Source organism: Pygocentrus nattereri, chromosome 5, assembly GCF_015220715.1.
Source record: "Pygocentrus nattereri isolate fPygNat1 chromosome 5, fPygNat1.pri, whole genome shotgun sequence".
Taxonomy (NCBI): Eukaryota; Metazoa; Chordata; class Actinopteri; order Characiformes; family Serrasalmidae; genus Pygocentrus; species Pygocentrus nattereri.
Window position 1 is genome coordinate 26,097,580 of NC_051215.1, and position 72,089 is coordinate 26,169,668.

The following is a 72,089-nucleotide window of genomic DNA, read 5'->3' on the forward strand; positions in this document are numbered from 1 at the left end:
TGCTATCTGGTGTCGACCAGAGGAGGATGGGTTCCCCTTCTGAGTCTTGGTTCCTCTCAAGGTCTCTTGCACTTTTAGGGAGTTTTTCCTTGCCACTGTTGTCACTGGCTTGCTCATGTGGGCTTGGATTTTTCTTTTCTTTCTTTCTATAATACTGATTGTTCTGTAAAGCTGCTTTGTGATAACACCTGTTGTAAAAAGCGCTATTTAAATAAACTCTGCCTGCTTGCTTGCTTGTTTTGTTAGCTCTCTTGAGCATAAACTAATGATACAACAACACAGCAGGCCGAGAAACCTAACAGCCAACTGTCTGGTTACTTTTGCTCCTCTCTATATGGACTACGTATAAAAATGCTTTAATTCCTGCTTGGTTCACCTGATATGGTAATATTTACCTTTTAACCAAGGCTGAACCTGTGTGCTTTAACTTTATAGTCATTGTTCCAATTCAGGTCCAGAGAGTACAGACACTGAGTCACTGTCCAAAATACTGTCCAAACTCTACTCTGTATGTATGCTTAATGTGCTAATTCAGAGCTGGGCACTAACAGTGCTGGTAATTCATGCTATTTCCAGTCTTTCTTGGTTAAAGTTAACCCTCCAAAAAGTTCACATTCAACACATTCCACGTTAAAGGAACTGTTGAGCCAAAATGATAATTAACTGATGCTACATTTGTTGTAAACATGTCTACTTGACTCTTACAGCTGTACCACATTGCCCTCTAAAGAGAGAGATCCTGGTTTAAAAGCTAGGAAAACTACAGATCCCTGACATCCAGTTTAAATAAAAATAATACATGGCCACAACTTAGCATGGTGTGCAAACAAGAAAATTAAGGCCTGGCCATGACTTAGTAAAGCATGGGAATGAGATTCTAATCCATGGCCACCTTACTAAATCATAGCCACAACTTAATTATCTCATTCCCACTCCTTACTAATTTGTGGTCACTCATTAGGATCTTGTTCCCACGTGTTAATGCGGCATGGCCACCAAGAGGGCTCCACCTTCTGATGCTGTATCTTACAGGTGGAAGTAAATTTTGAAAGACTACAAATGCTTTGCATTGGGCTTTTGGGAATTCTTTCATTGGCTGCCCGAAATATACTTTTAACACTTAAGAAAAGTTTGATGACCAGGTGAGGTTAGTATTAAACCACTAAAGCTAGAAGATGGATAAAGATGTATTTATTAGCCTTTAGATCAGTGAAGTCAGGATTTGCTGAGCATCACATGGATACTCGGTGGTTGCTGGGTACTGTAGTGAGAGAGCACTGATGGACAGAAACACAGAATCATGAATTTTGACAATAAGCTTAAGGGCTGCAACGCTGTGCTACAGAATACTACATAACAGCAAACACATTAAATAGTACCTGAGGCCAGAAAGCCCTTTTAAGGTTTGGACACAGTATACATCTAAATCTGTGGTATCGACTAGCCTTGTTTGTGTAATTCACTCAAGTCTGCTCAGATCAGATTTGTCTGCGTCAGCCGAACAGCAGCACAGATGTTGAGCAGGAATGGTTTAGTTTCTGCAGGATATGAAGGAAGTCAGTGTTGATGGAGTGATCTGATTAAGTTTGTCATTTGAAAGTGAGTTCCTCTGTTGAGACCACTGAAAATGGACAGCATCCAAGCACTGAAAGCAAGTGCTGCGTCGTGCTCCAATGCATCGCGCCGTGTTGTTTTAGCACTATAATGTACCTCACTGATCAGCAAAAACACATCAAGCTAAGAGCCTGCTTAACTTAAACAGCCTGCCCCCTCCGATGCGACCTACATTTTTAAGTGTGCTCAGGAATGGCTGGAAGAACTCCGCTATCCTTCATCCGTTCCACAGGATATCAGCTTATGCAAGCTCGTTATTATCAAATAACACTGATGTATTGGCTGGCATGTGCCAAGTCTTTGGGCCGCAACCTCCATTTCTCATATCCATTTCCTATCACCGTTATTAAAAAGGTTTCTAGACACCTATCACAGGGGAGTAAAGGTATTAACCCGTGTTTCTTGGCTCAACTCCAGCCATAGGACGTAGTAACGTACTGACCACTCGTTCACCCCTGAAGCTATATCAATCACAGTTATGTACTGGACGTCCTTTGGCTTAGCTTTTTACATTGGCTGGAATATGCCTTAAGATCTTAGTGTGTCATCTCTGGACTGTATAAGCTTAAAATCATGGAAAGATCAGGGGACGAGGGACTAGATGCACTCGGTTAACCGGTCAAGGTGACAGTATTTGATACAATACGTGAAGCTGGCTCTGCCACAGCTTTGTGCTAACTAGGCCAACTACCCTAGCTGATGTTAGCACATAGCTAACATGTTTTGTGATTGTTGAGGACTAAAATGCTTAATTTTGCAGTGCTGTTTTTCAAATTTTTTGAGGTTTTGTTTTGGTTTGGTTGGCTGTGTAATGTAGACATTTGTGAATATTCTGATATTTACCCATCCATCCATCCATCCATTTTCTAAACCGCTTCTCCATCAGGGTCGTGGGGTGGTGCTGGAGCCTATCCCAGCAGTCTTCGGGCGGAAGGCAGGTTACACCCTGGACAGGTCGCCAGTCCATCACAGGGCAGACAGACAGACACAGACAGTCACTCACACATTCACACCAAGGGGCAATTTAGCATGTAAAACATGACTTGTTTTAAATGTAGCCTAGTTAGTTTCTATTCAAAGTAATAGGAAATGAAGTGTGTATCGTAGCCCTCTCTTTACCTAAAATGTTTGTTGGTAAAGGGGAACTGTTATCCATGGCTTCACACTCACAGGAACATTTGACAGACAGGCAAAATAACCAGCAACTGACTGGTGATTTAATGTGACGTGTGAGGACATGTTGCTTAAAATAATTTTTTTAATTTTAATTTTTTTTAGTCCAGCTCATATTGCTACAAAAGGCATGGTCACAGCACACGGAGTAGACAACTGCTTGCCAGAAACATGGAGGGCATTCACACAGACGCACAGACCAGATCAGAATGGATCTGACAAAATCAAGACCGTTGTAGCCAGCTTAGCTTAGGCATCAGACGCTCCTTTTACATAGCAGAACATAAAATAAAAGCTGCACGCTTCCTTCCAAAAGCACTTCACAGATTTGCATGACTGGACATAAATTGCAAGCTCTGGCAGAAGAGGTTGAATTTACATTAATTTTTGCAACTGAAAATCTGACTAATTAGAGTAGGGGTGTCAAACTCAACCACTAAATGGGCCACATTAAAAATCTCAAGAAATCTGTGGGCCAGAAAAAAAAAAGTTTTTACTAATGTTGTGCTGTAACCCGAACTGGCCACTGTTTATTCAAAATACGCAAAAAATTCAGCTGTAAAATCTAGGCACTTCCAGTCAACCTTGTAGTCGAAGCATTACATGAATCCTTGAAATATTCCAAATTTAAATGTCCTCAGGAGCTCAGTGTTTTAAACCTATTTGTTTGAACTAGACACCTGGCATCCTTTCTTTGCTGCAAATGTATTAATACTTGGGCTCAATGTCTGAACTAACGTTCAGTGTTTATGTTGGATGAACTGCGGTTCAAAAGCAGTTTTAATGTGTTGGGTGATATGACTGGTGTGGAACTGTGTAGAATTGTGGTGTAACCACTGTCCCATAGACTGTTGTTGAGGTAGGAGAGTCAGAGCAACAATTCAGTGGTGGACAGTAACTAAGTAAATGTAATCCGTTACTGTACTTAAGTAGTTTTTTCGTGTATCTGTACTTTACTTGAGTTTTTCCATTTTGGGCGACTTTTTACTTTCACTCCACTACATTTCAAAGTCAAATATCTGACTTTTTACTCCACTACATTTTAAGAAATCTGTTGTTACTTTTGGTTTCTTGCTTGTTTGTAAAGTGATTTCAGAGCCACTCGGTTCTCCCTGATGGAAACTGTTTACCTTCAGTGTTTTGTGCTTATGATCATTTTAATAGACATCAGCGTCACTAATTAATGACCTTCTATTAAAAGACTGGTTTACCAAGAGAGACACTGGAGTATCTTCACCTAAAATGAGTTCATGAAGCGAGTCTTGTTATAAAAATGATAACAGGACATCAGAGCCATAATTAATCTTTTAGTACTTTTACTGTTGATACTTAAGTACATTTGAAGGCAAGTACTTTAGTACTTTTACTCAAGTTGAGGTCTAGAGTAAGGACTTCTACTTTTACTGGAGTAATATTTTACCTTGGGTATCTCTACTTTAACTCAAGTACATGATTGTGTACTTCGTCCACCTCTGCGACAATTACATTGCAGTGCATGCTGGGGACTGTAGTGTGGCACACTGTGAAACTAATATTAAAAGAAAATATAAATACTTTTGCGGCTGGATCGGATTGTGTCTGCCTTGTTTGAGCATTAGCCCATTTTATCCTCTTAAGACACGCTAACACATCCAACATGAAAACCTTTGGCGAATAATAAACCTTGTTTTCAGATTTTAACATCCAGCGCCATCACATGAATTTTAACCAACATTCTTGTTTTCTTTTTATCATTGTTTTTTCCTTCCTTGCAGTTGACTGGATATCTGTTCATTACTTCACACATCAAAATTAGTCAGACATGCACATCCCTGCTTGGGACAGCAGGTGTAGATGTTTGAATTGGATCAGTAATGTGGGCAAAAATGTTGCGTTTTGCATCCCAGTGCTGAATCAGTCTAGCATCTCTTCCACAATGAAGACAACAGGTGATACAGCTGCACTGAAAAGCTCTGCACAGCTCATTCAAAACCAACACGGCATCAGCTGCACAAATTGCGCTGGCCGTCTGAATAGGCAGATGGGACAAAGGGTGGTTGTTAAACCGTTCTCCACTAGATGCAAGTGCTTTAATTCATTTTGGTCTTTCAGACTTTACTCCTCGGTGCAACAAAATAAGCCCTTTCCATTTGATTTCATTATTGCTGCATCAGAATATAGAGTAACTTGCTGAGAAGAATTCGGCCTGGTTAATGGAAAAAAAGGCTGATAGGCTTTGGGCTGCAATATTACCAAGCTCATCTCTTTTTTCCCCTCCTCGCTGTCTACTGTTGTATTTATGAGAAACTCCTGTTTTTTTCTGTTGGCATGGGTCTCTTGTTCTGTGTGGTGGAAGCTTGCATATCTTCAAAGCACTTTCACCCACTCTAAGATTATCTGCAAGTGCAAATGCCTGGTGTACTCGGCGATGATAACAATAGCAAACTTTGTACTTCAAAGTAATCTCAGATTCTATTTATTGAAAAGGTTCCTACACGCAAGAGCACGCTTCTCCCAGAAATGCTCCGCAGCAGGATGGTGCAATATACATCTCTGTCGTGATCTTTGATTGCGTACGGCTGGTATGGAACATGCGGCATGGAACAGAATGTGGTCCAAAATCAATCATATCACTGGGACCACTGTTGTCACGTGTGCATTCCTGTCGAAATGTGAACCAAGTGATTGCACTGCTGATAGGGTTTCCACTGCATGCGGCGCTATTAATAACAATCACCCGAACACCTGCATTTTCTGACACTTCTCTGCCTGTTTGTGTGTGGGTTGTGTATTTATGTCTTCTCACGTGGTCATGTTCTCCGTAATGCTCGGATAGAGCCTGATTTCGAGAGATTTCGACTCATCCCATGACTTAGTGTATTTGGAAAGGCATTTTGTCCACAGTGCGTAGTCGTGTGATTCACCTTCTCACAGCAAATCAATGTGTAAAATTGAGCCCCATAATTTGGTGTCTGTGCTGTTTCTCCCATTGGTTCAGTGGGTTTCAGTGCTGGACTCCCCCTGCTGAGGTACCAGTGCCACCATGTGGCCGTCTCTCCATCAGTGGCATGCTCTCACATTGTCCTACAAGCAACTGGCCAGCCATAAAAGCTGCGACAACAGTTGAATACCCATTTTTAGGGCTACAATCTGTTATGGAGAGCAGGATCTTGCCCGAGTTGCGTGCAAATACAAATCAATATTTTTCTGTAGGGTAAAATGATACATCACGAAGCGACATCTTGTAAACGTGTCTGGAGGGAGGATTTATGGATCTATGTGAGTTGCCATAGAAACCTATGACTTCTAAGCAAATCATTTACAGTGATTAAATATGCATGATTTAATTAAAGTCGCATTTGAAATCTAAACAAGTTCAATTTCCCTACATTTTAATTATTCTAAGCAAATTCCCATTGAAGTGCAATGATTACTGGAGCTATTTCATCAGCAAAATGGAAGTGGTTCTAAAATAAACTATTTCCATTTTTGACTGCTTCGGAGTATTAAAGATCCGCAATCGTTAATCAAGTCGTAAAAGGCGGGGAGGGCAAATAATGAAAAGCAGAATGAGAGCATGGCTAAAATGAATGTGTTTCCCTGTGACAGTGGTACTGAAGCCATTCTGCGTGAAGCATTGCCCAGAAAATGCGAATCAGTCGCACGCTGGGCGCCGAATTAGGGTGCGCTTTCACTGTACTCCATGCACAGCATTCTGTACACATGAATTGTGGGGAACAGCTTGCGAGTGGGCATGGCGAAAAAAAGTGCTGATGCAATTCAGATAGGGCCCGGCAGCTCCTCTAATCGCTTTTGTCCTTTCCTGTCGCCGCGCATTCGCGCACCGTGCGAGCGTGTGTGTTTACGTTTGTCTGGTAAGCAACAAGCACAGCATGGTAGAAGTGATCACTTCTTCTTTTTAATAACACAAAAGCAAGAGGAAAGTCAAGGAGGAGAGGGGAGGGGAGGAGGCTGGTGTGAGATTTATTTGAAGTGGTGAGGGGGCCTGGCTGTTGCCTAAGCGAAGGCCCGACAGTTCTAGGGCTATCCATCCCCACTTACAGCAAACACCTCAGGATTCCGCCAACTAATTGAAAGTGCAGCTTTTAAAAAACAGAGATTTAATAAACTAAACATCAAAAGCAGGGCCATTTTTCGCCAAAGCACCTCCAGGGAGAGGCAGCCAAATTCATTAGAGGCCCATTCTGCTTAAGTAACCCAGATGACAAACTCTTTCACAATGTTTTTTTTTTTTCCGTTATGTAGTGGAGAAGGTACTAAGAATAACCTGACCCCATCTTTTTCTCTTTCTACCTTCTTTATTTGCCTTCACACAAGGCTCTGGATCATTGCAGAAGACTCTGACACTGTCCTCGTTGAAAAATGACATCTACGTTTTAATAACTTTTATTATTCCATGGCACGCTTAACAGATTAATCCCTTAAACTGTAAGGACCAGTAAGTTCCTCACCCTTGTAACTACATGCTTTATATAGCAGATATTGAAAGGGCCCATATCTTACAATTGTTGTAAGATCCATTAACATTTATGTGGTTTTATGCACCAAAAACTTTTATTTCATTTTTACACAGCATCAACCTCATCAACTTTATCCCTTGCAATTAAACAGGCTGTTCTTGTTACACTTACACATTGACACTCCGCATAACTTTAGTACAGATGGGTGGGTCTACACTGCTTAATGCTAGGTCGATACATGTAAATGTTTGGTTTTGGTGACATCATAGAAATAGTGAATTCAAAATGGGCTGTGGACCATATAGTGTTTACAAACTACATCAAACTTTCAAGAAATCAAGGGAAAGTCAGTTTTTAGTGATATGGGCCCTTCAAGATTACATGAATAACAAGCCTAGAGTTTAAGGGGTTAATCCTGTTGCTGTTGTGCTGGAATAGGACGGCTCACAGAAGGCTCCTTTACTTCCTTCTGGATGGAGTTGGGGACTTCACACCTCGGCCTGGGGCGGGGGATTTGGGGGCCTGGGGTGGGGCTGGAGACTTGGCAGTGGTGGGGGCAGGGCTAGAGGGCTTGGCAGCAGTGGGGATTACGATGGGTTGGGTTGGAGGCATGATCCTCTTGGGTGAGGGTGAGGGCTTGATGTCTGGGATCTTGTCTCCATGCTTGTAGACACTGACCACGATGTCCACGGACTCACCGCCGTACTTGTTCAGCACAGACATGGTGAACTTACCAGAGTCCTCCAGGGTCACTCCCTTGATGGTGAGACTAGCAAACTTGCCCGAGTCCAGCGAGATCACGTACTGGTCGCCGGGCTCCACCTCCTGGTCGCTCTTGTACCAGGTCACCTGCGGCTTGGGGTCACCGCACACTGTGCAGGTCAGGCTCAGGGTCTGCAGGATAGCAAAGTAGAGAGTAGACTATAGTTGTGCGTTGTTCTCCTGCAAGATGTCCTCAAAGGATAAGGCAGTATTTTCAAACCAAATCACTTTTTTATCACATCTGTGGCAGGCTGTCGTTCATCCCCGGAAACTCATTTCAGATTTGGGTCTGCATTAAAGTAATTTACCGCAACAGTGACTTTTCTCACTGTTCCTCGGTGAAACAACCGCAGACAAACACAGAGCCTTAGAAGATGCTAAATGTTTCAAACTGCAAAAACATCAGGCTTTGCAACCCATATCTTAAGATGGTGCTCATATGTCATTATTCTCTTCTAAGTGTTTTTCCCTCTACATCAATTTTCTGTATGGCACAATACTATACTTTGCAACAGACTCTGCAATAACATAATCCTACTCATTTCTCCTTAAATGGACAGCCTAAGTATTCGTAAATATACACATCTTCTGGGTTCGGCAGCTTTATAACTTAAATGTAAAGTCCGTAATCCTTATTTTGTTCTATTTAGCCATTCAGTCCAGAGGTGTTATTCCTTCTTCTTTTATTTGCACATATATACTGTATAAAAGTGACCTTGGTCCAATTTCCTCAAAGGCAAAGACTTTAACTGTTCAATATTTCTAAAGCCTCACACTAAACTTTCTACTATGATTGGCACTTGGGATTTGTGTTCAGACTAACAGATATACACAAGGTTGCTCACATGGACTGAGTAAAAATGTGGACTTAATAGAATAATGCATCTGTTTCAGTGCTATAAAAAGTACCATCTACCCCACTCTCTAGCCTTAAGGGAGCTCTCATCAGAGAATCTCTCAATGTGAAAGCCCCGCAAAGGTCCTGGATGGTCAGCTCCTTGCCTTTTAATGGGACCTGTGAGCCACGGACCTACCACATTCATTGGATCTGAAAGAGAGAAAAGACGCTGGGCATTTTCCACTGCTGGCCCATTCAGGCGGATCACAAACCCGCCAATATTCCTCCCGAAGCTGAATAGATGACATTCCCGCAGCCGCCTCCCTGCTGCTCCCCAACAGTGGATTATGAGGCCAGAGACAATGCAGGGAGGCTCTACAGTGGTAGAGGAGGAATACCAAGCCCTCCAGCACACTCGTTCCTTGCAGAAAGAGAGGAGATGATCCTCTGCCCGGCCCATAGACCATTCAAAATCACTCCATAAAGAGGCCCTGTGGCATCCTGGATCACTAATGCAACAGCATCAGCACCACAGGGCCAACTTAATGGGCTGCAAAATGCAAGCGAACACAATTCGCCCATACCTAGTAATAGACTTTCATTCCAATGATGTTTTTCTCCAAAACCTTAAATGATCCCAGGGTCCAAAATGAGGTTTGTACATTTTTGTAATGTTTACACCACACTCATGCTGAGGTGAAGTCAAACCTTCTTTTCCATGATGGTCACAACATCCGGCAGGCCACCGACCACTTTGCCGCGATCTGCAATGAAAAACATAACACCCCAGTCAGGCTGAAGTATATAATTATATCAATAAAAGACCCCACCAAGCGCCCGGGACTTGAAAGAGTGTACTCACTCTTTTCAGCATATGCTTCCGCTCTGAAAGGCAAGAGAAGAATGTCGTTGTTAGTGGGCTCATTAGCGCACGCTAATATTTTACCCACACGCTGACATGCGGCACACATGCTCTGCATTGCTAAACATTTGGGAGGACCAAACAGCCTCCGAAGCAGTGATTATCTTACTTGAGTCTCTGGAACTCTGCATAGGCATTCTCATAGACTAGAAAGGGGGAGAGCAAAGACAAGAAGATAAAAGTTAAGCAAGAGGCTAGAAAGAAAAAAATAGCCTGCTCTAGCCCCTGCTTTCTTCCTACAACCTGAAGGGATGTTATATATATTTATTTATAACATAAAAAAGTTCAAATCTCATTATTTTAATAGCTTTGTTTTTGTATGTTGCAGGGCACAGCACTCCATCCTCCTACTAATTACTGTCACTGCTCGACAGACCACATGACCTGTCAGACACCACACAGGCTTTCAGTTATGTTTGCTGTCAAACAGTTTGTTGACTAACTGCTGCCAAAGCCAGGATCTGCACCTTTTGATACTTCTGTTGCCGCTATTTCATCCCTGGACTTGCCCGATTATGCAGCCTGTGTGCGCAGCTGCGGCGCTGGCCTTTTCTTTCAACTGCAAATCTGGGCAAGGCCCAACACAGGGACAACCATAGGAGGCATTTTGCAGAGGCGAAAAAGGCTCACAGCCGCCTGATGTTGATGATTTAAAAAACGAGGATTTCCTGAGTAGAGATTTGTTCTGCAGGATTCATGAGCAAAACAACTCGATGACAAATGAATAAATAGATAAATAAATAATGCCATCTTCTGTGCTTAGAGCTGTGACTGGCTGCATTTGGTTAATAATGTGGTTTGAAGGGATTTGGAACCCATAAGGGTGTTGTTATGATCACTCAGAGGTCAAAGAGTGTGTCCAATTAAAACTTATCACTCGAGTTTGGGTTTAATTGGCATTGTTTGTCTTTGCCAAGAAGACTGCCAATGAAAGGCACTGTTAATGTTCTGCTTTCTTGCAAATCATCTTAAAATCAGGATTTTTAAGAATTAAGCAACACAGAATTTAAGGAAAAACAGTATGTTTCAGAGAGAGCTTTGCTTACCTTGTCCAGAGAGTTCGAGGGTGCGTGTGTACGACTTTTCATTGTCCATCAATTCAAAGGTGTACACACCCTTATCCTTTTCAGTGGGCTCCACTATCTCCAGGCTGGCCATGGCTGGAGTTCCACCAACACGCATTCTTTCAGAAGCTGTGACTTTAGTATTCCTGTTAAATATGATGAGCAAGTTGAAATGTTTCTGTAAATATCTAATAATTAAGTCCCACAGGTATATAAAATATATATGACATATTATAAAATAGTATTTTCTGTGTTTGTCTACTGAGCAGTCTGAGTTCCCAGTCATAAGGAGCAATTTGTCTGGTATTTTACATGCTGCGGTCAGTGGGTGCATAAGTAATTGCCATAAGAAATCCTCGCAGCATTAATGCCTGCTCTGTGCACATTTCTCAGCGTAGATTGGAGGGCTGGAAAGATCCACAACAGCCACTTCAAAATGTTAATGCAGGGATTAGAAGACCCACGTGCACAGAACAAAAGTGGCCGCATTAGCCTACACACGAGAAGACGAGCTAGCACAACTGCCGGAAGAAGCTTTGCCTGCTGAGTTAGTATTCTGCACGCTACTCAAACACCCCCAGGGCCTGAGCATTAGGTAACTGTAAATCTGATAGATTTGTTTTGTATTGACAGTCGCGCAGAAAGCACGGCCATCTCTTGTCATTTGGCCCGGGTAATTTCCTGTAGTTCAATAATCGTTTTCTGCCGCTGCACACTAAAACGACACAATTATAGACAAAAATCTCCAAATCGTGTTTACATGCAGAGCTGCTGTCACGCTCGGGGGCGTGAGAGAGCATGTGCATTTAATTTCCATGGGTATTTTCACCACTTTCTAGGAATTCTCTTCACCAGAAGGAAAAGTGTGCATACCTTTGTGACCAGGTGATCTTCATCTCGTCTGTATAGTATTTCATATGGCACTGGATCATGATACCCTCAGAGGTGCAGTGAATCACCAAATCTTGAGCACTAGGCCCTGTTTGAGAAAGAGAGAAAGATTCACCAAACTTAGGATAGGCTGCAGGTTTCTCTGTCACAGAATATGTCATCCCCATGTTTGGGGTGCACTAGGGAGGTTTCCAGCAGAATAACTGGTGATTGGTTTGGGAAAAGGGGATTAGAGCTGGGATTTGGAAGGAGGAGGTAGACACGTTATACTCCCATAAGTCAGAAATGCTGCTAATGAGTGGCTCACAGCGACCAAAAAAAAACTAAGCAAAACCACACTGTGCTGTTATCTCCAGCGTTTTTGACTCATCAGTTATAATGCATGGACTATTGAGTTATTGGAACATCGCTGTTTATCAGGGGGCCTAAAAGCAGGCAGCAAGTTTCAGATCATTCAAATCATGAATCATGCATTTATGACAACAGCCAAGTAGGGGATATGAAGGAAGAGTAGCTAACTTACAGTACTTGTGTACAATGTGTTGATAATGAATTACAGAATCATCCTCGTTTGCATTCTAGGAGTTTGTAGGCTTGACACTGAGCAAAACTACCTGAGGAGCAGAAGCAGTTTTCCATCGTGCCTCAGCAGTCCTTCTGCAGCAACACTAAAGATGATATGTGGGAAACCATAAAAGACTTAATAATCTGAGTTCTGATTCTGCTTAAGATAGACACCCAGTCTTTGTATTTATTGAAGGGGAGTGAAATCTGGGATCGATATGAGATTGATCGGTGAATGCTGACCAGTTTTAAAGAGGCAGGATGAGCAGCACAGCATGCAGGAATATTAATCCTTCTATACGTACCAGCAACGCGTGAGAGATCATTAATGATGTCATCAAAGACTGTGGATGAGAGAAAAGGGGAGTTAAGGTCACTTTCTGAAATGCAAAAATGTGCATTCTACATTGACACAATATGAGCGCCATTACCTTTGCCAGAAATATCAACCTGAGACACGTCTTGTCCTCTGTCATCGCTGATAGTTGCTTTGTACAAGCCCACACTCTTCTTGGAGAACTGGAGGCAGAATGCCAGGAAACAAATAAACACAGTGTTTTGCTGAAACAGTCCAGTTGAGTAGGTTTTCTGTGGGCTGCTCATTCAGTGCAGCTCAATTATGGAATATTATATGTTCTATGCTTTTCAGTGGAACTTCAAGATTTCAATGAAGTGTTTAGGCAGCAGTGGCTTTGAGGCTGAGACCACCCACTACCAGAATTTTGAGTGTTTTGTTTTTTTCCTGAAGCACAAACTTCAGCTCATTATCTAATGGGAGCTTATGTCCTTGCAAAGGAAGTGAGTTTAGTTTATTTGGAAATGTGTCATTATGTAATTTTTAAATTTATGGTAATACTGAAGAGTACCAAGTGTATATATCCTTATCACATCTGATAAACAAATTACATAAAGGTAATATGTATGTTAGAAGGATTTGTAGCCATTGCAAGATGTGCCTACATCAGTAATTACAGTTGGAAATTTGCACCTATACAGACTGTTGCAGTGATGGTCACAATAATTTTGCCTAGACAACCTACAGTGAAGTGGAGGAGAGGACAGATTCAGGACCCATTATTTGGCTATTCTAGTAAACTGTCTAATGAAGGACATTCGTTATATTCTGACCAAGAGAACACAGTTGTCGAAATGGTAATGTTGACGCATATTGTGAGGCCATATAATGGCATATTTTGAGCAACGCCTTCTTATATATGTATATGTAGTCATAGGAGTTTAAACACTATTATTCTGATGCCAGACATTCTTTCAGCACATGTTTAAGACTCATGCCTCCATCTAACTGCGGCGTCTGCTGGGATTCTGTAAGGAAGTCTCTTGGCAGCACATCTTCAAGAAATCCTGCAAATTTATGGCTGGTTTTAAAAGGCAGAGGTAAATCGCTGTAAAACAGGCTGCTGCAAGTTGATCAAACTTTAGTATAGGAAGCAGGATGGATGGTAGTAACGGAATACATGTAACAGCGTTACATAATCAGGATATAAAAAAGGTAATTGTAATCTGAAAAAGCTACTAATCAGATTACAGGTAGATTGTAAAAATAATGTGATTACCAGCAGAATTATGTCTTTATTTAATTAAACATCGTTAATTAAAGACAAGTAATCCAATAATCAGACTGCATTAATTTGATATAGTAATGCTTTGGATTAGGTGACAATTATATTTGTAACAGGTAATCAGTAATCAGGAATGGCATCTGTAATAGAACACATTTATAAAGTAACACACCCAACCCTGTGGAGTAGAATACATATTCAGCTACATTTCTGTTGTCTTCACTCAGTTTTTGCATGATTCTCCCATGTTTTGCCCGATCCTCACTAAAACGTGTATGTCTGAGGAAGAGATGGGCTTGCATTTTACTATAAATGGCACGTTTTGGCTGGTGTACCAGTTTTACACATGACATGTGGGCAGAATGCAAATGCACGATTTGTGGCTGAAACGGGCACAAAAAGCTTAATACATCTGGCCCTCGGTGTCTAACAGACCTCTAGAAACCACAAGAACTAACGTGACACATCTGAAGAACAATCCGCTTGGGAGTTTGAATGCAACATATTATAAACAACTACTGCCCCCTTTGATCCAAATGTAAATTAAAAAAAAAGGTAAGTTATATTTATTCTGCTAGCCACTATGACTTAAATGCCTGACTGATAAGGGTTTAGCTAAATCACTCCTTCATTGAAAATATGTATCTGGCAAGTGTGTAAAGAGTATCTGTACTTATTTATTTTGATCGTCAGTTATGGCTATTTCATGATAATTCTTTCAGTTCAGTTCACAACACACCTACAGCATCAATCAATCAATCAATAGTATCCAATCTTGAGACCCAAAAAACTGATTTATGAACCTAAGGGTCCCAAAAACATCATCATTAACTCTGTACATCTACACCATGACACAAACCAACCATGGCAATCCCCCATACTTCCTTCTGTGCTACTGGCTAAGCCCAATAAAAACAAAGCTATTTTATTCCTGCGCTAGCTCAGTTGGGGGTGAACGAGTGATCTCACCAGTGACAGCGGGAGTTTGCAGACTCCGGAGCTGAGGTCGGCAGGCACCTCGGGAATCACTTCTACATCATCCTTAAACCAGTGGAACACTGACTCCTTCTTCAAATTAGCCACCTGAGGGGAGGGGAGGACACACATCAGGCAGCGAGCATGCGATGATGGACCAAGCAGGAAATATGGCCATACTGCCAGCACCATCTGTCATCCCTGTTCCTCCTGCACTTCTGAACACCAAGTGACCACAATGATCTCTTTATGACAGAGATGAATGAAGCCTGGCACGTTACTTATTTGGATAGGCGGTAGCGATAGCCTGGGTCATTTGTTTCAGTTTGGCCTATCTAATTGCAGAAAGGACGAGTGTTACTTGACTTGCCTTGCAGATGAGGCTGACGCTGGCATCCTCCCCAACGTGAACTGACAGGAACTGGCTAAAATGAGGTCCTATGAAGAGGGAGATTAAATTAAAATCCCAAAATTAAAGGGATTATTCACCTGAAAATTATAACCAGCAACAACTTAAAGTCACAGTGTTTTAAACAATTATCATGGTCAGATCTGTGTAATGCTTAATGGAGCCTGTTGCCTTTAGTAATATGAAATATTCTTTTTTTTTTCAGTTTAACAGCTTTCCGGCATTTATCTGACTCACATGAAGCCTGTGGAAACCCCCTTTAGGTTTACCTTTTCATGAATTTTTCATGAAAAGGTAAAACTAAAGGGGGATTCCACAGACCCTTTGCATTTCTGAACACATAAATGGTTAAGATGTAATTCTAAGATGTAAAAGGCACACATAGGTTCGCTGGTTGTTTTGAACAGTATGTAAAATGGTTATATTTTTGTTGTAGTCATTGTGACCCCTGGTTCCTATCACCACCACTGTAAAGAAAGAGTTGGTAAGCTTCTCTACAACAACCCATTTCACTGCAAATCTATTTAAATGACTATGTTTGAATTATGCAGAAAATTTAAAAAACCTCTGGCACTCCCCTTCAGACTGTAACTATACCACTAAGCACTGCTTTGAGAGCTTTGCTGTTTTCTGCTGTCGAGCAGCTTATGTAACAGCTTTAACTGCACACTTAAAAACTAAGATTAATTTGTGACACCAAATGGTAGGCCTGCTACCGTTGCACAAAAAAGGAAGCCAAATTATGCTCCAAATGTGTTATGACTAAATTATGTAGCAAACAATGATGAGGCATAAAGTAAGACTGAAACAGCATGTACTAAACTTAAAGTAAGACAGAAGCAGCATGTACTAAATCACAGACAGGTATTTGTCCTAGTGCTTGTTGCTTCTTTCAGCTTGCACTGATGCCAATGCAGTTCAGTACCCTCTTTCACACGGATGTACTCTCTTCTCTGGTATTCAGCTTCTGCTAGGGCTGCCTTGAAGGCTGAAGGAAAATAAAAAGGGAGGTAGCATTAAGGGTTCGTGAGCCAAGCTAGGAAAAAGAACATTGTATCCCAGATGAAAGTGGGATAACACCCTAGCAGCAGCACTAGATGGCTCACCGTTTCCGATCAGCACCAGGGAGGACTGGGCCTTCGCTCTTCCATCCTGTATCTGCACGGCATATGTCCCCTCGCTCTCCTCAGTGAAGTGATCCAACACCATCTCGATAACGCCTGTAGCTAAGTCGTGACTCATCTTAGTTTGCTGGAGAAAAAAGAGAAAAACAAACAGTGAGGTAAATAGTTCTTGCTTTTGCTAGAGGCAGCTGCAATGAGTGGCATTCGTTATTTATTTATTTTTATTTTGATCAAATTAAATCTGTTTGGTTGGATCTGTTAGTACATTTCATTGCCAGAGACATTCAATGTAGGTCTGTGTGCGCTTTAGGGCCAATGTGATATAAAACCCAAATTGTTCTTGCTGAGTGCGCATCAATTTACATTGGTGTCACCAGTATGGCTGCAGCTGTCAGTACCACTTTGCCTGACATGTGCTGCCTTACCTCACAGTTGACGAGTTCCTTGTTATTGGCAAAGAATTTGTAGGACACGGCAGAGGAGATGCCCTCGGTTTGAAGCCAGAAGCGCACGCGACCTCTCTCCAGAATCTTGTACGCCAGCTCGGTCTTCAGAGGGATAACTGAGGTGGAAAGAGAGGTGGCCATGGTGACAGGGTGATCTTTTTTTGTGTGCTGTCATGGTTCACGCACATAACCTCAGAAACAGTACAAAACACAAGACACTGCTTGTTCCTAATTCTCAAAGGAATTAAGTGTACTGATAAAAAACATGAGAGACAGAGGAAACGGCCAAAGCTCATGCAATAGTCCCTGCCCTTAAATCATCTCTACTGTTGGATACGTTTTTAGGCAGTGCCGTAATTAGTCAGAGCAAAAATAGCAAGACTGAAATAGTTTCTGTTGTCTGTTACTTACTCGGGTTGCGGATGTCGTAGCTCAGTGCCAGCATTTTCTCAAGCTCTGAAATGTGGAACAGAAGTACATTTGTATAGCTTTAGATGTTTTAAGATCACTGTGCAAAGGAAATTATGCACTGATGATATAAAATACATATGCTTTCATGAAACACACAAGAGTTTTCATAAAAAAAAAAAGACCTACTTTAAGACGGCAATAATGCTCTGTACAGAATGTGTTTTTTTATATGGCGCTTACACCACATACAAGCACTTATGAATTGCTTTAAAAAAGGGCAAAGGACACCAGAGGAATAATGGTTCTTCAGCAAGCTACAGAAATCTTTCTTCTAAAAATATGTCTTTGCTAACTACTTATATAAAATGCATTTGACAGCAACTTCTTCTTCTTTCGGCTGCTCCCTTTAGGGGTCACCACAGCGGATCATCTGCCTCCATCTTGCCCTATCCATTGCCTCCTCTACTTTCACACCAACCATCTCCATGTCCACCTTCACTACATCCATAAAACTTCTCTGAGGTCTACCTCTTCTCATTCTACCCGGCAGCTCCATCTCCAATATTCTTTGCCCAATATACTTCACTGTTAGAAAATGCAACATTGTCAATGTCCTTGGCCTTTCAGATGATGTCATTTGTGCAGATCAACATCTGTGTAAGTGACATGTTGAGTGTTACTTTGCTTGGACTGCATTAATAAGTAAGCTGAGTATCATAAGATATTAACGCCACAATCCAGGATTTCGCAGTGACAAACTTCATAATACATTATACTTCCTTCATGATTATTTCATTACCAGGCCTCACCTTCTGTTGTGATCTTGTAACTGGCTGAAGCTCCATCAGTGTTTGTCACAGAGACTGAGAAAGTTCCTACATCTTCTTTATCTGGGTTCTTGAACAACAGCGTTGAGCTACACAAACACAAATAAGTGAACAACACCGTGCATTTAAGGCTAACACCTCAGAAACTAATGAAGCTCAAATTTCATGCTCAGATGTGGCATTGGGCAGAGCCTGACCAATGTGAAAATGTTAAATGGTCAGTATAAGCTTATCTTGACTCCAGGAGCTTTAGCTAAAAAGTGCTTTACTGACTGACTTGATTGTCAACTGTGAATTATCAAATATGATAGTCAATTCTCAATTGTCACATTTCTGAAAGTCTTAAATAAAAGCTTAAATACTATAAATATTGCAGCACTCATGGCAAGGTTTCAAAGCACTCTCTGTTGTTTCATGACATTTTTCCTCCAAATTTAGTAGTGGCGAATTCCTACTCACTGGCTACATCTCCTGCCATCATAATGCTACCATACTAGGAGGGTGATGCCACTGGAACTTTTTGAACTAACCGCTAACTCAACATCATTGCTTTAATCCAGCCTGAAATTTTCATTCAAAATAGAATACAGAAGAGAGTAGAAGAGAATTTTGTGCGATCCAAAAGGTTCTTTTTAGTTTGAACCCGACCTGAGCTTGACAAATTTCTATCTAAACAATATCAAGATTTTAGTTCAAAACTGAACGGAGCTCAACAAAATGATGATCTAAATCAGGCCATCATCAGAAGTGCAGAGTGCAGAAAAAACCTGACAAGATGCCACTGGTCACCGTGTAGCAACAGTAATAGCTATCATTAGATCACAGATAAATAAGAATAATATAAAATAATCACGTCAAAAATGTTTAATTGCAATGTTAAAAAAGTAGTGCTTTCAAACAACATCTGAAACGTTTTTTAGTTAGTTTTAAACTTTCCATTCTGCGCTGTGCAGTTCTAATGTGGCAGGATGTTAGCCTTCACCTATTCAATTGAAACGCTCTACTTGTCTTTACGTAGAAGATATTAGCCTAGATATACAAATATATACATTTGGCCAAACTAATTGAATACAAACTGTGCTCTCCTGAGTCGATTTGCTTTCATTTACCTGGCATCTGTTTTCTCATAAGTGTGGGTATCTGTAAATTTTGTCAACATACAATTAAGTGACTCTGCATGCAATCATGTAAAACTGCTTTATGGCAGCAAAAGTAAAGAGTAAGAAAAAAAAATTTAATTAAATTAAAGCAGGGAGAACTATAGGGTAACGTCTGTTAAAAGTGGGAGGCAGGCTGTGAGAACCCAAATGTGAAATTTGGCCTGACCAGAACACGACGCACATTTGAGAAATTATGCCTGAGCCTGACATAAGCAGCTGCCTCCCGATAAAGGTTTCAAACTTTAATCAGTGGAAGCTTAAAACACTTGGAGAGAAACACTAACTGCTAATGCTGTCATGTCAGCTAACAGACACCCACACTAGCTTCCATGGCATCCAGAGAGAAAGAGGTCAGCTGAGCTCTCTTGGACTCTTTGGCATGGATGACTGTGGCATCATCAGGGATTGAACAACACTTATGTGACTGCTCCACTCTGGAACTCTCTCTTAAAGATAACATTTCATGCATGTACAGTATATTTTCTGTTTTGTGTTCATAATTTCAGCCTGTATCACGCTTCAAAAACTCAGTATTATAGTACAAATGAGTAACTGATGACTACTACTTTGGAAATGCTGCAAAACAGCACGGCACCATTAAAATCACTTGAAATCATTGCTCAAAATGAGTCACTTATAAATGCTAATGCATTACCAAAAACTTAGTATTAGCCACATTTATAGGCCAAACAACATATTGGTCAAGTCCTACGGTTAAGCATATTTTTCTTTGCTCATCTTTTTTTATGCTTACCGGCTGCCTGATGTTTTAATGGAGATTCCGCTGGAGAAGTCAGTGATTTCTTGGTAGGACTTCTTCCAGATGAACTGCGAGAACTCCGTCATCTGGCCGCTCTCAAAAGACAGGTAAATGTCGCCGGTCTGTTCATCCACTCCACATACGATTTCCTGGGTGCCTGCACACACAAGGCATGAGACGAAGAGGGCTCACATGTAAGCCAGCTGAAAATCCGACACTATGTAAAAAAGGTATGGAACAGCCAAGTTGGATTTATGGTATGGATATGTTGGAATTATGGGTCAGTGTGCTTCCCACATTTGCCTCCAACACAGGGATTTATGCAAGGCTCACACTGTTCTCCTCTGTGTGAGATGCTGCAATGTTCTTACACAGATAACCCCACAGTGCGCTCTGCTGGCGGAAGACTGAAGAACCTCCCTTTGCTCGACTATGAATGTTTCAGGGCTGCTCAAGACGAATCATCATCCCGTCTTGTCCGGCAGCTGGTCTTTTCTTATCGGCAGTCAGGCAGACAGCTGCTCCCTCTGCCACTTCAGAGCACCTCCCATAATGCGTCCTACACTGCAGAGCCTTCGCTCTCCCTTTCCCTGTGACCCAACACGAGCATCTCTCAATTCAGCAATCTCTTTCACCCTGTGCCCAAATCCTTCACTTCTGACTTGAGGTTTGCCTGTATCAATAGTAGCTAAAGTGTCTGTGTTTGTATTACCTGGTAGAGACTTGGCACACACTGGGTTGGAGGAAACTGAAGGCTTGCCAATGCCATTGGAGTTTTCGGCTCGTACACGGAACACATAGGACGAGCCTGTCTCCAGGCCCTTCACCTGAGGAAAAGCATCATTAATGTTAATAAAGCCTTTCAGTATGTCACAGTTCTGTACATTTGGCTCTGTGTTGCAATGTTGTAGACTCCACTGGAGAGTTTGTGGGTCTCACAGATGTTTTACCTTGAGGTAGCAGTGGTTGACAGCAGATGTGCTGGCAGCTGTCCAGGTTTCGGTGCCCTTCTTGCACATGTCCACATGGTAACCTGTGATGCCGCTGGCACCTGTGTAGACAGGAGCCTTCCACTCCACCACCACAGAGTTATCCCTGATCTCAGTGAAGCTCAGGTCATAGGGTGGACCTGGATAACACATACATTTTTAGCACACTGTGTAAACCTAAAAAAATTATTTTTTCATTTGCAGCAGCTGTCAGAAATAACAAAAACAAGTTGTAATTTTACTGTTCTCAAGTGTAGCTCATTGAACTTAGGGGAAATTAGGGGTTATTCTTACAGACATGAGGAATACAGTGACCCAAATACAAAATATTAAATTGGCTAAAACATAATATTTTCTGTTTTTTTTTTTGATTACACAAAAAATTGTCATTTGATTTCATTAAATTTTTTAAAAACATTTTCCAATTTGTGACCACATTCTCATTACTGGATTACAACAAGAAGTGAACATAATCTTTCATAATCTTTATACTTTTATACCAAGTACTTTAACCCCTTAAATAACAAGGGCCCACCCACCATTTCATTACATAATTCTATAACATAAAAATAGCTCAACCAGTTTGCAATGAAGTCCCTGTAGTTACTGACTAATCATTTTTGGAATGTAAGGAGTTAAAGCTACATATATATACACGTGTGTATAATATATTTTTTTCCCAAAAATATGATATTTTGACATTTTATCTCACTACTGCAACACACTGACAACCACTGAGGTATTTCCTTTTTACTTGCCCTATTAACAATTGGTTGTTTTGGTTATATCATTACAGTTTATTAGGAAATTATAAGTAAAGAGACTCAGCAGTTGAAAGTAATATAAACTTCTTTTTCTCATAAAAAACAAAAAAAATATCATTTTTACATTTTATTTAAATTTTGTACCATATACAACTCCACCTGACTCTCAAAACTTTATGAATATTGTGTATCTGCATTTTGATTGACACTCAAAGTGAAGTAGGAGATATTTTATTATGATTTCAGTTTGATGAAACGCTATTGCTGAGAGTACATTTAAAAACCTGACGACAAATATTTCCGTTTTCAGTTTTTGTTTATATTTTCAAAGTGACTTGAAAAGCAGTTCACTTGTGTTGTACTTATGAGAGCAGATTGTGAAAGAATAAGGGCAGTTATGGCTGAAAGTCTGGGAGCATGCTCTTAAATTGAAGGATAAATTAGCTGCATAACATTGCATGTCTAACTTAGCATAATATAACCTTCAATTACCGAAAAAGAAAAACACACTGGTGTTGATGAAGCAGCAAAATGGTCAGTAAACAACACCTTTCCCTCCCATGCTGGCGTTCCGACAAACCAAACTACTAACTCAGTACACGCAGTTCTTACTGTAACTGTGATAAATCAGAACAAGCTAACATTCATATATCAAACACCACTAAAGCTCAGCATGTTACATTACTAACATCAGTGTGAGTCACTGAAATTTTCTAAGCCATATCAGGTTCTGTTAATTGGAAGCTGCTTTGCAACTATCGAACTTTCAGTAGCTTGTCCGGTCACAGCATTTCATACATTAGCTAGCTAAATGCATACAGCTGGTTAACTAGCCTAAAATACAACTCATTCTGTAGACACAGTTCAGTTTCACATGAAAAACAATGCCGTCCGTGCTTTCTAGAAATTTGTCCACACAGAGCTTATTTAATGAACTAGCATGTTAAGGTGTTTAACCGGTTAAATGATGCTGCAGCCTGAAGAGCTATAATGTTAATCTAAATATTTATTACATCACTTATTAGCTATTACTTATTACTCACTATAACTCACCATTACAGGCAGGCTTAAACAAAGTACCACTTTTTCTGTGGCAGTAATTTAGCTCTTAGTGAAGAGTAGCTCAGTTTGCCGAAACATTTTATTGTTGCACATCTTCACATTTACAGGCCACATTTAAGGCGAACAATTCATTTTTAGTATTGAGTCTTTCACTTGAATTACTGAATATCATCACTTTCTTATATTTGTGCCACTTCATGACATGGAAACAGGCAGAAAAAGTTGAAAGAGAATGTGAATGTAATTTATTATGCAGCTAACTATGCAAGTTTTTATGTACTTGTGTAAATACATTTAAGACAGCAAAATGACAATAATATCACTAGATTTCTGTAATGCATGTGTAGGTTTTTTTTTCTTACCTGGCTCAGGCATGGTCCACGCCTCACATTTGAATGGTGGGCTAATGACAGAGGCTTGACCCAGCCCCACCAAATTGGCACCATAAACCCTGAACTGATACACTGAGCCAGGGGTCAGATTCAGAACCTGGAGACACAAAGCACAAAAATCAGCCATCATTGTTCCTCCCGTAATACAATGGTAACAACATCTTTCTAAGCATCTCCACAAGTTATGTCTCCAGTAACACTAAGAAAGTCATGACATGGGTGGTGATTCTGCAGCAACAACAATACCTTGTACAGCCTCTCCTTAATGGGTGGCACATTGACCTCCTTCCATGCTTTCTTGGCTACGTTGCACTTGTCAATGTAATAGTCAGTGACCTCTGTGCCTCCAGAGTGGGCGGGACGTTTCCAGTTGAGCACCATGGATTCCCCGTCGCAGTGGAGAAGAGCGATGTCATAGGGAGCGGAAGGGAGCTCTGTGGAGAAGATAGATGACTAGTGCTGCGTCCCGCCATTACTCACTGTCCACGGCAGCAGGGAGCGCTCTGAGTGCGGCGGCTATCTCTGGCTTTTAATAAAGCCAATTCGTGGCCATTTATTGTCTGCTGCAGCTTATAATGCGAGAATGAATCATGGTGAATTTGATGCATTACGGCTGCTGTTCGTTGCCAATTATGAATATGAATTTAAGCTAGAAGCAGAAGTTTAAATCAACATCGTAAAATTAGGTACCATAAGAGACCAAGCAAGTGTCTTTAACTCCTACACATGCTTATTTATAAGGCCTATTTGTATGACATCAGCTTCATTGTCTTCATAATATACACATATGGTTGTGCTGCAATGTTCAGTACACCTAAGCGAACGGTTTGCTTCTAACAGTAAAAGAACCAAACAAAATGATACTACAACTATACACACTGAATTCCACCAATCTTTTAAAAATATCTCACTGCAAAAAATGATGTCTTGTCAAGTGAAAAGATCTTAAATCTAGTCGATATATCTAATATTTCCAGTTTTGAGATGGTTGTGCACTTATTATAAGATAATAAGATACATTACTTCTTTTAGGTCATTTAATCAGGCAAAATGATCTCACTATACTGGCAGATAATTTAGCTGGTTTCAAGCACATTTCTTAAAACAAGCAAAGTTATCTGCCAATATAGTGAGATAATTTTACTTAAATTACAATAAAATCACTTAAAACAAGTAAAGAATGTTTAAAATAAGCTAAATAATAAAATAAATTAAGCCTACAGCAATGTCACCAAGAGACACCTGATTGTTTATTGACGATAAGTATACTTAAGATATTTTACTTGACAAGAATCCATGCATAATTTGGTCGACAATATATAAACAAAATCATTCATAGTGGTCTGATGTGAAATTCTATTCTAGAATAACTTACCAACTCTGACTTTATTTACAGTGGTGGTGATAGGAACCAGACGTTCTGAGGTTCTAATGGATGCCATGCTGATAATGATAAAATAGTGGTCAATCTGTTTTTTGGGGCACTATTTTGCTGTACAACACGATGCATGCACCTCTCTACCATAAAAGCATTTAAAAAATGTTTTAGGCCTAAAGCTTGTCTTAGGCAACATATTCATCACCATTTAGCAGAATAGCTTTCTGAGGCAGCTTATAGAGGCATTAAATGCTTCCACGTCTGGTTCCAATCACCACCACTGTAAACTCTTTCAAGTTCCTCTAGAATGCAGCATTTCACACCAAACCACTCTGAATTACTTTGTTTACATCTTAACGAAAAATCAGTGGAATTCCCCTTACGCCTTGACAGCGCTAAAGGCTCCATGCAGTGGCAACTATATGATGTGGATCATCTCAGTCAGGGTGAGGGCTCTGAACAAACAATGTAGTGACTTGTTTGGCTTAGCAGCTGTACGAAACTCAAAGACATTGTCTTATTTAAAATGTAATTTTTTAAAACATATACATTCTGTCTTAACTCTGTGCTCTTTTATCAGAGAATCACTAAGTGCACATTCTTCCCCCACAAAACTGATCAACTTTCCAAATATTCAGAATGTTCACATTATTCCAGAATTAAAGTGATAGCTTGGCAGAAAAATTATATTCAGACAATTTTTACAGTTTTAAAAAACTGACAAAACTGTCATGTATTATAACTGGCAGGATATAAACTTCCTTTACTTGTTAGCAACAGTAGTCTCTTAGCATCAGTGCAAAACTAACAAAGAAAGAAAATGGTGCAAATTAGATTTTATGCTGACGTATCACTTTAGGCATATTTCATATTATCCAGAAAATAAAGTCCCATAGTTTGCTGCAACCAGTACAGTAAACTGGGATTGTATACTATAAAGAGCATGCTATGAGGATTCAGTCATCATCCTTGACAGCAAGCAAGTGTTCGCCCACAGCCTTTAAAGAGCCTGTAAAGTGCTTTGTGATCCACCAAACTCCACAAAAGATGTACAGTCACATCTCTGTTACCCAGCCATTTGTGAGGAAAGGTATTTTAAAGATGCTTTTTATAAAGTGCATGGTTCCAGCTAAATTGCCTCTCTGCTCCAGTAAGCTGTGGTTTCTTCTGTTTTTAAGGGCATTAATGTGCAGCACTAGAAACGACGACGCTGTAGTTCTTTATATATATATATATTTTTTTTTCCTTCTAACAAATAACACCTGAACAGGTTTGGAGAGCATTTTCCACAGTGCCGTTTATGTGTGGTACAAGATTAAACACCCAATTTTAACACTTGTGGACCTTTGCTGAATCCAAATGGATGTCTGCTGTCAGGGGCAGCGTTTCACACCAACCTGCTCTGGGAGTTGCAGGCAAAAAAAGTGCTTGGAACAAAAGGAGAAACAGAAATTTCTTCAGCGAAAACGTTTCCTCCTGCTTACTATTGCTGTTTAACAAAACTCACAAGCACAGATGCCACTGTGTTTCAAATAGAGATCACTCAAGTTTCAAACACTTCTTTCACCAATAATGAAACTCCTTAAAAGACAAAACTGAATGAAAAGCTGGAAGTTGCGATTTCTTCATGTTCTTTTGTTCTTGTTTATGCTTGCCGCATCTCGATTGAATTGCGGTGAATAACTAGCACCTCCTGCTGAAACTGAAAGCACAGTTTTGGGAGAGCTGTCATGAAATATTTGTTTTTGGAAGGAATTCACTGACAAATCGGATGCTTTGAAATCACTTGATTCAAACGGGTGCATCAACACTAGGGATGCTAATCCCGGTAAATGACTATGACAGCCAACCAACCATCATTAGTCAGTGGTTAATCATTAACCAGCAAGCTTAAAATCAAAGACATGGGCCATCAAAGTATGAGTAATAAAACGGAAACTTCCAGATCTAGCTGACTGGCTAAGCTATGTTCAAATGCGTTGAAATATACCTGATATGTGAATGTTTGTGCACACATCAACTGAATTCCACATACATGCAGCAAGTTATTAAAAAGTGTTTCTGGTATGCATAATGTCATGAATGCCCCTTGCTGCATGGTTCTAAGCTGGTTGCTTAGGACTCCCACCTGCTGAGGGGGCCTCCATTGGAATATATTTTATAGTTTTCTTGCAGAACTTGGATGTCATCAGTCTTTTTGCTTTGGGACACTTGCTTTGAATCATATCAGCATCAGCAGATAATTATAACAATAAAAAATTGATGAAAGGATTATTTTACTCTGGATAAGCAGAATGCTGCCTTACTGCCTGCAATTGATTCTTTTTGCTGCATCCGTAACCCGACAGCAATAAATGTTATATTTATCAGCAATGTATAATATACACAGACATTTTTCAATGTGTACATATATTGGCATCGGCTGATATGTTCATAAAAAATACTGGATTTTGGAACATCCCCAGATAAACTGTATCAATGTGTATATGATGTTAACATTTAAATGAATTGCCCATTCTATGCATCTCTTTTTATTTGTGTGGTTAGCTGATAAGGGCCCGGCTTCCCAAAAGTGTTTTAATTCTAAGATCATTTTAACTCTAGAAAGACTATAATTGTTGTACGCTCTCTATCACTGCTAATGTGATAGTAGAGTGATAAGATGCTTTTCAGAAAGCCGGGGCTTTGCTGTTTGTGAGATGCAGGTTGATACGTACTGAGAGCAGCTCTGACGGAGAGAGGTGCAGATTCCTGTGACTCATCACTCAAGCCCAGCTCATTGATGGCCTGTACACGGAATACATACGACTCACCTGTGGTCAGGCCATGGACAACAAACCTGCAGGAACAAATGCAGCTTGTTTGAGGCTAAATCCACACTGAGTCCTTACTCCCTACAAAGTCCAAAGCGCTAGAAAGGGGTTTGAGGTGCTAGTTGCTGCACTAGATGACAAGGAATTTTTTTGAGGATCCTTCACATGATTCACAGTTGGCAGTCTGCATTACTCTCATGAAGACTTCAAGTCATATCACCTGAGGTTCTGTTCTTTTTCTCAACATATTCTTGTGATGCAGGGGTCTGTTAACCAACCATTTGTACACTGTAAATAATTTCCTTTTTGCATATTTGTCCCAAAATGGATTTAGATCCTTACGCAAAATGCAATATAATACCAAAAGAATGCTAGGAAACATGACATATTTATTTTTAACAATTATTTCATTTACCGACAAAAAGCATTTTGCAATGGTTTTATCACTGGTATGAAAAAGCAAAAGCCACCTCCTAAACTTAACCACTAGTTGTGCCAGCATTAGCAACAATAACTGCAGCCAAATGTTTCCTATAACTGGAGATCAGTCTTTAATATTGCCTGGTCTTCTTTCCAGAATTCCTTATATTTTATTCAGCCACATTGGAGGGCTTTCAAGCACAAGCTGCCCGTTTAAGATCCACAGCTCCTCAATGGGCCAATCCAGGACTTTGACTAGGCTACTTGAAAAACCTTAACTGTGTTTCTTTTCAGTCATTCACAGAAGTACTTGCTCTTGTGCTTCGAATCATTGTCTTGCTGCAAATACAACTGTACTTCAGATTCAGATCACCAGACTGATGACCAGACATTATCCTGCAGGATTTTCTTCTAGTGGGCAAAGGTCATGGTTCTGTTAATTATGGCATTTGACCCTGAACACTACCACCACATTTGACTGCTGATATGATGTTCTTATTCTGGAACATTGTGTTAGCTCTATGCCAGATGACCACTGTCTTCCAAAAAGTTCCACTCCTCAGTCTACAGAGCATCATTCCAGAAAGCTTGGGGTCGTCAAGCTGTTTTTGGGTAAATTTGAGAGGAGCATTTATGTTCCTCTTGGTCATTCAGCGGTTTCACCTTGCAAAAATCCAATGGGTACCATTTGTTGCCCAGTCTCTTTCTGTAAGTGGAATCATTAATGCTAACCTTAACTGAATTGATGAAGGCCTGGAGTTCCTTAAATGTTCATCTGGGTTTTTATTGAATGGATGAATCATCACTGTGTTCTTGGAGGAATTTTGGTTGGCTGGCCACTTCTGGGAAGACTTACCTCTCTTCCAAGTTTTCTTCATTTGGAGATGATGGCGCTCACTGTGGTTCAATAGAGCCTGACGTATTTCAATGACTTTCTTTGTCATCTGGAATTTCTTTTAACTGCACAGTGTGCTGCTTGAGACCTTGTACTACTTCACAGCACTAAGTGATCTAAGTGATGCTTAGACTCAACAGGGCTGTCAGGCTTTCTAATTATCTAGACATGGCACGTACTTTGTCTTGTTGTGAGGCTTGTGGTTAGCAGAGGTCCAGTCCTTTGATCCTTTCACACATGAGTCGATGTAATACCCAATGAGATTGTTGGGCTCCTTTGGAGGAGCCCACTGGATCAGCACAGAAGTGTCAGTTTCTCTCGTGGACACCACCTGACCAGGAGCTGAAGGCACGCCTGGAGGAACAGAGAAAAGAGTCACAAAAGAGTCCTGGTCAAATTTCCCATTGATTTATATTATGCGTATTTGAACTGCTCAGAGAAGTTCAGATTAATTATTGATAACAACATCAAAGTTAAGCCTTGAGTAAAGCCTTAAATCAAAGTAACATTTTTGATCATTCAACAGTCAAGGTTATCTGGCCTTATATCCAGGGTAGGAAACCACAGAGTTTACTGAGAGGAATAAAAAAACAGAATTACAGTAAGTTTATTGGCCATGTGCATTAAAAGGAATTCTTGCTAATGTGAGTAGACAAAGACTACAAATAGTACATGAATAATATAATAAACACCCACAAAAGACATTCCAAAATATGCATATCTCTAATATGTAAACTCAGCATACAGATGTACAGTGCATTTAGCACCCGGACTCTTTCACTACAGAGCCATGCTGTTGTGATACAGGCAGAATGTAGTTTTATACTGTCTTGTTGAAATAATCAAGGCCTTCCTTTAAAAAGACATTGTCTGGATGGCAGTATATGTTGCCAAAACATGTGTATATGTAGTTCAGCATTAATGGTGTCTTCACAGCTTCACAACTTCACAACTTCATCAGCCTTGTGTTGCCCCCATTCCAAATTGAATCAAATTGAAAATGGGCAAATAGTTTTCAGTAAACAATAAGATTTCTCAGTTTCAACATTTGATCTGTTGTCTTTGCACTATTTTCAAGTAATTATAAAGTTTAAATGATTTACAGATCACTGCATTTTGTTTTTATTTACATTTTGCACAGCATCACAACCTTTTTGGAAATGAGGTTGTAGATCATAATTCTTTATTAATTATTTGTCTAACTTTCTCCTTGAATAGCTATTAAAGTAAAATAGCTGAATTTAAAATAAATAAATAACTGAAACGAAGCATGACGCTATTGATAAGTAGTGAGTTTCACCGGTTAGTGTAAGTATACAAATTGAGCATTTTTTCCAGTTTCACTTCCTTACCACGCAGTTCCTGAGTTTTGATTGGTTTGGTGGGCTCTGAGGGGTTGCTGGTGCCATACATGTTGGCAGAGAGAACACGGAACAGATACTCCTTCCCCTCAGCCAGGTCAAAGACTCCATAGCGTGGAGAACGGACCGGCACTTGGGTGTTCACTCTCTGCCAGGATCCGCTGCCAAGCAGAGACTGAAAGGAGACATTGGAAAGCGCTCTTTTACTTCACAGAGCCATCCCAGCTGACAAATAAGAAATTATTACACTAATGTGGCCCTCTTAATTCACTGATTTAAACAAATGGGCAATTGTGCTGTCCTTAAAGTGTTAATGTCTGCAATGAAAGTGATTTGATGACAGTTTGGTGAGCTTTCTGGAGGGGATAGTAAGTACCTGTTTATGTTAAACTGTGCTAATATCAAAAACTGTGCATTCAATTTTCAGAAAATGTTGTTCTCTGTACAGGACATGTTAACTTTATTTCAGAAAGTCAACACGGCATTTGATCAGAAGTGTTCATACTTCTACATACAACTGTGTAATATGTATTACGTATTGGTTACAATACTACATATATTAAAATGTTGATGTTATCACAATAACAAAAACATCATGTACTTTGATATTATAAATGTTATTATTATTTATTATTATATTATTATTATAATTTCCCACTGTTACCTCATTGAAACAAGTGGAGACATTTTGTCCAAAGTGCAGATTTTAAACTTTCAATCCACAAAACATTTGTGTTTCTGAGTGATAACTCCTAAACGGAAATATTTTAGATGTTTTGATTTAAAAACTTAAAATCAATTAGAAAAGGAAAGGTTGTTTTTTTTGTTGTCATGTTTTGCAGGAAAAAAACATTTCTTCTATGCGTTTTTCAATTTTTAACACATAAAAAGTCAGAAGTTCAGGATGAAACCTGTTGATAGGGAATGTAAATTGAATGTAAATGTAATTCTTTATGGACACAGACACTTAATTATGTAATTGTGCTATTACACTTAAATAGTATAGAAAAAATGCTGGTCTTTACTTCTTTGGTTAATAATGTTAATAAGTGAAGTAATAAGCCTAGAGTTTACAAGCTGAAAGGGAAACTGTGGTGGTTTTTTAGGCCTTAGCGATGAATTGAGACCAACCTTTTCAATGTAATACCACATGGGAGCTTTGCCATGGTAGACTGGGGGGCTCCAACTGAGCACAACATATGTTCGGTCGGTCTCTGAGGCGTAGACATTGGAGGGAGCTCCCGGAGCGTTTCCCTCAGCTGCAGCCAGAGTACATCAAACAGAATTACTGTCCTCGCCAAACTGCATGTTTACATTCATTCTCTCTCTCTCTCTCTCTCTCTCTCTCTCTCTCTCACACTCACACACCCACATACGCAAACTCCTCTAGGGAATGTCCTCCCAATGTCATCAGTTCTGCTTTCAAAGATACTAAAATCTGCACTATTACTGTACATGCCCGCCTACCCACACACACTCCTGACAGTGGTTGATATGTTCATTTCAATCTGAAAAAGCACCACAGATGGTTGGCCATTACTTTCCTGATGGAATTCTCATCAAAAACAAATCAGCACCTCACAGATGAGAGCCAATTATGGGCTGTTTAATTATTGCTATTTTCAAAAAACAAAACTGTGAAAAGAACAGTGAAAATCAACTGGAAAGTGACGGCCACTGACAGGCTTAATTGCATACCCAAAAATAATAGGCTTTACTGTAGGGCATTGTTACTAAGGCTACATGACACCTACATAAGCCCTTCATGATGACCAAATCTGCCCATTTGGGGGGAAAGGAAAAAGCTTTCAGGGTTCCTGCCACTAAGGGTGGGGGGCTAAAGGCTGAGCATTGTGTTCAGAAAGCATGACAGTTTTTTTTCCCTCAACACTCCTCAAGCAGAAAATATTAGGGATGCCAAAATTGTTATCAGAGCTATTAAAAAGCAGTCCAGCCCACTTTGTAGTTTAACCCCTATGCATACCCCTGTGTACATGCATATATCAAAAACGTAATAATTTTTTATTCATTTAGCTTTTTAAACTGGTAGGCAACATATAATTTGATCAATGAAACTGAATCATATTAAACACACTAAATTACAGTCATTTAAAATGGCAAACAAAGATAACTACCAGTTTCACATTATGTGCATGCCAAAAATAGTGATCAAATGCAGCATTTAATCAAACAGTTTAAAGTAAATTGCAACACAGAACATCTTCTCAAAATAACACAGATATTTAGTTTAATGTACTTTGTGTAGCTGTATTACAAATCCAAGAATACAAATATCAGACTGGATTCGGTATCAATAGCTCCTCAATATTAAAGAACAAAGTGAGGAGAAGGGGGTGTATAGTTCTCAACAGTAGCCACGTTTACAGGCAGCCTCATAATCCCTTCATAATCTGACTAACAGCTCAATCAGAATAGAACACGTCTATATATACACCTCAGTCGGAATAGACTGAGTCCGACTAAGGCCACTTGGAATAAATGATCCTTTAAAACAGAAGAATAATAGCCATGTAAACGCCTGTATCTGATTACATTCCCATTCTGAAAGTTTAAGTACGTCCTGCGCACGTGCGTCGCGTCATAGCGAAGTTTATACTGTTCAGCATGGCAGAGCAGAAACTGGTCTGCAGAGGAGACAAAGTTATGCTCTGACCTTTAAAAGACGGAGGTGGGACAGACTTCCAGCTTATGTGTCTCAGAACATGAAGCCTTCCTCTGGGCCTTCTTTAATAAGGACATGCAAAGTACATTTTCCTAAGTCTGACATAATTTTATAGCAGTTTAAAACACAAGTGCTGCTCACTGTTGCTCATCTTACTCTGACTGGACTCATGTGACGCTTGTTGTCATGGTCTACACTAAATGGTACTCTATGCATGCCTGCATGTAAACTGAGAATTTCCATGAGACTGTTGAGTAAAGTGAGCATATAACCACCTCAGTCTTGTAATGTATGGATTCAGGTTATACATTATAATCAGAACGTACTCAATTGGATTGGCAAAAATCTTGTGCATGTAAGGGGGAACCAGCCATGTCTTTGTGCAGGCCTATTGACAACAGATACGCAAACACGAAAGCATTAACAAATAATTTTTTTTTAAAATTTGCTTTTGCTAAATTTAATGTCAGCTTGACATAACACCTGATTCATTTGCACTACATAACTAATACGTTTATAAGGCTGCACAACTAAGATCAAAGAAAATGCACACTACCTTCAAGATCATCGTGATAGGACACAATATCAAGTTTTCCACCAAGTCTTGTGGCTGTTCAAATGAAAGTCAAGAGAATAAATAGAGAGCAAATCCTATGTCTTAAGTCAGATATAAAGTTGTGAAAGATGAATGTGATTCATACATATTTGATTGTTTACCATAAAGTCTTTCAAACTCAGTTGGATCCAGTGCAGCAATGGGCTCAGACATCCTGGAGGGCCGGCTGATGCCATGTGAGTTGACAGCACGCACACGGAAGTAATAGGAGTGTCCCTCGAACAGTCCGGACACGGGGTACTTACAGATTTTGATGGGAGAATCATTACACTGCACCCAGTTCTCTGTTCCAACCTCGCATCTGTCAGAGTTCAGGTGAGCAATAAAAGGAAAAGAACAAGAGGTTAGTACTTTTTAAAGCATGCAGATAACCAGCCAGTATGCCCTATCATTACCTCTCTATGTGCCCTAAAAGACAGTGGAAATTATAGCCCCCTTTTAACACTAAGATATGAAAAGAACAACCTGTACTCATAACTGGATCAAATCTTTTCTTCACTGTCTGATTACATGTTTAGCGGAAAAGAAAAATGGCTGGACAGAAGGAATCCATTGAATCACATGCTTAGAAATATCTAGTGACATTTAAGCAAATGGTATAGATCTTTCCAATGCGCACACACACACACACACACACACACACACACACACACACACACAATCAGATAAAACCACCCAGCAGCAATTAGTTGAGATTCACATGATGGTAATCAGACTTCATAGCCAAATCAATCACCGATCAACAAAGTATCCAATGATGGGACCCTCAGTGGTGGTATTGGGGGGCTTCCAAGACACAATAACGTAATCTCTGTTAGCATCATGGATCTTAATGTCCATAGGGGCTCCAGGGGCCAAAGGAACTGGTGGAGGACCATCTGTAAAAAAGATTAGAATCTCAGAGTCTCAAGATGTATGAAGGGTGTAGTTCTACACTGTGCAGATGTGAATTACTTAAACTTCAATCAGTTCAGTGAGTTAAGACCTGATCACACAAAGTACAAGTTTTTTGGGGCTAAAAAAAAAACATGCGATTTTTAACATGGTGGGACCTTCAGACCAAACCTTTTTTTTTTTTTTTTGAAAAGCAGTGAGGATTTTTTCTATAGTTCCTGTATGACGACCGGTTCTGAAGTCATTTTCGTATGTCATTGGGGAAGTTTGATGCTCTGCTTCTGCTTGTTGCTCCTCGTTAAAAATCAGTAAGGAAAATTTACAGTTTGCGGTTCTTTGTGGACATGAACAGACTGGGATGCACCTAGATACACTGAAACATGGCTTTATAGAGCTACTATAATATACTGATCATCATTCACAGGCCTTTCAGCTCTTCAGTGGTCTGCCATATATTTTCTTTAACCTCTGCATTTTTATAGTCAGCTTGCCGTATAAGCTTTTGTGCTCTGCTATGCAGTGCGTCCAGTGTGTTATGGCCTTTAGTAGGGCATTTGGCACTGGACTCAGCAGCAGCTTCTACTCCAACACAGCAGAGAAGATGATATTCAGTTATGAGATAAAATGCATTTTTATTCATTTCGTTTGTTGGTAAGGTGTATCATATTTGTAATCTATTTTGAACCACTGCAGATAAGTAGTTTAACTAAAAAAATGATATGAACAATAACATAATTTTGCTGGGTAAAGTATATGTATAGTTTATGTGTCTGTTCCATTTTTAAATCTAGCACTTTTATATTTGGTCACCAAAGTGAAGACATTGAGGAGGAATATAAGGGTTAGGGCACCTTTTAGATTAGGATGGTTTGAGGCAAGGATCTGGTGGTTTCAGGAAAGGGTCTGATGATTTAAGCATGCAGTTTGCATGATTCTGACTAGTTAAGTATCAGCTTTCATTACTTGTTAGCTACATTAGACTTGTAGATCCAGTGTTAAACTAAAGAAGTAAACTTGGGACTCTTTGGACAAGTTTTGGCTCGTTCACTACATTTGGGGTAAGGCAGAAAACTTTGTGAATTTGATATCTAACTGCTTTAATGAAAGAGAACCAAGCGTCCAAATGTATAACAAGAGAAAATCTGTGTCAGCATTGTTCAGTTCAGAGATCTATACCTTCCACAAAGACGTAAGCCCTGTGGACTGCGTCCCCTCCCTTGGTCACCATGCGGAGGGTATAAAGACCCTCATCATCCTTGGCAAGTTGAGTCAGTGTGAGCTTAGCAACACCTCCGCCAGACTCCATTTTCACCCACTTTGATTCTTTCAAAAGGTGCTCTGGAAGTTGAAAAAAAGTATGTGCAGACACACACACACACACAAATAAGAACAGCATGTCTTTTGTAAGTGTGAATGAAAAACAAATCTTCCTCTAGAATATGCTCATGATTTGGAACAGAGGTGTAATTTGATCATGTTTTTGAGAACAGCAGGCCAGAGACAACACTATGAGTCACAGAAAAAGTAAAGTTCAATGTCCTTGTCATGGACCTGGTCTGTAGCTTTGGAAGTACAAACTGCAAATAAAGCATCTATGAAGAATCAAATCAAAATTGGTAAAAATGTGAACTGTGAGCAGCCATTAGATGACTGAATGGACTTCAGGTGAAAGAGCATGAATTTGAAAATATGCCTTGTGTTATGTTCAGGTCAAAATGTTTCATGTTTTACAAAACAAAATGTGGCAAACACTGTATCATGGTCTTAGTTTTGTTAAATCACTACTGATGAGAGTCAAATAAATAATAATTTTATAATAATCGATCTATCTATAATAATTCTATGAACTGAAAATATAATAACTACACTGTCATCATCATTTGTCATGAATATTGCATCAAAACTGAATGGCAAATAACTTTTAACCAAAAATTAAAAGGTATATTAGGTATTTTAAAAATTACAATTTATAACTGTCCAGGTAAAGCAGATGACATAAGAAATGACTCACAAACAGTACATGTGCTATTAAGTGGCAAACAAAATAGAAGTCTTAAGCATGTAAAAGAATTGTTTTCTTTTTTATATATTTTTTTTTCTTACCATCTCTGTACCACAGGGCATCAGGCTGCAGATTGGCCAGATTGGGGCTTATGGTCATTTTGCAGGCCAGAGTGACTCGATCTCCCTCTTTACCGAATGTCACATCAAAAGTCTCCAAAAAGGTGATGTTAATCCTTGTGTACTCAATCTCAGGTAAAATAGCATCTGAGGAACACATACAGTAATTAAATGCTGTAGGTTTTATCCTGTAAAAGGTTTATAAAAAAAAACATTTTATGCTTTGTTCTTAGGCACTTCACTAAACAACTAAAACTAATCACAACTTTTTTTAAGCCATTAATGCATTTTTTAAGCCTTCATCCCATGTACAGTAGCTCCAGGCTGAAACCCAGCTGCTGTACACTGTATGTTGCTCTAAAACTATTTGTGACTGTAGTCCTCTTGTTCAAATGCTTTAAATGGCTTTTAAAGTGAAACCTTCAGCACCTTAAGCAGACAACAGTGTTCGTGGGAGACCTATGGATAAATCAATGAGCAGCAAACTAACAAAAGCAACAGTAAAGTGATGCTCCATTTCTCTTTGAGAGACTTCCATGTAACAAGAACCCACACACTATATGAGAGTGACAGGCTACAGTCATGGAGGAGCTGAATATATACAGACTGTATATCTGATATAAATTATCTATACACTCATTAGTCATTGACCCACTTTTGCTCTCACTTTATGTCGGTGATGACTCTACATTTACTCTATATGACTTTGCATGTTCAGTATTATGTGAACCCTGAATTCAATTGATGAAAATGTTATTTAATTAAAGAAGGCAATAAATACACTCTGATGACCGTTGATTTGTCCATACATATAGCCATAGCAAAATGCACTGCCTTTTATACATTTACTTAAGATCAAATTTGAGGAATTAAGAAAAATGTGATTACAGAAGTATACAAATTAATGTGATTACTCATGATTTATTATATTAATAATTTTAGTCACATGTCTAATTGTATAAATTGAAAGTTTAATAATTATAACTTGCTTATAAGTAATAAATATAAATTTAATGCATATATAACCATGTAATAATATACACTTAATGGTTACAAGCGTTCACAAATGAAAAATTTATGAGCAGGTTATTCATCTGTTTTAAAGTTAAGAGTTCTTAACCCCATAAACTGTAGGCTTATTATTCAGATATTAATCTCAAGACTTATAATTCAGTAACTACAAATTATTTGGCAATTACTATGAAACTAGTATGTAAGTCATGCTGCCCACATATGAAATTTAGCAGCTTTTAGAGATTTTAAAAGAAACGTAACCAAAAAACTTTCAAACTTACATTGGTAAGACATCCAAGAATAAGGAGAGGGTCTCTCCTCCTCTTTGGGCCCTATAAAACATGCATAACAAAGAATTCCCAATTACAAAATTACAGTAAAACTAGGATCCCAAAAACAAAAAACTCCCCCTAATTGAAAAACATGCAGGTATATGTAATGATATAAACACTTCCCATCTAATTGCACTCTTTGTTGGGAAAGAGAAGAACTCCTCTACAGAGATCACACGTCTGCACATTTTAATGTGCTATTGTTTACTTGCTGAATTTAACATCTAACAAATGAAGCATGAAATGTAGCTTGTACAAAAGGTATGGCACCTTTTATATGTTTTAAAGCTGCACTTTGTAAGTTTGTTGTTAAAATTGAAAGAAGTAGCACTACTGAGGAAAACAACAGGCTAAAATATGCTGCACGTGCGCTGCTTAGTCGCCTTGTACAGCCTGAAATTATAATCCTACAACTCTAGCAGAGCAGCCTCCATATCTTCAAAACTTACATAGTAGAGCATGAAACTCAAATAAATATAAAAATTGTACACCAACATTTGCAGAAAAATGCCATATTTTATTGTACTGTTTGTTCCCAAATATTTTTATTTTTAAAATCACATTATTTGACCACCCAAGCCTTGGCACCATGCAGTATAAGGGTTTATGTTACACAGAGGCTTGTGTAATTTCTGAACAGACTCACTCTTGACAATCACAGAGGCCTGAGAGGAGGCCTGGCCGTGGGAGTTGGTGGCTACAGCTGTGTACATGGCAGTGTCATCAATCGCACACCTGTATAAGAAACATACAGACACACTCAGGTTCTACATTGTATCTCCTCTCCCAGACACCCTCCCCAGGCTCAGATCAATATACAGCCAAATCAATAACATTTTCAATTTTATTAGACTCATTAATCAATTTATAAGTCTGCTAGGGCAGCGATGTCTGCTTTGATTGGTTATATGGCACTGTTTCCTAATTGACATTTAGACGGCACATAAAATTCCCCCCCTCCAGTCTGAAATGGATAAGCTGCTTATGATCTAGTGCTGGGAGGTAAGGAGGACACTGGCTGTGTGCAGCATCAGAACAGGCAGAACATGGGCAGCAGTGAGGCGTGAATGGCAAACATGTAAGGCTGCCAGGAGAGAGACGCGAGCAACAGTAATGTGACCTTCACTCTGATGCAACTATTTTAAAGCAGACTTCACTATCTGTGGCACCCGTGCTGCTGGGACAACACGTTCGCTGTTGCAAAGGGAACATGAAAAGGTTTCTTTGCTCATCAGAGGCAGAATGCAGAATGCAATCATTGTCGCTGTTTGAGAAGCGCTTGTCTGCCATGAGAGAAGCAGACAGGGGTCAAGGTTTTGACGCTGTGCGTTCGCAAGATTGACGCGGAGACGGAGGAAAGCGATCCTCCGCTCTTTAAGGAGCTGCCAGGCTCGGGTGACACTGAGCTCAGCACTTGGGCATGAACAGCTGACATGAGCCCAAGACGTGGGCGGAGTCCCGAGTCAGGTCTTGGGCTAAAATGGGAAAACGCTCACATGCGCCCACATTCTCACAGCTTCCTTTTGCGGAAAGCTCAGCAATGAGCAAACACAATGGCCCGTATTCATTAACTTCACCTTAGTTTCAGTTAAAGTCAATGTTTTGGTGTTTACATGCGAATGAATGCTGTTATATGGATAGTGGCTACATGATCTCCAGCTTGTAGAGTTGTTAAACACATTTTGTCTTATTTTTAGGGCTGAAAGATTAATAGGTTTGATATCAAAATCTCAGTTTGAAAGAGTGCAACTGTCAAGTCACAGTGTTGGTCAAAAAATTATATTATAGATATTTTCCCTAGTTTCTACTCTATAGCCTCACCCATTTATCAATATTTATTTATGTAATTTAAGTGGATAGCTTACTTTACTTATAGATTGGGCTTTATTTATAGCAAATAATCACATTGAAACTGCTAACACAATATTGAAATACTGGTCAGAAAAAACACAATTAGATATTTGCCCCAAATCATCAACTTTTAACACATATTCAACATAATATGAGAAGACTGCCCAACAATAGTTAACTATTGTCAATTAACACATCATTTTTAGACTTTTTCTGAGACAAGATGTATAAAAGTGGGACAATGTTTAAATATAATAAAATATGCTAAGGACAGGAGTGTAGTATGTAAATTATATGTAAATTACTAAAATCTACTTAAAAGCATAAAAAAATCAAACACCTGTTGTTCTCTTTTGACATTAGAGATAGCTATTGCGTTACCACAGACTTATGAAAATAAAGAAATGAAAGCAGCGTATATGCTTAAAAAAAGGGACCACAAAGGGTTCTTTGGGCTATGCCACTGAAGAACCACTAAGAGTCATGTTTGAAAAAGACATGTGTGAGCTGTGAAGAGCCTTTACATACCAATTTAAGGGTGCGGAGGTCCTCTCAACTAAAAAAAACTTCAAAAACGTTCTTCACACTCACATACAGTGGTATGCAAAATTTGAACATCCCCAAATGACGTTTTGTTGATTTTCTAAGTGAAAATATGTTTTCACTAGGAACAAACTTAAATATAATATTTTTCTGCAATTTTTAGTGCACATTTTCTATTTATTGGTTGAGTTAAACATACTGGAAAACAATGAACTTTAACTATTGCAGAAGCCACATTTTGTGTAGCATTTTTTCCAAACTGTTACTTTCAGCAAATAAACAGCATTATGCATTAAAAGTTTCAACTTATTTTCACTCAGAAAATCAGCGAAACGTCATTTGACCATGGGCACCCAAACTTTTGAATATGACTGTATCTCTCCTTTGAAAATGGCTCTCTAGAAAATATCAATTAAAAGGTTTTAAAAGTGGTTCTTCTATGGTATTTTGCAAAGCATTGAAGAGCGTAGTACGTTGATAAACCTACAAATTCATGAAAAATTAAACAGCACTTGCTGTTATTTCTATCAGAGAGGATACAGCTTATGCAGGACTTAGCAGTTGGTCAGCTTCTGACTGTGAATTCATAGATGTGAGCTTACAGTTGATTACAGCTTTCTATTCAGTGCAAGTAATTATTCAAGCAACAGACCCTGAATTACACGCATTTAGCCCTGATGGTTAACACCTGCTGGTCGAGAAAATCCATGCTATTGCCTTAATTACTTCATGATGGTCAGGCTGTGAATTCCAGCGCTGCTCTCCACAAAGTACTTTCCAGACGAAATATTCAGAAGGACATCGTCCTTGAACCTGTCAGGAATGAGAAAGAATACGATTACAAGAGGAAGTAATGCCTTCTGCCAAGGTCTTCCATACACCTTCATGTAATTCAACGTTAATGTACTGACTTCTTACTGCAACTGTAGAACTGATTTAAGTTAACTGTACGTTAAATATATTACTCTGACAGACTCTAGCCACGCATCGTGCAGTTGAGTTTTGTCATTCTCTCGTTGGATGGAGGGGGTTGTTTCTCAGTATGCAGTGGCAGTCTGATTCACCAACGTCAAGCCTGCTTTATTTTGTGTTGAGTAGCGATAATGTCACGCTGACGGGGCCTGGTCAGAAGCGTACCCTACCCCGGACCCGTGTCAATCACCGCAGCTCTCGTGTGAAGGACCGTTGGCAGCTAGGCTTAAGTCCATCTGACAGAGCGCGACTGGAGAAGGGGATTCGCCATGCTTCCTTTGCATTTCAGATGTGTGATGTCTGAGTCACGTAGGAAGCTTCTGTCCACATTAGCTTCAGGGGGAACACAGACACTCCTACATTACAGCTCAAAAAAGTGTGGAATCGGTTGTCAGGTTCATTTTTGTTATTTTCTGTACAATAATAACTTGCATATATTTAAATGCTACAGTGTACATATTTTATCACTTTTTTTATTTTATATATTTTGGGAGAAAAATATATATATAAAGGCCCATATCTTACATGTTCCATTTTTTCCCCCCAGGGTCCACTTACGCATTCTGTGTGGGTTTATGCATGAAAAATGATTCCTTTTAACACCTGTATTTATCCCTTAGAATTAAACAGGCTGTATTTATTACAGTTTATTACTTTAAGACTGTAATTTGTAAACAGACTTTCTTCTAATTGGCCTCTTTCTGTATTGCACCTAATTATAAAAGTATAACACTCCTTATGACTTCGGTGTGAATAGGCAGGGCAAAACTGCTGTAGACTAAATAAGCATATATAAGTAAATGGGCTGGTTTTCGTGACATTACTAAAAGACCCAATAAATTCAAGACAGGCTGTTTGGGCAGCTCCGTTTCCATATATGGTATGTTTTAGAGCTTGAGCAATGCATGCATATTTCATCAAATTTATTCTTTTCAAAAAAAGTGAGAACATTCAGTTTTCCAAGATACAGAACTTTAAATTATAATAGATGTAATGCGTTGGTATGGAAATTGATGATAATTATGATAATTTTTTGTCAACCATGAGAAATATGAGGCATTCTGGATATTAATTTTGTATGCAACTTCATTCTGCATGTTAATTCAGTTTTTGTTATAATCATCTACATCTGTGTTCATCATTCTAGACATGTCTGTATAATCTGCACATGTTTAGCATTTCAGATCCGTTTATGCATTTATCAGCTACTCACATGGCTTAATATTACTGACTGATGACTCCAAACTTTTAAACAGTGATTCCAAACTTTTGAATGGCACTATACTTACCAGTTAACGTGTGGAGTGGGGTAACCCTCCACAGTGCAGAACAATTTCACGGCAGAGTTCTCAAACACAGTATGTGACCTGAGCCTGGCCAAGAACTTGGGGCCTCTGATCATGGGCGTCTCCCGAATGTACTTTTCCGGAACCTTCTTCTCCACCTGTTAGGAAAAAAGAATGAGGCGTTTTATGACGTTGTTTCACTACATAAATCAAACGAAATGTTCAAGGACACAGTGAGCTTCAGATGAGATCACAGGCTACCCTTTAACCTTCTCTGACCTGCTGGCAGGTCCAAACATCCTCACTTCTAAAACTTATTAATAACACAATCATTTTTTTGCTTTCCTTTAGTTGCTACATAATAATCCTTAAAATGTGGACAAAGAAACCTAAGGGGTTAAAGCTAGGAAGAAATATGTATCATACTGCAGAACCCATTTTCTAACCCAAACAAGAACTGTTTTTATGTTAGACACTTGGGCAGAATGTAGAGATGATGTAAAAGCTGTTATACAGGCAAGATAACTGTAATTAGATGTGTGAGCCCAGCAGCTACTCAGCACCATTTCTTGACATAATGTGTAGGTGCAGTCCCTTACAAAAGGATCTTACCACTTTCCGGACATTTTTCTCTGTTCTGTATTCATATCTCACATCTTCAGCTTTAGAGCTAAAAGCACAGAGATTCACATTCGTTACACTGACAGTGGCAAAGGATTGTAAGTCAAAAGACATTGTAAGGTTAATACATGCACTCACATACACACACACACAAAAAAACATTTAGGTCTATTCTTTATTATACCTAATGACAACCTAGGTTGTTTTAGGTCAGGGACAGATAAATAATATAAACCTAATATTGACAGAAAAGTTTTCCTGGCATCTACTTTTATTAGCATCTATAACTCCAAACCAGGTCATGCCCTTGACCCATAAGTTCAAGTCTTTCCGTCTTTACATTCTTAAATAAACTAGCACCTCAGATAAGATAAAATGGTCTGAATATGAGACCCATAACACTTGTAATCAACTTTCATGTGAACAATTCCTATTAAAGTACAAGTAGCACTTCTGGCACTTTGGCTACTGTAACAATACAATACTAATGGAGCAAAACATGAGATTTATGTCAGTAAGCACATTTCAATATTGCTAATAGCTACTCCATTATGAATATTATTACTATTTTATTAATTCCTCCTTATGTTACTGTTCAGTGAATCTGATCCTTTTGCCAATAATGGCTCTTGATGACAGAAAGAATTTCTGGCATCCATGCACAGCATCTCTTACCTGGAGTACTCCTGAACAACATATTGTGAGTGTTTACTACGATAGTTGTGGGTGAAATGCTTGCGCCTGGCGACGACTGCAGCCATATTTGACAACCTAAAAGGACCTATGAACAAAAGCCAACAATAAGCACATGCACTGTGCTGGTATGAATGATTCAGTAACATAATGGCAGAATGCACTTGCAAATATAAGCTAAACCTGATTCACTTTTTAAGTCATTTTCGACCACTGTACTGAAAATTATTCAGTTTTTGCATGATTTGGGTGTTGCATCAGAACACTTGGAAGAGCTGCGGTAGTACAGCACTAAGCTGGATGCCAAAGGCAAGAACAGCTTCAAAGGGGTTTAAAATTAGAGACTGAGGTTGGGGATCATAGAGGACTGGATTATGGTAGTATATAATACCATATTATGCAGTGTAGATTAAGTCATCTACGAAGGTTACCTTCATATAGGTGCATTCATATGTTCACCATGGATACTATTACCAACAGGTAACGCTACACCAGGCCATAGATACTGTACCTTACATCACTGATTTAAACATGCGTCATGCACAACGATATTTCATTAACTTTAAATACACTGAATTTAATTGAAACTATGAGTAAATCGATTTTTATTAAAGGCTTCACATAATGCACTTCACTAAATGCTCAGGAAATGGTATTGCGATGTAATTCATAACTTTACAATACTACATTGTCATATACCCAGCCTTTATCATAGAACTTAATCAAAAATGCTCTGTCGTGACTGTAAGGTTGAGTAAAACTGTTTGACTGCAAACAAGAATCATTCTATAAAAAAATATTATCGGTCATATCCGCAGTATTTGAACCAAGAACTAAAAAGCAAGCCCTCATTTCCAATTCAAAACATGGCTGTAGTGTCTCACCCAAGCTTCACATAGGTAAACAATACAATCATATTTATGAAATACATACCAAATTCGGTGCCAATAGATCATTCCTAGCTAACTCTAGGTCATTCCAAACCTTAAAAGATCCAACATCCCAAAAATAATCCGAGCTAAATTTGATTCTTCCCCTACCTAAAGAGGTCAAAATTCTTCAGAATTTCTAGGTAATTAAATGGTTAAGATGTAAACAAAGTCATTCAGAGTGGTTTGGTGCTAAATGCTCCATTCCAGAGAAAGAGTGGGAATTGTTCACAGCAGTGGTGATAGGAACCAGACGTCCACCTCTAAAGCTCCCTCAGAGTTAATGCAAGAAACAGAGTGGCTAACTAGCTAAAGGTTCGCTGCCTGGAACCTCAGACACTGTCTTGTGATAGTATGCGATGAAGTTTTAGCCCAAATCGTCCTGTTAATCCATTCATGGTGGAAGGACAACATGCATGGCGTTGTGAGACAAAAAAGGCCCAAAAGTCAATTCCTGTGTTTGAAATTTTCCACTATTTTCCCACCAACATCACATATTAAAACTCAGAGCACATGAAGGTTCACTGGTGGTTTTGTACTGTAAATAAAACGGCTGTAAATTATTTGTTTTCCTATCACCACCACAGTAATCTGAGTCGGTCATTTTCTCTACAACGAGCCATTCTACACCCCTCTGAATGACTTCGTTCACATTGCAACAACGGAATTACGCCAAACTGTATGAAAATTATCCTTTAATACGAAAGCACTTCACAACTAAAGGGCCCCAAATGTCTGACCGTTTGCAATGAAACCGTTAACGCTAGCTAGCATACTTGACCTCCCACAAATTTACGATTTCAAACGTGACTGAACCAACATATGTCTACATAAAAAAATTCTTTCACATCATAGAACACAAAAAGAAGCTACCAGTTATTAAGTTGGCTATTTCTTATTTTTGAGTTTCATCCTAACTTAGTAGCTAGTTAACTTACTGCCGCGCTCTGCGTGCTAACTATGTAGCCGCAGCAAGCTAACGTTAGCTAGCGGTACTGTCAGTCAGAGTTCATTGCGAGCTCACTTTAACAAGTCTGGAAAACATTCACATTTTTATTGAAATAAAAAATGAATAATAATTGTATGTGACCAAAACGCGTCACCTTCTCAATCAATTATTATCAGCCTGTCTATTCACACACGAATAGGCCTATTTGATTAGTCACCGTGATCAGTCAGCAGCAGAGCTAAAAATACGAGGTAATGGGTCTAATTAAGCGCTCATATTCCACCGTTATTATCATCACAGTAATCATCGCCGTCATCAGCATTTAGGCGAGCAAGGACAAAGCGGGCTGTTGAGAAATAGTCTGCATCATCCTCTAACGCTGAGTATTCTTTTCTAGTGGCTATATAAGGGCTAATGTAAAGACTACCGAGCGAAGTACAGCAGCAAACTCACCCTTCAGGAGCGGGAAGCACAGATAGCCCACAGCCCAGCCTGAGCCTCAGCTCGCCCTGCACTCACCAGCTGAACAAAACCAAAATATTACCCGCCCGGAATGCATCCCATGTATGGACAGGCAGACGACTATATATAGCATTTACACAAACTTCCCACATTATTTCTCACCAGGGCAGGATAGAGGCATATTTGACAGAATTCTAACGGAGAATTCCACCAACTTTTAAACATTTCTGAATAATTCGGTGATTCAGACGTAAACGGAGTCATTCAGAGTGGTTTGATGTGAATCGGTTAATTGCAAAGACACACGACTTCTTTTTTTTACAATTTATTATGCACAACAGACCAAACGCATTTGGATTAGGATACAAAAAATAAAACAATAAATAAAGCCCCAAAAAAGCCCAAAAGCTGTCAGGACTTCTTTGGTGATAGAAGCCAGGGGTCAACATGTCTGCAACACTATTACAGCCCATTTATTTACCATCCAGAAACACCAGTGAACCTTCACATGTCTTTTGAGGGTTTGTATGTAATGTTGATGATCATAACATAGTCATAAATCTTAAAAAAAAAAAAGGTTCTATGGGGACTGTTTTGCCTCACCACGCCATTCATGTACTCTTCCACCATGAATGTATTTAAAAATGAAATTTTTAGTCCAAACCCTTCTTTCTCATCAGAATAGAATGTCTCATGCTTGATGTCGTGTCATATAATAGCTCTCTGTGAGGGAGCTATTAGAGGCACTCTTCTGAGCATTTCACACCAAACCACTGAATGACTTTGTTTACATCTCAGCCATTTAATTACGCACAAATTTTGAAAAATAGGTGGAGTGCCCCTTTAACAGGTGTGTGCTCTAACTCAATGCTTCTCTCTGGCTGTCCTGTACAGTTCAATGCTTTTCACAGCTTCCAGCACATCTGAACTACTCAGCCAAGCTTGTTTAATAAGCTCTTCACAGGTTAATTTGGGTGTGTTAGTGGACTGAAAACACTAAAAACTGAAGAAAATGATGTTTGCAAATGACAACGTCCTAAATGTAGTCAATATGTCTAATATGTCTCAATATAAGGTTGGAAGAATATTGTAAGATGGTGTAACTTATTTTTAGGGGTTTTTGCTTGTTTTAAGCATCATTTCTTGAAATAAGCAAAATGATATGCCAAAGGAATAAGACACTGTCACTATGTAAAACTGCTTAAAATAGCTATAAATGTGCAGAAACAGATTGAATAATCCAAGATATCAATTTTGCAGTGATCATACTGAGTAGGAGAACCACTGCAACTAACACACTTATTATGTTTCAGGCCTTGGCAGAAAAATAAGGACTACATTTGTGAATTTGTTAATATGAGATAAAAAAAAATGTAATCAAAGAACTAATTTAAAATAATAATAATAATAATAGCAGTACATTACGTAAATTAAAAATATGCAAAATTCATTTAAAAAGTTTTAATAAGTATAGAAACGGTTATTTAAGCCGTGAGTTTTTAATCAGTTTTGCTGAAAGCTAGTTTAAGTCTTGCTGGTAGTCTTACATTAGTTTCTTGAGACATCCCCCCCTGAAGACAGTGATACAGCCGAGTCCTATTTTTAACAGCAGATTAAGTTCACAGGGACAGTAAGGGCAGCACTGGGGCCAAAGCCAAAGCCCTGCATGCCCCTATGAACTGTATATCTGCTCTAATGTAATTCCAACATTAGATCACGCTGTCGATCGAGTTGTCAAACGTGTTCATTTAAATAGTCAAATCTCACAGTAGTGCCTTGACCAGCGGCCTGGGAAAGCAGACACAAAGCAGCTGTTGTCTTTTCCGCATAGATGCTTTTAAGCTGTCATGATTAACCAGATATAATCTGTGAGAAAATAGCCAAATCTGACTGTGAAATTGTGAATTTAACAGCTTCACAGCACCACTGAAGCAATGAAACAGCACTTTGTCTCAGCTATTTTTGAAGTTCATTTTATATAGATATTTTTCACATAACCAGCACTAACTTTTCAATTATTTAATAATAGTAAGCTTGGCAAATAGAGTAGTATTAGCATTATTATTAGTTATAAATTCTATATAAGCTAATATAATAGGCCTTATATTCCTTCAATGTTTTATACTGATGATTGTGTTAGGTTAACTGTACTCCATTTTTTACTTCTCTACGTTTTTTCTTGTCGTGCATCCCTGTACTGTCTTTTTATTCATGCTTGTGTCACTATTTAATCTCCGTTACCTTTAAGATATGTTGAATTGATTATCCTTCCCTTATTTGCAGTTTTTTATTCACACATTTTAGATTACACACACACACACACACACACACACACACACACACTCATATATATATATGTATCACTCATTGAACACTTTGTTAGGTACACCTACTTTACACAGACTGCAATTCATCTTTTTCTTTGCATCATTTGTATCCCACCTGACCCTTTACATTCATCAGGCCAGGTATTATTTGGGTGGTGCGCAGCAGTGACACTGGCGTGGTGGTGGTGTGTTAGTGTGTGTTGCACTGGTGAGAGTGAATCAGACTCAGCAGTACAGATGGAGTTGATAAACACTCTGTCCACTCACTGTCCACTCTATTAGACACTCCTACCTCATCAGTCCACCTTGTAGATGTAAAGTCAGAGTAAATAGCTCATCTCTGCTGTACAATTTGTGATGGTCATCCTCTAGTCCTTCATCAGTGGTTACAGGACGCTGCCCACAGGACGCTGTTGGCTGGATATTTTTGGTTGGTTGGACTATTCTCAGTCCAGCAGTGACACTGAGTTGTTTAAAAACTCCTCACACTGCTGTGCCTGATCCACTCAGACCAGCACAACACACACTAACACACCACCACCATCTCAGTGTTACTGCAGTGCTGAGAATAACCCACCACCCAAATGATACCTGCTCTGTGGTGGTCTTGTGGGGGTCCTGACCTTTGAATAACAGGGTAAAAGGGGGCTAACAAAGTATGCAGAGAAACAGATGGACTACAGTCTGTAACTGTAGAACTACAAGTGCTCCTATATGGTCAGTGGAGCAGATAAGATGGACCATGATTGTAGATAAAAGGAGGTCATTTTAATGTTATGGATGGTTGGTATGTATGTACAGTATGTATGCATGAATGAATGAATGAATAAATTTGTGTAAATTTAAGTAGTTTGTATAAGTGTAAAACTGTCATGAATGTATTTAATACATATATATATATATTTATATTTATATATATATAGCGGAGGACAGTAACTAAGTAAATGGAATCCGTTACTGTACTTAAATAGTTATACGTGTATTTGTACTTCACTGAAGTTTTTCCATTTTGGGCGACTTTTTACTTTCACTCCACTACAATTCAAAGTCAAATATCTGACTTTTTCACTCCACTACATTTAGAGAAATCTGTTGTTCCTTTTGGTTTTTGTGTGTATAAAAACGTAACATGTCAAAACAAGAGAAGCCCAAAGCAAGAACACCAATCAGGGCACAGCGGTCACTTTGTTTAGAGCTTGTTTTGACCTGTTGGTCATACCGACCCAGTGCAGCACACGGTTCAACGTCAGTGCAGCAGAGTAAAAAAATTGAGAGCACATACGTCGACCTAAATGATGAACTAACCTAACTGTGTAAATAGACCACAATATAGAAACATGTACACATATGCAGTCGTGACTGGCATGTTTCTTTTTTTCTGAATTTATACAAACACCATTTCATTTTATAGTAAATTAGTTTGGGCTGGTTTATGTTTATGAACAGAGACCTACAGATCAACATAGTAAAGGAGCTCATTTGTGATCCTGAGTTTAAAACTAGTTTTTATTAAACTTCAACTTGGAACTAAGTTGTAAATAAATCTTAAACTGAAACTTTGCTTGTGTGTAAAAAGTGATTTCAGAGCCACTCGGTTCTCCCTGATGGAAACTGTTTACCTTCAGTGTTTTGTGCTTATGATCATTTTAATAGACGTCAGCGTCACTAATTAATGACCTTCTATTAAAAGACTGGTTTACCAAGAGAGACACTGGAGGATTTTCACCTAAAATGAGTTCATGAAGCGAGTCTTGTTATAAAAATGATAACAGGACATCAGAGCCATAATTAATCTTTTAGTACTTTTACCGTCGATACTTAAGTACATTTGAAGGCAAGTACTTTAGTACTTTTACTCAAGTGGAGGTCTAAAGGGAGGAACTTCTACTTTTACTGGAGTAATATTTTACCTTGGGTGTCTCTACTTTAACTCAAGTACGTGGTTTGTGTACTTCGTCCACCACTGTGTGTGTGTGTGTGTGTGTGTGTGTGTATATATATATATATATATATCTCACGAACTATCACGTGTCACGTGATGCTGGAGCCACGTGATCACATGACCAGCTCATCCGCGCAGGCTCAGTGGGTGAAGCAGTGTCAACAGTTTCAACGCAAAGTTTGTTGTTTGCTGTGGCAGTGTTGGCTGATGTTTGAGAGAAGCTAAGAACTTCCTTTTTGCCTTGCTTATTGCTTTTAAACTCTCTTTTATAAAAGCGAAACGGAGACGCTGAGGTGAGGAACTTTCTCACGTGCAGGACGAGCTGGTAATAACAAAGCCGCCTTTGTCAGTTAGCTTAACGTTCTTAGCGCTAACTTTAATCAGGACGGAGAGAAACACACACAGGTAGGATAAACTGCTCTGCTCAGCTTTTGCTCCTCTTTTAGTCTGATTTTGTTCAAGCTTTCGTCTCTGTCCTGTGTCTTCGTGACTACTATTAGCTGTTCACCAAGTAACCAGAGTAAATAGCGGAGTTCCAGCACCGCTCCAGTGCTCGGACCCGCTGCTCGGACCCGCTGCTCCTGTTAATGTTTTCTGTTCTTTCTTTTCTTTTTTGATTAATATAAACACGACTCCAGAAAGCGCTTTAGACGTTATGTGTTTAAAGTATTTAGCGAACAATAAGACGTTATTGTATGGTTAACCATCATCTACAGTATCTGTATGAGCAATGATACACTAACGTTAATCAGAAGAAGTTATTTGGCTTTCGGGTGAAATTTATAAATAGCGTAAAAGGTTCACGCTACAGTGATATTATATCATGGAAGTAGGGCATTTAAGTGAAGCATACAGTGGTGGTTTCCTCATCTCAAGCAATTTATTGAAACAAAAGCCAACAGCAGTGGTGGGTATACCCCAGCAAAAATGCCAATGTCTCAATAACTTATGTGCCCTTGAGCATCAATTACAGCTTGACAGCGACGTCCCATGCTGTTCCCAAGTCGACTTGTTGTCTGCTGAGGCATGGCATCCCACCCTTCTTGAAGGCGGCCCTCAGGTCATTGAGGTTCTGGGGTACAGAGTTACGAGCCTCTGCACGGCGACTCAGCTGATCCCATAGCTTTTCTATGGGATTCAGGTCTGGAAAGTGCAGGACACTTCATTTGAGGTACCCCACTCTCCAGCAGCCGTTCCCTAATGATGTGACCTCGATGAGCTGGAGCATTGTCGTCCATGAAGATGAAATTAGGCCTGTGCTGTTCATGCAGAGACACAATGACTGGATTAATGATGTTATTCCAGTAGTATGGGCTTGTCACTGTACCGTTCACAAAGTGTAGAGCAGTTCTGTATTGACTAGACACACCTGCCCACACTGTAACACCACCACCACCACCTTGCCGTTACGCTCTTTGTTAGACAACAGCAAGTTGTGTAAGAAGTACTGAAACACTGAACAGTTGGACATGTGCATTCAGAAGTTTACAGAAGGTAACATTAAGTTCACCTGTAAAGGTTAGAGTGCATTTTAGGTTCATCCTGAAATTTCACCTGAAAGCCAAATAGCCCTGACTTTTTGTGAGTAGTGTATATGATATCATGAATATTCATTGTGTCATGTTACTAATCGTTCATTTTGGGATCATCTACAGCTCCACTTATCATTCTGAACACATCTAAAATTTTTGCAACTGTGTGAAATTGCCTCAAATTTGTACATTTGTGAGGAAACTTAACAGTTTGACATTTTTTTGAAACTCATGAAGTTGCACAGGAACATCATGCTAGGAAAATTTTAAATATTTGTCAAAAACAAGAGGTTTATATCACCAAAAACACTGATTCCAAAGTAGTGAGCAGTTGTGTGACTTTACATTAACCTCCTATTTTAAAAACAGTCCTGACTTGGGTCTGTCCTCTGGGTTAGTTCTGAAGAAGAATGAAGTCGATTGCGATCTTCCTGGTTCTTGGATATGTCCTTGTGTCATCGGTGGACATGTATTCTCGGTAAGGTGGATTTAGTTATTTGAAGTGATGTGTAAATCTCCAGTACACCATAAATCAGCATTCTGTTTATGTTATGGATGGACTGTTCTTCCTTTAGGCATGACTGGACCAAACTCATCTTGACTCACCACTGGCCAGAGACATTTTGCACTGTAAGAACCCAAGACATTTAATTGGTTTTATCAATAGAAGCTGTTAAACTAGCCTGCTTAGATGATATTCCTGTTATTAAGTGTGGTCCATGAGATTAACAGCATCTACTTTCTTTGTTTTTAGATGGAACACTGCACTGCAAACTTTAGTTATTGGACCTTACATGGATTTTGGTAGGTTCAAAATCCTAAAGGTTTGCTTGGTGGCTTAGGCAAAGCTTAAAGATAGGTTCACATTTCCAAACTCATTCAGATGAAAATGTCTTTGTGATACAGGCCTAACAGTGGTATCAGTTGCAACTCATCTTGGCACTTCGACCCAAGTCTGATAGAGGTATGTGAGCATGTTTCTTTTGGGTTAGAGGGTAAAACAGCCCCCTGTGGCTGCTACTGGCTGTCAACTGGTATGCTTTTTCTGAGCTTATACCAATATTGATGAACATGGCACCAAGGGCCAGTTAACCAGTACAACATGGGGCCAGTATTCATATAGCATACATTTAACATTTATAACATGAAAATCCCTTCAGAAAATGAATATAAATTAATGTACTGTGGAATGAAATCTTTTTTTTTTTTTTTTTTTTAAACACACATTTGTGGTATTTTGGTAGACATTCTTATCCAGAGCGACTTACAATTTGAGCATTTTTATACAGCTAAGTGAAGGTAGTGTTAGGAGTCTTGCCCAAGGACTCCTAGTCTACAGTGTAGAAGGCAGAGGTGTTACCCACTACACTACACCAACCACCATTTAAACAATAAGCATTTAAACATTATAAAATAAGGTGCATGGGGCCTCCAGACAGTATAATTATGTAAATGATAAAAAAGTGGTAAAACATCACTAAATAATTACAAACAATAAATGTTTGAATAACTCTTTAAAAATTATAATTAAATTAATTTCATATTATTGGGTGTTATTAAGTAAATTCATTACAAATTCCTGGATAATCAAGCACAAACAAATTTACAATCACATGAGGCAGGCCTTGGCTGTGGGCAAGACTCTGAGTCAAGCTGCTGAAGCTTTCATATTTGATATGTGATACTTAACCAATCCAGTAAGGCTGTGGCCGGGGCATTGAGCAGGGCAGTTCTGACGCAGTTGTGTTAAAGATGCATATTGGAAAGAAATTGTGTTGCTGAAAATGAAATGAAATGAAAGAAATGCTGACTCTAATTATCAGAAAAATAATATTGGCCCCTTGTGGGTGCAGACATGAAAAACTGAGTTATCTGTTCACGGCTTCAGTCAATCTCCTTTGTAGAAACTTTTTAATTTAAAAACAAGTTGCATGATAGATAGAGGCCTCGTACTGATATAAAATTTGAACAAAACAAAAGAGTATTTTGTCCACCACTGGATCTACATGCATCAAAGAAAATTCCCACATTTGCATGCTTCCATTTGTCTGATTTTCAGGACCTACTTCCAGAAATGAGAAAATTTTGGCCAGATCTTCTTCAACCTGCATCTACATCATTTTGGTATGACCGATAGAAACTGCAGGTTTCACTTCTGTAATGTTGTGTAATGTTTGCAGATACCACGACTACCACAACTTTGCATTTGAGCATTAATGGCCTTATTGTTGTTGTTATTCAGGAAGCATGAATGGCAGAAACATGGAACATGTGCTGCCAAAGATGAAGATTTAAACAGTCAGCACAAATACTTCAGCAAAGCCCTCGAGCTCTACCACAAGCTGGATCTTGATGGGTGGGTGAACATTTGAGTTTTATTAGGCCGTGCTTAAAGGAATTGCAAAATAGCACGATTATCCACCTGTCCCACATTTAGTTAATCAACAAGGATGTGTTTGGCATGCAGTGGTTGTTACTCCTTTAATTTAACGCTGGAGCTATGAGAGTAGCTTTGCTAACAAATGCTAAAATTATTAATTAATTAATTATTATTTATTAATTAATGCCTTGCAATAAGCACTGCTGTATAATGGTAGGAATATGCAACCGTTTAGGCACCACTGTTCGAAAGCCAATTTTATTGTTGATTTTCTAAGTGAAAATAAGTGAACACATCCTCTACAGAGAGACACTACTTTGTGCACATTTACTGTTTTTTTTTTTTTTTACTGAGTTTAACATATTGGGTGGGGGTGCATACAACAAGAATATGACCTGTGCAATTTATATTTATATGTATTTATATGTTTTTCTTTTTGTGATGTGTTAAACTCAGCAAATATAATATATATTTATATATCAGCAAATATAATATAAAGTATGCACTAAAATGTGCAGGAAAATGCTATATATATATATATATATATATATATATATATATATATATATATATATATATTTATTTATTTATCCCCTAGTAGAAGAACGTTTTTCACTTAGAAATCCAACACAACAGGTCATTTTCCTGGGGGTCTTTAAAGTTTTGCATTTAACTATATTTGTGCAGCTTGTGAATGTTCTTGATTATATGGCCAAACATATATATGAAATGGCTGGCTCAGTGCAATATAAGTAATACAGCGTTATTTATTTATTATTTTAAAAAATAATATTCATAAATACCCTGCTAGTGGAGATTGTAGCTAGACATTACGTTCTATAATCATTAGTCACCCATTAGTCTTTTCTTTAAATACATCCCCAAACCTTCTCTCAAACTGCTTCCAGTTCTTGGTTCACACAGACTTGTCAGTGTTGTTTAGGACACAGTACGATTTACTGTGTATTATAAAAACTTCACTGTGTAGCTGAAAGCAGTAGTGTAGATGTGTTAAATTCACCTCCCCACAGAACCCGACTCCATTTTGCATGCACACAGGCATGTGGACGATAAATTATACTTGTGATTTCTGTTGTTTTTATTTTTAAACATGTATCTCCTGTTACAAAATTCACTATTACCAGTTATCTATATACAGAAACAAGAGAAATTGAGAAAATGAAGTGTGGTGTCCAAATGCCTGCGTACATGAAGGGGGAGTTGGAATTTGGCTCCACTAAAACAGTTGTCTGCAGCATTAGTACATGCTATATGGATGGATAGACAGACAGGCAGAACTTTATTGATCCCGAAGGGAAATTGCAGTGTTGCAGTGACAAGACATATAACTGCACATAAACTTACACATATTAAGCAGATATAAAATAGGAATAATAAGACATAAATTAGGCAGACATAGAAAAATAGATAAATTAAGTAAACTATGAGAGAGTAGGAATAAAAGTCTATCTATTGCGTATTTACATAGCATATAAGACAGATTTGTTGTATTTACATGAGAGCAGGTGTTGCAGTAAGTGGTACGAGGTAGTTACAACACAATGACTATAAGCATAACTGAAAATCAGCAGTGTTTACAGTCTAAAGTGCATAGTGAAAGTGTCATTACAGCAGCAGGTTATGATCTATTGCGCAGCGTGTATTAACAAGAGTGGAGATACAGTGATGAATCTCGTTGTAGAGCCGTATACCAGTGAGTAAGAAAGATCTCACACGGCACTTTCTAACATAGCGCAGCTGTAACAGTCGGCCGCTGAATGTGCTTCTCTGTTTATCCCGTGTAGCATGTAGGGGTGTGAGATATGCAAGATATGAAATGCATATGTGTATACATATGAAATGCATAGTGAATATTTATAAGTAGATGAGTTCCACTCTTGTACAGAAGGTCATGGTCTGACAGAGTTTTGCAGTACTTGTTGCGGCACACCATGATTTCAATTAAGTCATTGCACAAACACTGAACAGAAACCAGGTCAGTGGTTGACGTGCTGTGCTTTCTCAAATCATCGCTTTTTTTTTTTCTCCCCCCCTAATTTTAGAGCCCTGAAGAAAAGCCAAATTGTACCATGTGAAAAGTACTACAAGGTGAGTGAGAGAGGCTCCTGGCTTCTGACTGCTGTAATTATAATGTGGATGGAACTGTTCCCTCATGCAGATGAATACAAAGTAGAACTAAATATTTTAGTCAGAATTTTGACCAGAAATGCAATGTGGGCTGTTCACAATTGATATTCATATTTTAGACAATGCAAAAGATGGGCATCAACACCATTCTTAGCACAATGGTGACCTGGTTTCTCCAAAAGCCTATTTATTTTAAAGATCATTGTAACTGGTCCTAGTTTCAAAGCAGTGCCCTTTTCTGCCATAATACTCTGATCTTTGTGCTTTGATTATTTGGGAGAAAACCCTGCGAAGCAGACCTTCCTGACAGTTGGTCACTGCTCAGACTGTGGGGTGTGTTTTTTTTTTTTTTTTTTTTTTTTTGTAAGATCATCATTCTGAGGAATGAAGAACATACTATATGAAAAACACATCAGCTGAACTTGTAAAGCAACTATGACTCATTGTTCCTGTTAGTCAGGTGACCATACTGAGCCACTGCTTGTTCAACTTATCAGTCTTGTGATGGTCAACTTTCTTGTGGCTGTCATTGTATATCATATGATGATTTCACTGTTCTTTTCTTTAGCTGGGAGATTTGGAGGAAAGCATCATGGGTTCTTATGGAGTAACACCAAAAATTCAGTGTGTTCCAGGAAAGGTAGGAGTCACAATTCCGTCCAAAACACATCAGGTATTAGGAGGTATTTTCTTCTGAAAGCTTGGGGGTGATGTATGTTAGACACACTGAAGACATGCCATCACAGCCTTTTTAAAGTGTAGTCTGTATAAAGTCTTTCATATAATAGCATATGACAGAAGAATGTTCAGACATTTCACTTAAAGACCGAGCAGGGAAAGTATCTTTAGCAATTCCTCATGGATCAGACTTGTATCTCACACCCTTGAGTTTAGCAGGCTGAAGGTTCTTTGCAAGGGGGCGCTATTAGTAGTTTTCTGTGCGTCATACCACCAAGATCCAACAAATGTATTTGTGTTTAAGATCATATATATTTTATCTCAAGTAAAGGCCCAAAACCATATTAACATGCATTATGTAAGAACATGGTTTTGTTTTGAAAGAACATTAAAAACTACTTTAAGCTACCTGGATAAATATTAAGTATCCTTTCTCTCTATCTATCTGCTTAACATTTACAGTCCCATATGAGGCTCCCTTTGGTGTAATTTTACAAGAACAAAAAATGTAAAAAGATCATTGGGATACCTGAGTTGATGGTTTTCACCCAGTGTGCTGGTTTGGGGGTTTTTACCCAACTTAGTGTGTGAGATAACAACTACGTCGCAGGGTTACAGACAAGCAGGCTTAGTTAAATGATTAAATATAACTATAATTCAGAATTTAAATCCTTTAAATCAATACCATATGTGGAAACATGTTTATACACATGCAAATTAACAATACCACATAAGTAAAAATCAATTGTTTGTAAGTTAAGAATAAAGTTTACCATAACAGCTGATCAGGCATTGAGCTTATGAGAAAAACAGGATTTTCTGGCCTAGCTGTTAAAAAAATAAATAAACAGTACACAACCACACCACAAATGCACACTGACAAACATTTCAGGTTATTACATATTCTCAAACAATGTGCCTTATGAGAAGGAACCAGCAAGCAGTACATTAAACATGAAAACATGAATCTTTTTGCCAAGCTGTTTGAGTTTACTGACAGTTTAGCTTTACATCAGCTAATACTTGCCAATAGCAATTTATTAATTCCACTGCTAAGGTTGTTGTCACATAAGTTGTTTAATATTCAGCTATAAATTCAGGTAAATATTGTATATTAACTAGTAAGGTGGAAATAATCCAATGTAAATCATGCGGCTGAACTACCTGACACTTTGGAAACAATCCAAGAAAGTGACCCAACACACTCAACCCTGCATTTTTAGAATGGGTGTTTTTTGTATATTTGGGGGAAAAAATCATGGGGTTGACTTTTATCATTACTGTCAATCACTGCTGTCCTGTTGCCACACAACAGTCTACATTAAGGCTAGTTTCGCAGGGCCAGATGTGAGCTTCTGACGAGACTGTCTGGGGACAACCATGAGAAGCTTTGGGCTGAATGTGAGTGTGAACATAGATTGGTTAAGGTGGGAACAACTGACTAAAAAATTTTTAAGCCAATCCGGTGTCTCCAGACGGCAGAGCTCAAAGTATTGAGGCGTTGGTGTGCTTGGTAGCACAGTCAACAAGCCGGTCATTGACCCATTGATGTAACATCAGTTTGCATCACTGAAGAGACCCCAGAAACCTCCAAATAAGCATGTAGGTGTGTCACTTTGTGTGACATAAAATTAAACATTACCTCTTTCAAGACAAAAACAGTGTGTTAGGTAACAATAGTGGTTTGCTAGCTAGCCGGTTTTGCATGTTATGAATTGTACTTTGTATGTTAAGAGCATGGACTGGAGGAATTTTCAGGTGGATTTTAAAAAGGGTGAACGTTTGTTAGCAGCACTTTTTGCTGCAATCCAGCACCAAAAAAATTAAAAGTTGTCCCCAGACTAAAGACTAGAAAGACTAAATCATGGGTTGCTGACCCTAAATATCAGGGGTCAGCAAGCAAAATGTTATAAAGAGCTATTTTATCCTTTCAAGAAAATATGCTGTAAATATGTCTCAGTGCGTGCTAATGTACTAGTATAGACTACTTTGCTCTGCTTTACGCTTCAGCTCGGCTATAGCCGCTTTTGTCGCATCTCCAGCGGGAAATGTTTATTTAAAAGTGGAGTAGTATCTTGTAAAATGTCTCACACTTGATTTTTATGAGGCTGAAGTCACTTCTCATTTGCCAGCTTCTCGTTTGGATTTTCCTGTTCCACTTTATGTGGTGCCTGAGGCTCCAGAATGTAACTGCTGCAGCATTTAAGGTTGAACGGGAAACTTTGAGCTGGCGAATGAGAAGCGACTTCAGCTTCGTGACTTCTTAGTGTTTTACAGATTCTTGTTGCAGATTAAACTATCAGAAAACCAGCTGGGGTGCTAATGAATGTATATGTGGCATGCGCCCGCCCCCGCATGTGCAAGCCACAGTATATTACTGTCTTGTTGATGTTGTTATTATTGTTACTGTTGATCGCTCTGGTATTTTTATTGTTACTGTTTTTGTTCTTGAGCACTGCAGAGAAATAGGAACAGAAAGTTCTGCCAGTGGTGAATATATTTCCCCATACTTATATGTTTCTTTTTTTTTTCCAGGGAGGCCAGTTCCAGACCCTGGGACAGATAGAGATCTGTGTTGACAAGCAATTTCAGCTGACTAACTGTGAGAAGACCAGTAAGGAGCTTCAGATCAGTGACAACGAAGTTCTGCCATTTGTCCTCCTCAGCCGCTCAGGATTCACAGTGTGTGACCCCTCTGTGCCAGTCTACTACCCTCCATTATCCGCTAAGCACAAAGGCCGAGGCTTCTTTAAGGCTTAGAGGTTTGCAACACTCCACGTGTGCTAGGCCTGTGGTGCAATTGCTGTTGAAATTTTTAGAGCAGTTTGGTTTCGCTGTTTTCCTGTGCCTGTTGATGATTGCAGAGCAAACAGGGCTTTCTTCGCTTGTTTTTACTGAAGTAATCAGCTTAATGTAATGGTCTGTACAAGGCAATTTACACTGGGCATATATTTTATATGATTTACATGATATATTACATGCATTAATTATATGCTGGAAAATGTGTTAGAAATGTAATGGGATCCCTGTTTATAGCTCGTTAGTTTGGCTATTTGAGTGTAAATTGTATGTTAAACCCCTAAGCATTAAAGAACATTATTGAATATTTTTAGAACATGTTGTATGTCATGGGATCATTAATAGCACAGCAGATTAAGTTGGTTTGGGTACGGTGCAATACCTCTCTTTTTAAGGCTAGTGGGTTTTGTTTTTTAGCTTTTTGCTTTGATGTAAATGTTTACACTGTGTACTTTTTTTTTCATCTGTCTTACTTTGTTTCACTTGAGAAGCTCATTGGTATTCTGACCACTAGGTGTCCAGATACAGTAAATGTGTGCATACAAGTTTTCAACACTAGGGGTCAGCACCTGCACTCTCACTATCTCTTCAATAATCAGGTGTGTTTTTAAACAAGGCAATGTGACATTTTATTAAGTTAGGGAGTAAAATCTAAGTTATTCAGAATTTGTCTTCTGAAGAACTTTTTTTCTGAGAATTACAGAATTACAGCCATTTTTCAAAAGGAAATCTGCATAATTGAATGGTTAAGATGTAAACAGAGTCTTTCAGAGTGGTTTGGTGTGAAATGCCCTGTTCTTGGGAAACTTACAGAATCTGAATTGTTCACAATGGTGGTAATAGGAACTACACGTCCACCTCTAAAAGCTCCCTCACTGAAAGTTACTACATGAAATGGTAATGTACTGATCACAGTGCCTGAGACATGGTTATTTGGTAGTTTTGATATTTCATTTATAGTAAATTGAATGTGTAATATACATCATGGCACTTTTTAACTGTCATCTGCGTTATGTATATTAACTCAGAAGATGTGTAGGTTCACTGGTGGTTTTATATAGTAAGTAAAATGGCTATATTTGTGTTGTAAACGTTGTGGTCACCACCACTGTAAAGAAATCTGAGTCAGTATGTTTCTCTGAATCATTTCACATCAAACCACTCTGAATAACTTTGTCCAGTGTTTAGATTATGCAGCAATTTTGAAAGATAAGTGGAATTAAGTTGAATTCTCCCATGTCGTTCTATTGATATGGATAGACAAATCTGGAGTGTAACCTGGGCATTTTATGTTCATGTTGTAGTAAAAGTAAATTGTAAAGTACTTATTTGATGTATTGAGAGGCCTTTAGTGCTGTATTAAGATATTAGCCATGTATCTGTTCATTGTAAAAGGCATTTCCATGAGCACTCCCTGCTGTTTGCCTACTGTGTGAGCACTGGTACAGTGAGATGATAGAGGCCTGTAGAGTTTAGATTTGTCCAGTTCTGCCAAACTAAACGCAGCGTTAATCTCTACCTCAAAGATGGCCATTGTTTATCTCGGCCTCGTAGGCAACTGTCAGAACAGTTTAGATTTAAATCGTGCTCCTTTCTGCTGGTGTGTCTTATCCCTGTAAATCCAAGGCTGTTTAATACTAGAAAATACTGATGGACATTTTACTTTTTTTTTAATTGGAAATTAAATTATTGTAATGCATTGAGTCAATTAAATGAAACATGAGCTCATTCAATATCAGTGGATTATTTATTTCATATTTAATACACAGTGAGTTTGCATATCAGTGATTCATTTCAGCTGTATAGTGCAAGATGTGAGTTAGGCAGATGGTGAAGTGGAAGAAAAATGCCCTAAATGTTACATTTACTAGAGTTAGTAATTAAATTGGGCCAATCAAGCAATTGTTTTACAAAGTTCATGGGAATTGAATTTATGATTTATATAATCATACATCACCTGTTTGCTGTTAGATTCTTAAGAGCCATTAACTCAAGAGCCTCAGAAATCTTTCTTGCAAATATTTTAACTTTAAAAATAATTTTTAAAAAAACATGAGTACATCCATAAGTTGACATCATTCATTAATACCAAACAGCTTGTCCATACAGTCTATATATGCAAACTATGCTGCAAAAACAGCCCAGGTTTAATTTGTTTTTGTGATTTGCATTTATCCACAAATTCAACCTACACTAGTTAGACAAAAAACAAAAAGCAGCCTGTTTGACCCCTTAAATGGGCCAGGGCTAACCAGTTGCATTGAAGTCCCTGTAGTTACTAAACAGTAAGCCTTAGTATGTAATAAACCTGAACTTTTAAGGGTAAAACTAAGTTACGACTGTGTTTTACATACATTCATACAAATGTCATAAATGCACCCTGGGGTCTTTGCTGCTTATAGCAAGAAACAGCCCTTATCATATGAGTGATATCGGCTTTTTCAGTAAAGGCAGTCTGTAATGGCACCAAACTGGCCTTCGCTGCTGGGCTCTTTTATTGCAGTGTCCTTGACTTGTGTCATCAAGCTTCTAAGCATTCAGAGGGTAGACAGAGTGCTTATTACTCCAGACATTGTGCTGTTTGTGCTCAGTGGAGCGTGCGCTGTATATGAGAGCACAATCTCTTAAAGCAGCCTTGGGCTGCAACCAGCTGCAATACACAGCATGATCAGTCTATATGTTGTATGTTTAAGTGTCAGCGTCCTGCAGCTGGTACTTATACATGCCTGTTTTTTTCAGTAAAACAACTCAGCATTTAATTCTTCAGTGAGCTTCTGATTTTTGGTTTAATACCATCATGTTATGAGAGTGACATACAGTTGTAAACAAAATTGGTGTTATATATTGTAATATTATTTTTTCAGCAGAGGTTCATGTCGTTTACAGAGAACATATTTATGTACGTTAGAAGCACAATACCGTCAGTGGTCAATTTCTGTCGACTTAGCTGAATATTTTTGAGTGTGGAGCCCTCTCAACCTAGCAGTGTCAGTCAAGTTTGTGAAAAATGACCCATGAACACAGAGTCAGAATTGTTCACAGTGGTGGTGATATGAACCAGACATCTGAAGAATTTAATGCTTCTAAAAGCTCCCTCACAAAAAACAATGTCCTGGGTGGAGAAGGACATGCATAATAATAATAGTAAAATATGTTCAGTTTTTTAAAAAGTTCATATTTACCACTAATTTACATCATCAATACATACAAAATCTCAGAAGACACATGTAGGTTCACTGGTGGCTTGGGATAGTGAATAAAAAGGCTATATTTGTTTTGTAGTCATGCCAACCCCTGGTTCCCATCACCACCACTGTAAAGAAATCTGAATCAGTATGTTTCTCTCCAATGAACAGTTTTATATCAAACTTTGATGTGAACTGACTTCATTTGCACCTCCACCTCGGAATTATGCATAAATTGCTCGTAGCCTTTTAATGACACAATAACTTTTTCACATAATGGCAATTTTATTTGAAGGCCTTTTTGGCCCTGTAGCACAGGTGCTGGCTTACAGTCCTCATAACAAGAGGCCTGCCATGTGATCCATAAGAGAAGTGGGTCATCACTGGCCTTCTTCCTTTGTCCATCCAGGGGAGGTAGCTAGATGTAGACACTGGTTTTTACGCCACCTGAGCTGATGAGAGCCGGCCGGGGAGATAATGGCCATGGCTGAAAGCTGCCCCGGCTGCTTTTTGAAGCCTTTTCTTCTTGCTTCCCGCTCACAGCTGAGTAGAGATTGAAGATATCCCAGCCCATATCTGTGCCTATGGAGAGCAGGGGTAGTGGAGGCCAGTCATGAGTCATCTCCCGGCCTTGAGTGGAGCCAGTGGGAGCAGCCATGTGAGAGGAACTTGTTTGGGCCGATATGGAGATGCTGTCCATCAACAGTTCCTTCATCTCTCTGACCAAGGATGAGGGGACACTTGAAGCCAGCCAAGGGTTCCTTGGTTTAACAGAGGTCAGCTGGTCTGTATCTGTTTGTGCATGTCAAATACACATACTTATCAATATAATCCTGACCAATAATGTTTGGTTACAGTTGTTTTACATTTTCGTACCTTCTTTGTTGAAAAGATAGTCAGATCTCCCTTACAAATTTGTTATATTGAAATTTATTCAAATGCTCTCTTAGTATACTCCTTTTCAACTTAATAATTGAGTATGCTTTCAGTATACTTTTATGTACATATCAGAGAAATACTGAACAAAATTATACTTGAGTATACTTGGCTTATAGTTACAGGTATAGTCACAGTGAGTAGCTCTGTTGCCTCACAGTAAGAACCCCAAACTGGGTTTGGTGCCCTAGCCGGGTGACTAGGTTCCTTACTATGTGGAGTTTGTAAGTTCTCTCTGTGTCTGTGCGGATTTCCTCTCATAGTCCAAAGACATGCAGTCAGACCAATGGATACATATAATTTTGCTTGTGCAGTACTTCAAAGTACACTTTAAAAAAGTGGGCCAATTTACCCAAGAAGTACTGAAATAGTAAATTTACAAGTACATTGATATTAGTATACTTACTACATGAAGTGTACTTGATTGATTGATTGATAAGAGAAATATACTTGAATTTTGCTTAAGTTACTTAATAAAATGAACTCTAAGTATATTTTTTGTTGTATGAGTTTGTTGGATACACACGAGGTGCCTTCCTCAGCTACCTTAGCAGGTAGCTGTAGCCATAGGCCAGGAGCAGATGTCATCAGGTGGTGTCCAACCTTCTCTGGGTGTTTCGGCCCTAACCACGACACCCTCCAGTTGGTAGGCCAGCAGTGAGTGGCCAGCAGTGAGTGGCCAGCTCATTGCCCATCTACTCCTGGCTTCCAGCTTTCCTCCTCTCTCTTACTCCAAATCCAGCATGAGGCACGTTCTGCCTCCTCCCCCATCCGGCGAGCTGCTTGCTTTTTATTGTGCTCATCCATTTCTATGGCAGAAAGGAAACTCCATGCAGACCTTGCTGGAAAGCCTCTGCACCCTATCCCCCCCGGGAAGACCCATGTCTGCCAGCCTCTATTGCGGCAGTCTTGGGCCAGCTGTAGGTACTTTGCAGCCTTCCTTTTGTGGGCCTCGTCACAGCCCTCCTCCCATGGTACTGTCAATTCAACCAGGATTATCTTCTGATCCTTGGATGACCACAGCACTATATCAGGGCGGAGGGATGTTTGCACCACTTCCGGAAACTGCAACCTCCTTCCAAGATCCAACCTCATCTCCCAGGAACTTACAGTGAGGAGAATGCTAGTTCTTTTCTTTTTGATGGTTTGTGCGGGTCTAACTCCTTCCTTGACAAAGGTGATTGCTCTCTGTGTGGTTGTGTGAGCTGGTCTCTTCTTAACCCTCTCCCGCTCTATGGTATCTGCCAATGAGAGGAGTACTTTGTCGTGGCGCTATCTATACTGCCCCTGGGTTAAAGATGTTTTGCACCCAGACCATATATGGGCCAAGGTCCCCCTCTTGTCGCACAGCTTACAAAGTGGATCCTCTCTTAGACCCCACGTGTGCAGATGTACTGGGGAGGGGAGGGTATCATAAACCGACCGTAAGAGGAAGGAGATGCGATAGGGCTCCAGGTGCCACAGATCCCTCCATGTGACTTTGCGCCTGGGCAAGTCCCACTTTGTCCAGGCCCCCTGGGAATCTTGCTGCACTGCTCTGGCTACTCGCTTCTCCTCCTCTCTGTTCCTTACTTCCGCTTGCACCATGCCTCTCCTGGTTTTTGTGTTTGCGCCTCCCCAGGTTTGGAATTGTGCAGAGCCGAGGCCTTGTCGATGGATGCACTGGTTGCCAACTATATCCCGCAACTTCAGGGAGTTGACCGCCTGTTCCACAGCTGCGTTGGCAGCCCACTTGCATCCTGACCTGATTATCATGCCAGCTTGTCTGATGAGGTCGTCGTTGGAGTCCCCCAGACTTAGGGCAACTCTGCATTTCGCCACCTTGTACTCCTCTACTACTGAAGACAAGTGAAGTTGCAGTTGACCAGACCTGATGTAAAGGCCCACTGATGAGAAGCTTGGGGGAATGCCCAGCCACCTTCGCAGGTGCTTGTTTGTCCTTCTCTCAATGACCTCGATGGTAGTCATGGGAAACTCGTAGACTGTGAGTAGCCAAAGGAGCCTGGGCAAGAGGCCGTACTGATACAGCCAAGTCTTAAACTTGCCCGGGAGTAAAGACTTGTCAATCTTTTTCAGCCACTCCTCGGTCTACTTCACCGCCTCTGTAACATTGGCACCATCCGTCAGTGACACGTTAAACCACTTTCCCAGGCATTTTACTGGGTTGCCCTCGATGGGTGGGATGACCTCACCCTGGACTTGGAGACTAAACCTGCTGGTCACTCTGCCCTTCTTGATGACCATACTCCTGGACTTCCTGGCCTTGAACAGCATCCCCGCCCATGAGGCAACGCTGCCCAATGTATCCAACACCCATCTTGCTTGGACATGCGTCACAGTGGTTACTGTGATGTCATCCATAAACGCTCGCAGCACTGGCTGCACGACGCCAGTATCTAGGGCCCCGGGTTATGCCCTCTGCGGCGGATAACAGTATGTTCATGCCCATAATAAACAAGATGGGGGAGATGGTGCACCCTGTTGGAATCCCCTTTTGGAGGTCCAGCCAGTTGGTGGTAAAGAGTGCCGATGTAAACCTGAGTCGAAATCCTGCAAGGTAGTTGGTAATCAAACCTTGGATTGCCACAGGAATGTAATAATGGTCAAGTCCTTCTTGGATGAGATTGTGTGGAATTGACCCGTAAGCATTGGCCAAGTCTAGCCAGACGACTGTTAGGTCGCTTTTCTTCCGTTTTGCTTCTTGGATCAGTTGGGTAATCATCGAGGTATGTTCCAGACAGCCCGAGAAACCTGGGATTTTTGGATGGATGGATTGATATAATGGTTTTGCATCATGTAGGAGGTAATTCTTTGTGCCACAACAGAGAAGAAGATCTTACACTCTACGCTCAGAAGAGAGATTGTTCTGAACTGGGAGATTGCGGAGGACCCTTCCTCTTTCGGAACAAAGCATCCCTCAGCCAACTTCCAGCTTGATGGAATTGTCCCCTTGGCCCAGATTTTCCTCAAGATTTTCCACAGCCTCTTAAGAAGCTTGGGGCATTTCTTGTATACCTTATATGGTATACCACTTGGGCCAGGGGCAGCTGATGATTTGGCCTTACGGACGATGTCCAGAACTTCTTGCCATGTGGGTTCCTTTGCATTCAACTCAGTTGTTGGCTTCTCAGGCCTTGAGATATTGCAGTTGGCCCCTAGGCCCTGACTCCTGTTAGGGTCGCTGTGAGCTTCCGCAAGGAACTCTTCAACCTCCATCTTTGAGCTGGAGAGTGAGCCAGATTTTAGAGTAGTATATTTAAACACAATTAGAGATAGAGAGATGAAAGAGGTGCTTCATCAAGCTAGTGACCTAGGGCCTGTCACTTGAAGTAAGTTCTTAGACAGGGTTCCTGATTGACTTTCAGCTTTACTAAACAAATGGGACCATGATGAACTCCTTTAAAGTGTCTTCTCTGTTAACTCATGTTTAAAAACTCAGGCTGATTAATCCTGATTTGCACATGAAAGCATGATATTTATGATGAACAGCCAATAGCATGAAGTGAAGGTGACCTGAGCAGCTTATTTTGTAAAAGAAGGAAGAAAAATCCAGAACCCAGGACTATATTTGTATGTGCAGTCTTGTTTTGCAAAACAAAAAATATGTTTGCCTTGTTTTTGTTGTTTGCTTTTAATTTTTGTTTATTGTACATTTTTAAAAACATGCTTTATAAGAGTCTTAGGCCTTTTTTTATCACTAACGTGAGTTAAAAAATAAACTTGTTGACACCTAAGAGTATCTCATTAGCCAAAAATGTCAAGAAACAGACAGCTGCTTTAGGGGAATTCTGCCTATTTTTAAATTTCTGCATAATTAAAATCTTCTCTATCTGGCAATCTGATGGACAAGTCTGGGTTTGGCGGTTTGCCAAGAGAACGGTACTTGTCTGATTGTGTTGTGCCAAGTGTAAAGTTTGGTGGAGGGGGGATTATGGTGTGGGGTTGTTTTTCAGGAGTTGGGCTTGGCCCCTTAGTTCCAGTCAAAGGAACTCTTAATGCTTCAGCACCAAGAGATTTTGGACAATTTCATGCTCCCAACTTTGTGGGAACAGTTCAGGGACGGTCCCTTTCTGTTCTAACATAACTGTGCACCAGTGCACAAAGCAAGGTTCATAAAGACATGGATGAGCGAGTTTGGTGTGGAAGAACTTGACTGGCCTGCACAGAGTTCTGACCTCATCCCGATCGAACACGTTTGGGATGAATTAGAGTGGAGACTGTGAGCCAGGCCTTCTTGTCCAACATCAGTGTCTGACCTCACAAATGTGCTTCTGGAAGAATGGTCAAAAATTCCCATAAACACTCTTCTAACCCTTGTGGAAAGCCTTCCCAGAAGAGCTGAAGCTGTTATAGTTGCAAAAGGTGGGCCGACATCATATTAAACCCTATGGATTAAGAATGGGATGTCACAAGTTCATATGAATGTGAAGGGCAAATACTTTTGGCAATATAGTGTACTTATCTGGCATCAGTGGATATGAATAAAAATGTTTTAGGTCAAAACGAAGTGGAATTAATTACATAACCAATGAACTATGTGATTATAAAATTGCATGTAAATAGTATCACAAAATGACAATAATGACTACACCCCTAAGGGTTTTCAAGATGACAGTAGAAAGCGATGACCTGGCACTGTGGGAAACATCTGTAGCTATGTTCTGTTTTTTCCATTATTTGGCCTGGCTTTGAAAATCAGAACCTAGAAACACTCTTAATTCTCTGCACAGTGCTTGAAAATCTAGTTAACCTCAGCTAATCCCTTCCCATTAAACCACTCACAAGGAGACAAAGCCTTTCAGATTTTCCAACAAATCCTCCGGTGAACTAGAAAATGGTACAAATGCAGCACATCTGCACCCGAGCTGACCACCACATCAGACAAACTCACTGTGTCCAGCGTGTGCCTCATTCATAGTGGCCATTGCTAAGAGATTCTTAAGTGAGGTTGAGCCTCAGCCAAAAAAAATGTTTTTTGAAGTTATTGCAATAATATGCAGTTATAATTTGGCAGTAACATAAGATGCGCCTCTATTGCTGTTTATATGGAGGCAGACAGATAGAAGAAAGTGAGTAAGGAGATCTGGAATGTCAATGTGAATGTGAGCTGTCCCAGCTCCTCTGGGCAACAGAGAGAGAGAGAAGCTTTGTGGCAGACAGGCTGAATTAAACAGCAGAGCTCCTGACACTCTCCTGTCTGATGGATTGCTCTCAATATGAATGGAAGCTCCGGTGCAACGAGATAACCCTTATGGGTGAGCGACTGACAAAGCACAGAGAAAGACTGTACAGTGCCCTATCATATCTTCCAGCTCACCGTACTGCTCCTTCTGCCACTTATTATGTCGCTCATCATTTGCATATGTAAAAACAACGAAGCAGAATCAGGGCAGAATGTCATTTATGCCTGTATACCAAAATGAGTATGAGACTAGCTTCATCTGGCCTGCTGAGGCCATTGGGTTCATTGTTATTAATCACTGTTATGAACCTGATATGCACAGAGATGCACTGTTTAATAGACTCATAACAGCAGTCACTGGTTAATCTGACTACTCTAAATACCTGTCCAATGACAGGCGTATTTCTTTTCATTTGTTTAATTATTTATTCATATTCCTCTTGTTGTGTTATTGTTTTGCTCTCGGTTGTTGGCCAGAGGAAGGTGGGTTTGAGTCTTGTTTTGAGTCTAGTTTTTCTTGCCACTTTGAGGGAGCCTGGCTTGCTCACTCTCTGTAAAGCTGCTTTGTGATAATACCTGCTGTAAAAAGTGCTATACAAACATTTTAGTTGAGTTTAATTAAGACTAAAAGACATATGTCATGGAAGACCATGTTAACTACACTTTCACAACAGTGTCTTGTGAAGTGAAATCTGATATTTCCCATTTTGAGATGGTTGTACCCCTATTTTAAAATCATCTCTCTTATTTCTAGACACTTTTCACTTGTTTTAGGTCATCTTATTAAGTAAAATATCTCACTATATTTGCAGATCATTTTGCCTGTTTAAAACACTTTTCTTAAAATAAGCAAAACTATCTGCCAATATAGTGAGATCTTTTTTTCCTTAATAAATTACTTAAAACAAGCAAATAATCAGTTAAGTAATCTTAATTTAGGTTTACAGCAATCTCACCAGGAGAAATATTAGATTTATTGACTGTATTTAAGATCATTTTACTTGACAAGATACAATTTTTAGCAGTGTCCAGACTAATGTGCTTAAGTAGAGGGAGCAGTTATATGACTTCCATTTAGTTCTTCGAGGTCAGTTTCACTAGAAAAGCGCTTATAGGTCATTAACCAGCACTACAGTATAATGTGCTGTAAGTGTGTACTATTGATTTTATGTTTCCTTGCAAATCAATCAGCTAATTCATCAAGATATAAGGCATTTGCCTTTTAGACCCAATACTCTCATCTGCTATGGCGGACCTAAATGAGTTTACGCCAGTTTCATTGGAGAAACTCTGCACATGAGAGGCAGTGCAAACTGGATGGCCTGCAGAAAAGACTTTGCTTTGCTAGACAATGGAAAAAAATATCATTGAAGAGGATACCTGATCATTGATGGAGCAGGTCACTGTTCAGCCAGCAATGTAGTGTTAGCTACCCAAATAGGTAAATATACAGCAGTCAGCACTCAGCAGCTAAGAGCATTCAGCTACAGTAGTTAGTACAGTTAGTATTAGCAAGCTAGTTCAGCTAGGTTCATAATTCCATACGTCTAAGTCCTGATTGACTACCAGCCAAACTGAACCGTGCTCTAAATAAACTTTACAGGCCTCAGCATTACTGCTTGTCTAATTATCCAGAAAAAGTTAATGTTTTTGGTGAATGAGGCTGAATGATTTTTAATCAATGTTTGGCACACTTGTTGCACTAAATCAAGATAAATGGGAGTAACTTTGCTCTCTTAATGAAACATGCGGTTGGTCCGTGATCTACAGGCACTAATGATTGCACATTGTACTGTATCGTGACATAATTTATCATGAAAATGATATTTATTGTCATTGCCTGGCCCTAGTCCCTGGACTATCTAGAAGAGCAGAGAATCTGTGGTTTTCACTGAAGAATCCAAACCCTCTCGATACCAGGGGACTCTGTCTGTTGTCTGGACAAGTGAAGTTTATTTGTTGCGAGTGCAGGTCTCAGCCATCCAGCTAGCCTGTAAGACAATGGGCTGGCACAGTTATATAGCTGAATTGATGCCCAGCTTATACAGGACAAGTAATAGGTGTGACAAACATGACCATGTAGGGGTAAACACAAAATAGGCAGCCTAAAATATGATTTCAGCACATGCACACAGATACAGCACATTTCACACCAGTATATTCCTTCATCACCTATGTTGAAGATTTGTTAATTGGAGGCTATGAATTCAAGCCTTTTCTGTATTTCCTATCACCTTTCTGCATTCAGATGCATTTTTTTTTGTTAAATATTTTGTTATATTGTTATATTAATATACGTGTGCTCTAGAGGTTCTTTCATGGCTGTACCTCAAGACAAGATTTGAATTTGAAGCTTAAGTTATTGAGAAATAGTACCATATCGCTTACCTTCCTGCTGCTGTAGGTGTATCACCATTGCCAGTTACTGCTTTTCCTGATACTGAGTTAAGTACTTAAAGTGGAAGGTCAGCCAGACGCTGAGTTATACCAATGCTATCAGTGCAGCACTAGCCTTAACTCTCCCTACCTTTCCTTTCATGTAAATATGTCATATATGACGTAGTAATCAAAGATGATTAATGCACACTCAGCATTTTTTTCTGACTTCTCACCAGGAGCTTTAATCTCTCTCACTTTAAGGTCTTTTAAACAGCCTTCTTATCCCTGAATCTCTGGATGATTAGAACATGACACTCTGCTCCTTTTCCCTGAGCAGAGGATTATACACATGCCTAAGATAAAACCTCTTCAGTCTGAATGCGCTGCTGGGTGTTAGACTGAAGTGAAAGGTACAGCAGAAAGGTAAATGTTCATTCTGTCTATAGGCGATTATTTATCAGCATCACAGCGCAGTCCTGCAGACGCTTGCGTAATCTCCCTGCTGGATGGATGACATATGAATGTTTGGCCTTGCAGCTTTAAATTAAAAACAGGTTTTATACAAGTCTTAGATAAAACTG

The 72,089-nt window shown here is 39.4% G+C and overlaps 2 protein-coding genes across 5 annotated transcripts; one reads left to right on the top strand and one right to left on the bottom strand.

Annotated features, from left to right (window-relative positions):
* Positions 1-6,734: 6,734 nt before the first annotated feature.
* Positions 6,735-46,083, bottom strand: myom2b (myomesin 2b). The gene is made up of 36 exons (XM_017694089.1): positions 46,012-46,083; positions 43,663-43,768; positions 42,979-43,036; positions 42,370-42,524; positions 40,835-40,921; positions 38,361-38,449; positions 37,664-37,714; positions 36,351-36,515; positions 35,424-35,585; positions 34,090-34,231; positions 33,455-33,654; positions 33,294-33,347; positions 31,186-31,313; positions 30,046-30,229; positions 28,873-29,047; positions 27,283-27,404; positions 23,434-23,621; positions 23,158-23,284; positions 20,931-21,109; positions 20,693-20,807; positions 19,975-20,137; positions 18,043-18,149; positions 17,234-17,278; positions 16,802-16,938; positions 16,359-16,503; positions 16,178-16,240; positions 15,214-15,281; positions 14,838-14,951; positions 12,720-12,807; positions 12,594-12,632; positions 11,707-11,812; positions 10,816-10,979; positions 9,879-9,915; positions 9,710-9,732; positions 9,556-9,611; positions 6,735-8,141 (listed from the first exon to the last, which is right to left on the bottom strand). Exons 2-36 carry the CDS (start codon positions 43,746-43,748, stop codon positions 7,707-7,709), a joined length of 4,257 nt encoding a protein of 1,418 aa, XP_017549578.1. The 5' UTR covers positions 43,749-43,768; positions 46,012-46,083; the 3' UTR covers positions 6,735-7,706.
* A 4,345-nt stretch (positions 46,084-50,428) lies between these two features.
* On the top strand, positions 50,429-61,559 carry rnaset2 (ribonuclease T2). 4 transcript variants are annotated; one of them, XM_017694085.2, is made up of 10 exons: positions 50,429-50,694; positions 52,191-52,299; positions 52,397-52,451; positions 52,576-52,625; positions 52,728-52,785; positions 53,881-53,945; positions 54,064-54,177; positions 56,265-56,310; positions 56,918-56,989; positions 59,563-61,559. In XM_017694085.2, the coding sequence occupies exons 2-10, from the start codon at positions 52,232-52,234 to the stop codon at positions 59,785-59,787; spliced, it is 753 nt and encodes a 250-aa protein (XP_017549574.1). In that variant the 5' UTR covers positions 50,429-50,694; positions 52,191-52,231; the 3' UTR covers positions 59,788-61,559. The 4 variants fall into 4 exon arrangements, with proteins under 4 accessions (XP_017549574.1, XP_017549576.1, XP_017549575.1 ...); XM_017694087.2 differs by having other exon boundaries at positions 52,220-52,299; XM_017694086.2 differs by having other exon boundaries at positions 50,429-50,582.
* The last annotated feature ends 10,530 nt before the right edge of the window (positions 61,560-72,089 follow it).

Bases quoted from the DNA above. Each gene is read 5' to 3' on its own strand.
- rnaset2 (XM_017694085.2), top strand. From the start codon at position 52,232: ATGAAGTCGATTGCGATCTTCCTGGTTCTTGGATATGTCCTTGTGTCA. The intron at 52,452-52,575 runs GTAAGAACCCAA...CTTTGTTTTTAG, and splicing joins GGCCAGAGACATTTTGCACT to ATGGAACACTGCACTGCAAA. The intron at 52,786-53,880 runs GTATGTGAGCAT...TCTGATTTTCAG, and splicing joins TCGACCCAAGTCTGATAGAG to GACCTACTTCCAGAAATGAG.
- myom2b (XM_017694089.1), bottom strand. From the start codon at position 43,748: ATGGCTGCAGTCGTCGCCAGGCGCAAGCATTTCACCCACAACTATCGT. The intron at 34,232-35,423 runs GTATAGATCTCT...TCTTTTTTACAG, and splicing joins GGCTTACGTCTTTGTGGAAG to ATGGTCCTCCACCAGTTCCT. The intron at 33,655-34,089 runs GTGATTGATTTG...GAACTCTGACAG, and splicing joins ATTGGATACTTTGTTGATCG to ATGCGAGGTTGGAACAGAGA.